The following is a 60,948-nucleotide window of genomic DNA, read 5'->3' on the forward strand; positions in this document are numbered from 1 at the left end:
ATGGGCCTTTGTACAGGCCCAAGTATAATCAAGGAGCCTAAATTGAGACTTCATGATCTTAGCATGAGGCTGACATGAAGTTTCTGGGGCCTAGGCTTTGGGGCAAGGCCCAAATCGTCAGAAGGTGCAAGATGAATTATGGCAGGCCCAAGTTCCGAAGATACAGGACTCAGCGTTTGAGCTTTCAACTTGAAACAAAAGACTGAGAATGCAACGAATTTAATTTACAGGCACAGGGTTGTCACATGTGTAAGCAGACTGGTGATTGTTTCCAACCTAATAGTGACTATCAGCAATTAATTGATTTTTTACAAAGTAAGCAGTTCAACTCCATATAACCATTGCAAATGGTATTACTTTCATGCAGTCCTTATGATTAATATATTGAAATGGCCTAGAATGTTCAAATCTTACATGTCTACCATTATATCAAAATTAACTACAAGCCATATCATTAACAATTTCAGAATCAGATTTTTACTACTAACTATCACAAATCTCTCATGCTAAACTATCATAGGCCAAATATCAGATTTAGCTACAACACGAATTAAGGAGTAACCAGGTTAAAACTGGTGTTTCAATTCTTCACACAAATCAAATGAGTTTAACAATCCTACACGACCTCAAACAGTCCAATTATACAAGTGATATGAAATTCGAATAAACATAATTGCTCTACACTTTTGAACTAAAACGAAACATGAGAAGTCAGAAATCATCTCAAGCAGCATTTCATTTCATGTCCACAAGCTTGAAGGTTACAGTATATGTACCTGGGACTCTAAAATATAATAATAATAATAATAATAATAATAATAATAATAATAATAATAATAATAATAATAATAATAATAATAATAATAATAATAATAATAATAATAATAAGAATAATAATAAGAAGAAGAAGAAGAAGAAGAAGAAGAAGAAGAAGAAGAAGAAGAAGAAGAAGAAGAAGAAGAAGAAGAAATCATCAGCAGCAGAAATGCGAGCAGCAATACAACAGCAGTTCACAACAGCAATGCACCAAAAGACAACCAGCAGCGACTCAGGAAAACAGGTTAAAATTCCCAGCAATACCAACAGCAACAAAAACAACTAGTAATTGACCCCAAACAGCTCGACAGCAACCAAATATTAGTCAAAACACAAGCAGAAACACCTCCTAGAATTCAGCAGCCAAGAAAAACTCGAAAATATAACTCCACAGTTAAAGCTGAAGCTCTTTTCAGTTTCAATGGGGTAGCACTAGTTGAACTAGACTAACTCTTGAAATTCTCCTCCAGTTTTTCAGAATCTTCCCTCCCAATTTTCCAGAAATGTTCCTAACTGATTAAAGACTCTCAAAAGTGATCTCTGAAACTTGAAGTTGAGAATTTTAAAACTGCTTATGATTCTCAGGCAGTTGGACTACTGGCTGAGATTTTGACAAGTTAATTAAGGTAAATGAAACAGTGAAAGCTCCCTCCACTCTCTTCCTTCCCGGTCTGTCCAAAAGAAGAACCAAGACCCCCATTTATACCCAAACTTCAGCCCCTTTTCAACTCTAAGGAGCACTTAGCTCATTAAGAAAATATTTTCTGCCCACTACTACATGTTTTGTTTTAATTCACTTGTTCCCCACTAGAGTATGTTTTTCCCATTATCCCTTGTCCTTCCCTTTATTTAATTGTTCAAATATGTATGGGCAACATTTTATAATCAATCCCCTTTTAAGCCTTTCATACCATTATGTTTTGTTCCTCATTAACACTAAACAATTGCATTAGTTTAATGGTACTTTAGTACCCTACTGTCAGCCCATTCATCTTAAGCCATTTTCAAACCTTTCAAATCCCAAAATACCCTCCTAAAGCCCCCTGAAATTACTGTCCTACCCAATCCCTTAATCTGTACCAAATCCATCAGCTATAACCAATTCAACTAAGTTAGAAATCCTAACAATTGACTAATTAAACACATGAAACTAACTCCCAATCAACAACAATAGGACAATTCAACAGAGCCAGATTCATATCAGAATACACTTAACAGAACAAATAAGTAGATCCGAGTCGTTAAACTTAATCATCAATTTAAGCTTGAAACTCAATTCAGACCAAATACCATAAAAATAAAGATTCAGTGATTAAACTAACACACTTCTAGATTAAACCTAAACAAGAACAAATGAACATTTTCAACATACTGAATGAACCAAAAATTAAACTATTATCATGCTAATCTAACACTTAAGCATACCAGACTAATCGACGACACTTATTCAATCGATTACACAAATTATAACATATAACAATCGACAACAAACAGAAGCAATGATAAAATTGGACCAAATAAAAGGTCTGATTGGAGAAAGAAAAGAGTAATCGATAAAAGATGAATTTGAACTCATCTTAACAAACAAACAATGAAATATGAAAACAAACAGGGAAATAGAAGAAATACCTCCGAACTCAGAAACTGGACGACCCTGACTTGGACTCTGACTCGGACCTTTTTTTTAAGGTCGAACGGACCTTAATCGAGTGTTCTCAACTGAGAACACTTTGACTAAGGTCCACTGGACACCCAAATTCCTTTTCTTCGGACAAACTCCAGCCTTTGGTTTTCTACGGTTCTTGGGGTTTGATTTGGGGTTCGAACGGTTTTAGCCTGATTCGAACCAAACCAAAAGTGGTTTGGTAACGAGGGAAGTATGGGGGCGTCATGGTGTGAGTTTGGGGCGGTTGGGGTAGTTTCAAGTTTTGCTCGAATCTTCGATTGAAGATTTGAGAAGCTATAGGCTGATTCGAGCAAAACGGGTGAGGGATTCGTGGAGAGGGTGGTTAGGTGCTCTAGGGGTATTAGTTTCATGGTCATCGGCATTGTTGCCGCCGGGTTTACGGCGAAGGGATTTGGTGGCGGCTAGGGTTTGGAGGGTCGTCTCTGAGAGAGACGATGAACAGGGGGTATGGCTTAGGGGGTGTGAGGTGAGAGGTCGGACTTATATACGGAGGGGGTGGTTTAATCCTGGTCGTTGAATCAAGCACGATCAACGGCCTAGATCAATTCACTTAAAGGAAACGGTGACATTTGGTCATGCCTCGAGACTGGGTCGACCCGAGCTGAAATGGACCAAGTTATAGGGGAAGCCTGGGGCCGTTAGATCAAAACAAATCAATGGCTTGGATTTATTGGCCAGATACGACGTCGTTTGGATATATCTGGAGACGGACTGGACCGTTTGATCGTATGAGATTGACGGTCCAGATTCACAATGCCCAAACGACGTCGTTCTGGACTGGCCGCAGGTGGACTGGATTTGGGGCGGGTGTGGGCTGGTCTTTTGGATTTGGGCTTGGCCAAATTGGCCCAACCGAATTTTCCTCTTCTTATTTTTTTTTCCCTTTTCAACAATAAACTAAAAATCCTAATTATAAAATCGACAATTAACTAAAAATATTAACTCTTAATAATAACTATCACACGAAATTAAACATCAAATAAAGATAAAATCACATAATTCGAACATTAAATGCAAAAAATGCAAAGTACATATTTTTGTGATTTTTGCATTTTGTAAAACAAACTTGATTGTTTAATTAATTCCTAAATTGTAAAATTAAATCCTAAATGCACATGCAACACATATTTTTGTATTTTTTCTTAATTAAAGCAGAAATAAACATGTACAGACAAAATATAAATAAATCACAAACAATACAACACCATTTTTTTTTTGAAATTTTTTGGGAGTAGTTCTCATAGGGCAAAAATCACGTGCACACAATTATGTAAGGCAATATACTGAAAGCTGAAACTGAACTGATAATATAATAACTGTAAGTAGCTGGAAGTCAAAGATAATCTGAAGATAAGCTTGTCTGCTGATACTGACTCAACTCTCTCAATATAGTAAGTAAAATAGTTGTCCGGCCCTATAAAGCTCGGTATACATATATATCTGCTCTGCCGTAGTAGGCTCGCTCATAAGCGCTCGGCCATACTAGGCTCTGTATCTCGACCAACTGGGCTCGCTCATAAGCGCTTGGCCACAATAGGCTCGGTATATAACTTACCATCTGATCAGAGGTTGCCCAATAGGGGCCTGCCCATCGATTATAGCTCGATGGTAATGAAAATACTTTTAATAATGTATATACGTAAATTCTCTGCTCTCTCTGCTCTCTTGACTGGAAGAAGGAAATACTCAACTAAATATGCAGTCTCGATAAGGAGAATATTATAACTTACAACACTAGAAAAATATACGCAATTTGCAAGACTAGCAAAATATACGTAAATTTCGGGATATGAATGTAATGACGAGATCATGCCAAATGAAAGAAGAGGTTAGCCTTAACATACCTGAAGTAAGGAAAACTTCGTATAATATTCTTTGTAGGAGAACTTGGATGCAAGAAATCTCGTTGTTTGAACTGTTACTGTTTGTAGCGTTTTGATTGATTTTGTTTTCAAAAATTGGAAAAGAAAGCTTTGTTATGGCTACGTTTTGGATTGCAGAATCGTTAAAGCTTTGAATGGCCACATATTCATGTCACTTTGAACAGAAGGGTCAGTAAATCTACGACCAATTAAACGTTTAGCATCAACAACTGTGTCGTATGGATTCATAACTACTTGATTCTTGGCTGTATCTCTAATTAAACGCTCAGTATTAGTAAAAGCAACATTAGATAGGTGTTGTTCTGTTGCCTTGGTCGTTTGGTATGATTTTTAAACTCTTATCATTTAACCACCCCAACAGAACTATATGTTGTGCCTAGGTCTATCCCTATTCATTTTCCTTCTTATACAAATCCTTAACCAAATGAATCTTTATATTAATCGAAGATAAGTGGAAGATAAGTGTAGGGATGACAAATATAACATCCCTTTCTACGTGTTGCAAGGAATGGCTTAGGACATTATTCATGTATCCTTTTAATTGTGTAAGTTAAGAGTCACTTATCATATCTTCCTCCACTTGCTGCCACGTGTGGGGCTTTGTCCCTACCTATAATTATCCATAAATACTTAATTACATGGTTAATCTCCCATTAGACTAATAATTAACCAATTACCCACATAATTAAGAATTATCTCAAATTACTTAAAATACTACTCATTTTTAATACACTTTATACACCTTACTATCATGGTCATGGGGTACCTTGTATGGTACTAGTCCATAAATACCAGATATTTTAGCTCAGGCTGTATTTTATCCCAAAATGTCAAACTTGGACAAAATTCACTTTCTTTGACTTGCTCCCCCTTTCACCTTCATGAATTTACTAATCGATTATGAAATAGCATAATCCTTATAATCTCTAAATAATCTTTTACTTGGACTGATGTCAATTACCTTACGACAAATTTAACGTACAATACTTCAGGGTGCAACATCGTCGTAACTTAATACTGCAAAACGTGACATCATCGTAATGTAATACTGCTGGGTGCAACACTATCGTAACTTAATACTGAGAAGCATAACATCATTGCAATGTATTACTGGAGAGGGTAACATCATCGTAATATATTACTGCAGAGCATACTGTCGACGTAATACTGCAGGGTGTAACACGAACGCGATGCACAAAATCCCAGCCCTTCGCGAACGGGGAGCCTCCCTCGCGAACGCGAAGGCTAAATCCTCAGCCTCACCTGCTAACCCTTCGCGAACGCGAGGGCCTACTCGTGAACGCGAAGGTCAATTTTTCTGCAACACTCCAGCAGATTTTCTGCAATTCTCCAAAATATGAAATGGTTTGATTGACCACCCGAAACTCACCCGTGGCTCCCGGGACCTCAACCAAACATGCCAACATATCTCATAACATCATTCAAACTTGTTCCAACCTTCAGAACGCTCAAAACAATATCAAAACACCAAATTCGCATCGGATTCTAAGCCTAAGAATTCCAAAATCTTCTAAATTACGCTTTTGATCAAAAGGTCTACCAAACCACGTCCGAATGACTTGAAATTGTGCACACACATCCCAAATGACACAACGAAAATACTGCAACTTCCGAAATTTCATTCTGACCCCTATATCAAAATCTCACATATCAACCGGAAAACGCCAAAATTTCAATTTCGCCAGTTCAAGTCTAAATCTACTCCGGTCCTCCAAAACACATTCTGATCACGCTCCTAAGCCCCAAATCATCTCCCGAAGCTATCCGAACCATCGGAACTCACATCCGATCCCTCTAACACATAAGTCAACATCCGGTTGACTTTTCCAACTTAAGCTTCCTCAAAAGAGACTAAGTGTCTCAAATCTTCTCAAAACTTTTCCGAACCCGAGCCAACCAACCCGATCACACATAGAACCGATAAACAAAGCAATAAGAAGCAGAAATGGAGAAAACGGAGCGGTAACTCATGAAATGACCAACCGAATCGTTACAACCTGGCACAGTTGTGTGTTGTATTCACATATAAGCGTGATGTTATTCTAAAATCGTTTCCAGTTGAAAAGGTTAGTGATATTCTATTTTTACCCTTATAATCTACCTCTATTCCATTACTAACGTCCCTCTTCCATACTTCTCTATTTTTTATTCTTTTCTCCCGACACCCTCCTAAACTCACGCATTACACCTGCCATAAAATTGTATTTACGGGTTCAACTTTATACAAGTTGAAGCGTCTATATATTCACTCCCAAAGTCGAATCACTTATTTTCCAGTTGCGGCCAATTTTGAGTGTTTGTTTATATATTATGCCTAAAACCTTTTATCTTCAAGCATAAAGTACTATTTGTAAAATGACATTACTTAAGATTGGTTAATTTTTGACAATTCTTCTCGTAATATATGGAGAACCAAATGATCTATATTACATAAGTTATAATGCAATAAAAAGTCAATGACAACTTGTATACTTAAATAAATCATGTGCTAAGTGGAATTTCCAATGGAGATATAATTTAAAAATTGTTTGCACTCTTTAGCAGATATTCATGTACTTGTGACATCGAATTTTGGGATATCTAATAGTTGTTTATGGTTCGATTTGATATTGTCATCTTTTATTTTATATCTTTACTAATATTTTAAGTATTCTTAATTTTTAAATGCATTGAACTTTGTACCTAATAAAACCTATGATTTCAAAAGTAATAAAATGAATAATTGAGTTGGAAAGTCACTGTTGGCTTGCCTAACAGCGACATTGGGCATCATCACGGTCTATAATAAATTTTGGTTCGTGACACACTTATAGTATTGAACTAGTAAAAATTGCACAGGGCGCCCTATTTGGTCTCCCCTATTTAACTTATACCCATTTTTTAAAAAATTTTTTAACTTGTACCCATTTTTTAAATAACTTCAGCCCCCTTTCTCCTCCTCCTTCTCCTCCTTCGTTTTCTTCTTCTTTCTTCTGCTGTTATTGGTGCAGATTATTTTTTAGGTAAAATTTTTTTTACACTATTGGTGCATAGAAGTTAAAACTTTCTTTTGTACCTTTATATGATTAAAAAAGAAATTATTTTTCATAGTTCCTTTTGTGAGTGGAAACTATCAAGATACCATTGTTAAGTGACGACGTCTTTGTATTTTAATCGTATTACGGAGCTCATTATTTGTTCTCGCAATCAGGGATGATTAATTTGCATTTGTTTACTTCTTTTTTTTTGGGTTGTTTTGATAAATATTATTAAGGTGAAAGTTGTTTCATGTAAAGCTAAATTGAGTATGTTAGCACATAAAAATTCTTGAGCCCACTGCTGATATTTTACCCCAAAGATTTTAACAAACTAGCAAGTTGTTTGATGGATGGATCCCCAGCTTATTTGAGCAGATCCTATTTTAAAGCTAGCTTCCAAATAACTTCAGCTCTAGAGCTGAAGTTCGACAGTTACAAAATAAAAACTTCAGCTCTAGTTACAAAAACAAAAACTCAGTTACAAACAAAAACTTCAGTTCTAGAGCTGAAGTTTCCCAGTTACAACACAAAAACTTCAGCTTTAGAGCTGAAGCTCACAAACAAAAACTTCAGCTCTAGAGTTGAAGCTTACAAACAAAAACTTCAGCTCTAGAGCTGAAGTTCGACAGTTACAAAACAAAAATTTCAGCTCTAGAGCTGAACTTCAGGCCCGACTACTAGAATGCTGAAGTTTTGCGTGATTGCTTATGCTATTTCAGCCTCGTATGCTAAAGTTATGCGAAAAAGCGGGTACGCTTGCACTTTTTTTTTCAAAGAGGGTACGAATTAAAACGTGACACAAAAAGCGGGTATAGATGCAAATGCCCACTGAACTACTCCCTGAATGTACCGACATCTACGCTGGCTAATACAATCATGACATTAGTTAAGTATATAAGTTGTCGTTGACTTTCTAGTAGTATTTCTACTTAATATTTAGTGCGTATTAATTTTATGAAATAAAGATCAATTGTCTCGTCCATATATAATGGTAGTGAGAAATTTATTTAAATTTTAAATGCATACATTTTATTTTCTTGAAATTCAATAGAATCAGTTTTTGAGCATAAAAATAAATGTAAATTGATCTATTAGCAAGAATGGATTGAAATGTTTCTTTCTTTTGATTTTTTTTATCGGTACAGGGTTACTAAAATACTATTTCTCTCTTAGCTAGGGAACTAATTTTTTAAACAAAATACTATTAATAATTAGCATTACTACTCTTGGAATATTCGCATTGGCAATTCCACTTTGCACGTGCATGATTTAATTAAATTACCTAATTGCTTGAAAAAATAGAAAAAATCGATATATATATATATATATATATATATATATATATATATTAATTAAACAAAGAATTCAACTATATGCCATGAATATGTCACTAACTAATTAGTCAACTGTCTTCTTCATATAATTATTAGTGGAGCATCTATTTAAATTTAAAAAAGAAAAACAGAATTGAAATTCACATTCTTAAAATCATTTTTGAGCATCTACAAATAAAATATATTATGATCTATTAACAAGCATGGAAGCACAAGTATTTTAAATGTTTTCTGTTTTGGGAAAACATTTAAAACAGAATTGAAATTTATAGGGAATTTGCTTGAAAAAATATTTCTCCTTTAGGAGTCGTTTGGTAGGGATATTAGTTATGCTAGTATTAGTTATGCTGACATATTTCTTATCCATTGTTTGGTTTGATGTATTAAAGCATTGCACAATTTCTAAAAGAATTGCTTGTTTACAAAAATACCCTCAAAACCAGTCCATCACTCTAAAACATATGTTGAGAAATATATTTATATGAAAATGTTTTAAAAAATTATTTGATTTGTCTACCTATATTGTAATATATAACTAAATATTTATTTATAAAAAAGAAAATATGCTAAGTATTTATTTATTTACTAGAGATATAATTTTATTTCTCACTATTTAAATTATTTTAAACTTGCATTAATATTAGCATATTTTAATCAAGCATAATTTTTAAAGGACTATTTTGTCTTTAACTAAGCTAATGCATGCATTAAAACTCATTGCATTGCTAATACCATGATTTTCTATGCATTAGTTATGCATAGGATAATATTAAATAGGATGTATAACTAATGCTTACATAACTAATGCATAGGTTTAAAATATCTACCAAATAAGGTATTATTAATACATAAAGCTAATGCAAGCATTATTTTATCTAATGCATCCTACCAAACGACTGATAAGGAAGAGTATTTCATATTTTAGATTGGACAAATATAGTAAAAGAGAATGGGGGTTAGAAAAGGAAAAAAGAAATGAAAAAGGTGATGGGCTAATAGCCTGTTTGGCCAAGCTTATTTTTGGCCAAAAGTGCTTTCTTTTGGCCAAAAGCACTTTTGGCCTCAATTTGAGGTGTTTGGCCAAGCTTTTGGAAGGAAAAAAAGTGCTTTTGAGGAGAAGCAGAAGCAGTTTTGGAGAAGCAGAAAAAAGTAGTTTCTCTCCAAAAGCACTTTTTTGAGAAACACTTTTGAGAAAAATACACTTAGAAGTAGTTTTTTAAAGTTTGGCCAAACACTAATTGTTGCTCAGAAGTGTTTTTCAAACTAATTAGCCAAACACAAACTGCTTCTCACCAAAAGTACTTTTGAGAAAAACACTTTTGAAAAAATACACTTCTCAAAATAAGCTGATTTTTGCAGCTTGGCCAAACGGGCTATAAGTCAGTCCAAATACCTGTAAAACATTGGAAAACGTGTGACACGCCATGGTCTCGTGGCGTACAAAGTGTAGAGCACACCTAGGAAGCCAAGTACATAAACCAGGTCCAACTCCATGCTGGAATTGGACCTGGTTTTCGTGTTGGCTTCTCGGGTGTGCTCTTAACTTTGTATGTAAAGAAGTCATAGCGTGTAGCGTATTTTTCGGTGCTTGGACGACATCTATGACTAAGTTATGAGCCCGTTTGGATTAGTTGATTTAGAATAGCTAATAAGCATTAGGTGTTGAAAAGTAATTTTAAGTGTTAAAATTGATTTAAAAAATATGCAGTTACGTGTTTGGATAGAAGTGCTGAAATTAATAATAAGTAGCTGAAGAACTGGGTATACAAAGATTTTTGTTTTAAAAAGAAGTATTTTAGGGATTGAATAGTAAATATTTTGGTCAAACTTAAAGTGCTTATAAGCTGAAATTTGATAAGTTGGGGGGATCAACTTATGGCTTTTGGCTTATTTTTGGCTTATGAGCACTTAATTTATACTTTTAATTTTACCAAACGCGTAGATAAGCCAAAAAGTATTTATAAACCAGTTTGACCAGCTTATAAGCTTAACCAAACACCCTCTATGTGCTATAAGGACTCTTCTGGTCGACACGTAAGTTATGCAGAAATCATAATACAAGAATTGTAATATAGAGATTGGTTCTTGTCAAATGTTTGGTTCATTGTATTAAAAGTTAGATATAGTGTATGCATATTTGAAAACTTGTGTTCCAAAGGATAGGAGGGCTTTTTTGTCCTTTTGGTTGTTTAATCCACATATTACTCATATACAAATTATTATTCCACATCCTTTCTCTCGCATTTATAGTACGATTGCACATAAATCAAAAAAAAAATGGAGTTTGGAGAAATTATTTTTTCTTTTCAACCCCGAAAGTAAAATGGATGGTATATATAAACTATAACTTGATAACTATGAATAAATTTGAATCTTTTGTTTCGTCTACGGGGCTCCACTATGACCAGGGGTGTACGCAGAATATTTTGTAAGCGGTATCGATATTTAAAGAAGTGATTAAATAAATGATCATTATATTATTGTTTTAAAATAAATTGCAGAGGAGGATGAATAGTTTTTAAAAATTAGGATTTCAAGTATGCTGAAATAATTCTTGAACAAACAACGCACTAATTTTCACAATAAAACTTAAAAGCGTGCACATTATATATAGAATTGAGTATCATCCCTTAACCTCTCCTATATGAAAGAAGCGCTTGACCAGTGAACTAAGCATGTGTGTTTGTTCAGCAATATTAATTTAGAATATATATATTCGAATAAGATGTTCTTGCATGTAATTTATCTGTATATTTTATGAAATTTTTCGATAATGCGGTGTCATCGATACCGCTTGACACTAGGTAGATCCGCCCCTGACTATGGCAAATGTCAGAGCCAATTTGGACAAACTGTCAGAGTGAGTGATAAATGTGGGATGAAATTAACGATATGGACCTTTTATGGTTTGATATATAAACAAAGAGCAAATATAAGACAAATTAAACACTTTGAAAAGTCATTCACTTGACTTTTTCTTTATTCATACAAAACATAAAATACAAGGAAGCAAGAAAAGATGAAGGAAACACCACAATATAATAAGGGATTTAATTTTATTTGTGGGGATTTTTCTTTATTTTGGGCATTAATATAATTGTACTACCAGAAGCTACAACTCTTGAAACCTTCAGGGCCATGGCATGAACAACAAAGAGCGCAATCACTGCATTCTTTGTCTTCTGTACAAGGCCTATAGCAAGTAAAAATATAATCATCGACTTGTGGAAGTAGTCTCTTCTTGAGTCCTGAAAGACCATGATCAATATCACGTGCAGCTACTCCTTGAATCTCTGAGAACCACGACAAGTTGACTGAAAAAAATTTACCGTTATAACAATCAAATAAAATTACGATTAATATGACATAAAATTCACATTTCAAATGTCATGAATAAAGCAAATTATCATGTATATGCAGTCAGACTTCTCTATAACATCATACTTATATAATAGTTATTCATTATAAAATCACTTGAATTTCTATCATGATATCTTGTAAATGTCCATGATTAATGTAACAATAGAAACATCACTTGATAGTACTTAGCAAAAACATTGGTACCTATAAATACATATAAGTTAGACCTTTTTATAACAACATACCTTTATAATAGTCATTCACTAAAGCCGAGTTTTTCTTGGAACCGAATATTATATTATGTCTCCTATAACAATACTTCACTATAGCAGCCAAAAAATTTCGGAACAAACGAGACTGTTATAGACAGGTTTGACTGTACCAATATAGAACCATTGTCCAACTAGATGCAACTGCTATTCAATTTCTTCCCTCCTCTAAAGAGAATTGCTTACTAGTTACAATAAAATGTTTAGATTTTTCAAAGTTTACCTCCATGCAATGCCATAATAGAGAGTAGATTTCGTGCTTTCGCTAAATTTTTTGTGTGTGGGCATCTTATTGATTTTCAAGGGTCGTAATTTATAAGCTTCTCTACGAAAGAACTGGATCTACAACATGTATTATATTAATTTATTTAACTTTAATATTACGTTTAGCCTATGCTGGCCAACCTTTTTAAATAATGCTATTTGCAATTTTAATTCTTTTCTTTCTGCATTTCCCCAAAACAGAATAGTTGAAGATGCCCGAAAACAACTCTTAGGTCAATTAAGGATAAAATATTGAAACTTTACGGCTAACTACAACAACAACAACGATTCAGTATAATCCCACAAATGGGGTCTGGGGAGGGTAATATGTACGTAGACCTTACCTCTACCCTGAAGGGTAGAGAGGCTGTTTCCAGGAGACCCTCGGCTCAAAAAAGCAATAGGAGATGATATATTAGTACCATAAAAATGCGTAATAAAAATAACAACAATATATAAGAGATATGAAATATGAAATACAGAATACGAAATACGAAATACGAAATAGATGACTGGTATAGGCTAACTACAAGTTACTGGAATTAATAGAAATTCATTGACCTAAATAGAATATTTTCAATTTGACTTTATTCAAGAAGTAAGATCGAGACATTTTGACCAAGAAGTTATGTGCAGTAAATTTCAACTAAAATCATATGTATTAGTTTTTTTTTGCACGTTTGGTATTCATTAAACTAATTGTCTGATCATATTGTTTTTTTATTTTTTGCGTTACTCTTTTCATTGGCCAACATTTGGCCTTAAATTTAAACTATTATTAAGTTACATTTTGAAATAACTTTTTCAAAAACTTTTTTTAAATTAACTTCAAAAACTTTTTCATTTCAAAATGGCAAGATAGTTCGTTAAAAACATTTAATCAAGACTATTATTTCTTGATTGTGGAGTGTGTATATGCACATTAGAAACACATATATTTTAGAATAAAATTGTAAATACCATCGACTATGCCATGAACGGTGGATCTTGCTAGTTTGTCACATGCACTAATAATCAACTATTCCATGAATAAAAATTCCAACGAGAATTGTGGTGGAATAGTAAATATTCCTTCATTCTTAATGTAAGTAACCAACACCGGGTGAAAAATCTGAAAAAAACAAAAAAAAAACTATTCCATAAATGTGCCGCCGACTATTTGCTGAGTAGTGGTGTCAAATTTAACTCATAAATGTATAAGCCACCAATCCATCCAAAATGTTAATCATGTCTACGGACATAACTCGATTTAACTCGTCCAAATATTACCTAGCTCACTCATTTGACACCCTTAGCTCTAAACATGTCATATGAGAGATCAATAGTATAATGTTTTATCGCATGCATTTGTAATCAACATTGTTTTAAAAGACTTCTTTTGGGCGAGTCCTGGGGCGAGGTGTACCAAAATTGCCCCGAGGCGATGGTGGGGGGACGAAAGTCTCAAGAGGCGTACGTCCAGCAATTCGGGGTGTACACCCGAGTGTTGAGACAAGTTTTTTCAGTAAGGTGTAAGCTCAAGAGGCTTTTTCAAATTAAAATAAAACTTGTTGAATAAGTCCTTAATATAATACCCAAATCTCAAAAGTTAACTTGTAATTATTCAAAAGTTTTAAAAGAGAATTAAAGCATTAAATTTAAAACTCAAGACCTTTTTTATTGCTAGAAGTCCAAATTTGTGGTTTTTCGGACTTTTTATCTTGTCCGCTAGTCTGTTACTATCTCCCAAAAGCAACAAAAAGTAAAAAAAAAATATAAAAAAAAAATCACAAACACAAAGAACGCTCCATTCTCTTCCAAAGCAGCAAGTTCAGAGTTCAAATTATAGGTTAGTCATCTTTTTGTTCTTCCATGTATAAAACTTTATTCTTTTTCACTCAAATTATTTGTAATTGTAAGTAGCATATAATAGATTATTTTGACTAAGTTTTTGTGGGGATGAAACACATCTCTATATATATTTCAATTATTTATATCTTTCTTTAATTTTTATCAATCTTACCTATTTAAAAGTATTTATTGTAATTATATTATTTTATAAAAATATTAAAAATTAAATACTTACGCCTCGCTGAACCATATGTAAAAGTAAAACGCCTCGCCTTACGTCCACGCAATTTTTAACACTGGTAATCAACTATGCCATGAATTTGAAATTTAGTTAGAAATAATACATTTCAATTAAAATCTCTTATTGTATTGAAAATTAGTAGTTTTGTTATATCGACTAAAATGTTCATGGGATTAAGAATTTGAGCTAGACATGGGATTAAGATCATAGTCATAATTTAAGTTAGTCATATCATTCTTCTTATACCAAACATGGAAAGCATTAGAATGATAGAACCTAGTCCAACTTGACAATGATCAATATTAACACTTGAGCAATCTCAAAAGTCGAATGTTAGTTTTTAATGTGAAAATGGCCAAATAACTAAAAAATATATTTGTATTGGGCATATGCATAATGAAGAAAGTATATTTTAATACAAGTAATAAATCTAAATAATTATTAAATATTACGTCTAGCCTAGGTTGGCCAACGTAATATTTAATAATACAATTTGTAATTTTGAATTCTTTTCTTACTACATATCCCAAAAAAGAATAATTGAAGATGCCCGAAAATAACTCTTAGGTCAATTTAGGATAAAATATTGAAACATCATGGATAACAACAAGTAATGGAATTAATAGAGAAATTCATTGACCTTAATAGAATATTGTCAATGTGACTTGATTCAAAAAGTAAGATTGAGACATTTTGACCAAGAAGTTATGCGCAGTAAATTTGTATTCAGTAATTAACTATCTGATCTTATTATTATTTTTCTTATTAGTTTTTTTTTTGGCCTTTTGGATGACTTCATTGGCCCAACTTTTGGCCTTAAATATAAGATATATTAAGTTACATTCTGAAATAAAATTAGATATTCAAAAGTCATATAGAAGTAATAACTTGAAAACTTTTCATTTCAAAATGGCAAGATAATTCGTTAAAAACATTTAATCGAAGATTTGTTTTTAATTAGATACCCATATATTTTAGAATAAAATAGTAAATACCATCGACTATGAGCCCATTTGACTTAGCTGAGTCAGAGTAGTTGATAAGCATTAGGTGTTGAAAAGCACTTTTAAGTGCTGAAACTAATTTAAAAAATAAACAGTTACGTGTTTGGATAAATGTGATGAAATTAATAATATGCAGCTGAAGAACTGGGTATATGAAGAGTTTTGTTTTAAAAAGAAGTATTTTAGGGATAGAATAGTAAATATTTTGGTCAAATTTAAAGTGCTTATAAGCTGAAATTTGATAAGTTGGGGGAGACCAACTTATGGCTTTTGGCTTATAAGTACTTAACTTATAAACACTTTTAATTTTATCAAACGTGTAGATAAGCCAAAAAGTACTTATAAGCCAGTTTGACCAGCTTATAAGCTTAGCCAAACACCCTCTATGCCACGAACGGTGGATCTTGCTAATTTGTCACATGTACTAAAAAAATTAGCCATCGGTGTTTAGCATTATCAGCATCTCAATGTCAACGCACCATCTTATTTCGCTTTACATAATTGTAACTTGTACGGATTAGAGTATTGTATGGGTCAAAATCTGACCGAAGAAATTCGGTACGAAGAGGTGATTGTCATGAGAATTGTAACTCATTATAGGCAGCTTGGCCGAGATCGATCAGTGATTAACAAGAACGAGCTGTTGAGTGGCTCATTAGGGCCGAGGTCGAGTAGCAGGAGCAGAAATAACGGCTAGTATAGCTTTGGAACTTTTAAAGGAAATATTTCATTGAATATTCCTTTTGTTGTACCTTTTAGAGTTCTTTGGGAGTATCCCATATATATAGTAGGAGATATAAGGCAAAAGACAGGTAATATTCCATTTGATAAGAACACTCTTGAAAAGTAAGCTCTCCAGATAAATACAAAGAACAACTTTCTGAGAGAGAGATTCGATCCTTACATTCAATCTATTATCATTTCCACCATATCCGAGAAAATGTATAATATTCTCTCATATTCTTGTCATTTATCATTGTCAGAGGAAGTAACCATTCACCTCTTTCATTATTGGGTGAATCTTCTTCCTTATTTACTTTTGGTGCCATTTATTGTTATTTATTACTTGCTCTTACCACATTAATAACAACAATATTTATTATGTATTGTATTAAATTCACCTCAATGAGGTCCCATGTTATCCATAAAAACTGATTTTAGATCTAGGGATATTATCTTTAACTAGGATTAATCCCTTATCCTTTTATTTAATTATTTTAACAAAGAGTTTCATACTTTTTGGTCAAATAGTTTGGCGTCGTCTGTGGGGATTTTCTACTTAAAATTTTAGTTTCTTCTAGATCTAAAAAAAATGCAATAACCCTACACTTGTGTACACAAATCTAATATGGCAGGCAACGGAGAGGAAAAGAGGAAAGCAATAGCCGACCTCACCACCAACCTCATTCACACCATCAACGAAGTCAATGAAACAGAGGGTGAAGATATAACATCAAATACCTCTCCCAGGCGAAACAGCTTGCCCCTTTCTCACGGCAGCATCACAGCCTCACACGGTAAAAGGGCCTCTACGTCCACAACGGAAGAGGCACCATCGGCAGCAAAGAAGCTGCTCGAGGCATGGTTGACAAACACGCTGACCAGAATTCTTGACAAGCCCGCTCAAAGGCCGAACAAAGAAGATGCAAGAGTTGCGTCAGCGATATACGAGCAACACACCCCCTTGTAACAGGTATTACTCACAATGTTAGCGATGCAGGTAACGACACCCTCACATCCATTCTGAGTAAAATGGAGGAGATGGAGAACGAGAACAAAATACTCCGCGACCAAATGAAAGAGCATCAAGAAAGGGTAGACAAATTACCGGGCACCCCAAAACTCCTACCAAAAAGAGACGTCGATCGATTTGTTGAGCAGCAGTACAGCGACGAAGTTGCACCACACGCAATACCCAAAAACTTCAAAATGCCGCCATACCTGAAAATATACGACGGCACAACGAACCCTGAAGATCATGTGACTCACTATGTCACCGCAGTAAAACGACCTTGCCAAATAGCAAGTACTGAAGAAGTTTGGCGAAACCCTCACCGGGGGCGTGTTGACTTGGTATTCACAGCCTAAGTTGCACGGACTCGGCTATTTGGTTGTCGTACCCGTCTCGATACACTACCGGAGTCCATCGACTGATTTGGGAGAAAAATTGAGGATTTAATTTCTCAAATTCAAAAATAAAACAGATTTAAGTTATGGAAAATAGCATACCTTCAATTTTGTAGTATTTTTGTCTCATATTTGCTGCTTTATGTGTCAGAAAAACCAAGAATTCAAGGGTTATGTTCTGATTTTGTAAAAGCTTGAAAGAAATTGGGGAATTTTGAGTATTTGTACAAGCTTGAAAGAAGTTGAGGAAGCTTGAAAGAAGTTGGGGAAGACGATTAGGCATAAAGAAAATGTAATAAAATAATATATATAATAATAAATGCTTTTGCACATTCCAAGGTCACTCATGTTTGCCACCAAACCTTGTTTAGTGTATTTGGTAAATCTCGTTTAAAAATCTGTGGATATTGCAAGACAATTAATGTTGATGAGGGTATTATTAAGTTGAAAGAGGAGAACAGTTGTCATAAACTAGATACTGTCATGCCTAAAGAACTCTTAAATATAAAAAATAATATAATAATAAATGCTTTTGCACATTTCAAGGCCACTCATGTTTGCCACCAAATCTTGTTTAGTAGTATTCAAATATTATTGATTTAACAGTAGCCGTTTAAGAGTAGTCGCTCCCTTCTTTTGAAGTAGTTTCTATATTGCAATTGGAAAATGATGGTACTTTATCATGATGAACAAAATAGTTGTTAACATCAATGAGTAATTTTTTAGAAGAATTTTTTTTACTTCACATAGTATTTGCAATAAATTATATTAATTTTATACTGTAGTAATTATGTGGTAAATAAAAATTTAAAACTACTAAACATATAGCTATTTTTTTAATTTGAATTTTCTTAGTCGAATCCCCGCACCCGTATTAATATCTGGATCCGCAACCCCGAGTCTTAAAATTTAAATTTTGCTGAATCAGATACTTGAATCTGTCCCCGTATCGGATACCCACACCCGAGTCCGAGCAACTTAGTTCACAGCTGACCACACACTCGATTGAAACATTCGAGGACATGGCCGCCAAGTTTGTAGCAGCCCATGCCGGAGCAAAAAAGGCAGAGGAAAGAGTAAATGATATATTTGCCATCAAACAATCACGTGGAGATGGACTAAAGGACTTCCTTGCTCGATTTAACCGAGTAAGGATGACCTTACCAAACATATCAGAAGGAATGGTCATGGCAACCTTTCAAAACGGGTTGAATAGAGGTGGTTCGAGGGCGACCTGAAAGCTGCTAAGTTGCCTTATGAAATATCCCCCAACCACTTGGGATGAAATACACAATGCCTATTGCGCCGAAGTTCGAGCCGATGAAGATGATCTGAATGGGCCAACCCAACGGCTAACTTCGGTACAAGCCGAGTCCAGAAAGGACGGAAAAAATGACAACAGGAGAGATCTAGCAGGACCCCAACCTAATCGGAAAAAGACATCAACCTTATGTCAGAGGCACTCTCATGCCGCCACCTCGCCATAACGAAGGCCCATCCAGGCCACGAACAGGAACTCACCGAAATAAGAGATGTATGCCCCCTTATTATCTGCTCACGATTTCTGTATTTCCCCCTCATAAATAGTCTATGCGCTGGAGAAACTCGGCCCAAAAGTGAAGTTGTCGCAGAAGATGAGGTTCGACCCAAGCACCAGAAAGTCAAATGCCCTCTGCGAATTCCACCAGTAGTGGGGTCACAAAATCGAGGACTACATCGCCTGAAATAAGAGGTCGTGAACATGTTTCACCAAGGGCATTTGAAAGAATTGGTAAGCGACCGAGGGAGAGCCAACTTCGCCCGAGGACGTGAACAGCATCAGGGACTACCTAAACCACCTTCCCCAACTCGAACCATTCAAATGATCATCAGAGGGGGCGATGGTGCATCAATCAACAGTGTGAAGTTCACTACCACCCACAAACTCAAACGGTTGATCACTCATGAATGGTACGATGAACTCGAAGAAAGTAGTCAGATACCCACGGTTTGGTTTTTCCTCACTATGATGCCCTTGTCATTGCTTTACGCATCTTAGATACTAATGAAAAACGTATTATGATTGATGATGGGAGCGGCGCATGCATCATGCACCCTCGAGTTCTCGCACAAATGAAGCTCAAGGATAGGATAGTGCCATGCTGTATAACACTGACAGGTTTTAACAATGCAGTTGAGCGGACATCTGGAAAAATCACGCTACCCGTCCTGGCCAGCAGCGTCACTTTGGAGACCACGCTCCATATCATGGACCAGGATATGGCGTATAATGCCATCATAGGTCGACCTTGGATACACGCCATGAAAGCCATCCCCTCCGACTTATATCAAGTCATCACATTTCCCACCCCCTGGGGGGTATTCAGCATCCGAGGAGAACAACCCACTGCCCGGGAATGCTACTGCAACGCCCAAGACTGCACACACACCCAACAATTGACGGGTAAAGCTAAAAAAGCATACCAATCAACAGGGTTGAGGCCGAGCGAGGACGAGAAGGATGTGATCAAATATCTCAAAGTCATAGAAGCTACAAGATCTATCATAGAAGACCTCAAACGCATCCAACTCAATGATAACGACCACAACAAGAAAGCTTTCATCGGCCACAAGCTCTAAGAACTAGGTAAATTGCGTCGATTCTTAAAAAGTAACGTAGACCTATTTGTTTTTTCCCATGCAGACATGCCAGGTATCCCAAAGGAGATAGCAACACACAAGCTGGACATCGACCCATTCCACCCTCTACCCGGTGAGACAAACAAGTGAAAATTTAATGCCACCACAAATGACGCAATCCACGAAGAGGTAGAGAAGTTGTTGGAAAACGGCTCCATCAGGGAGTCGAGATATCCTCAATGGGTTGTCAATGTGGTCATGGTGAAAAAGAAGAACGAAAAGTGGCGGATGTATGGGGACTTCACATACCTAAACAAAGCCTGCCTGAAAGATTCGTTTCCACTTCCTCAAATCGACCAACTCATTGACGCAACGGCCGGGTGTCACACCTCCTTTTTGCCGCCCCGTGAGGGCGCGTAGGGAGTTTTCTCCAATTGAAGGACAGTCGAAACGAGATTTGTTTATTTGTTTCAGAGTCGCCACCTGGGAATTTTAAGGCGTCCCAAGTCACCAGTTTTAATCCCTGAATCGAGGAGAATATGACTCTGTTTGTTATTCTGCGAACCAGAAATCCTGAGTAAGGAATTCTGTTAATCCGGAAGAAGGTGTTAGGCATTTCCGAATTCCGTGGTTCTAGCACGGTCGCTTAACTGTTCTTATTCTTGGCTTAATTATCTTGATTTACTAAATACCCTTTTTCTTGTTTCCTGATTTTATTACCGCTTTCGTTTAGATTGTTTACAAATTAAAGATTTTCTTGAAATGAATCACGCGTACGTATATTCGCCTTGTCTATTTTTATAAACGTAAAGAATCGTGTCACGCATACGTGTACACAATAAGATTGACAATATTTTATTTTATTTTAAAATATCATACGTTCGAAATTTAAAATAAAATTAAGAACATCGTCACCCTTATATTTAAACAGTGAACTGCACATCTCGGGTTATATGAAATTATTTTAACATCCTTGGAGAAATCCCTTTTATTAAATATTCGCTCGAAGTTGCGCGAACGCATAATCCGAATTGCTTTTAGAAATATAATCAGGTTACGCGAACGTATCCCTAATCACAAATATATTCTTGATGGTAATATAAATTTGTTTACAAATTATTTATTACATCCATATTATTTTTATGTGAAAAATCATGAGAAATCCCTATTTGAGATGCCCTTAAATTCTTTGAAAAGAATTCACAATTATTGAGTGTTGACCGCAAATTATATTTTTTCGCGTATAAATTATATTCCTCCAAGCCATTCGAATCTAAGGAGTAAAAATGCACGTGATTAATACTACCATTTATAGTGAATACAATATTTGCCTACTCAAATAAACAACATGTGAATTACGTATAAACATTGGGAAAGAATTGATGAAGAAAGGAAATGATATTTTCCAAGAATTTTCATTATTCTATTTGAGGTGAATACTATTTTTTATATATTTTTTTAAAAAAATTGTTATAATCTACAAACCTAATTACCTTCTATATTACTTGTTTTTAATCCAAAGTTGTAATCATTTGGTTAATTTGTTTACGATGGTAGATAGGCATCAAGTTGGTAAAAAAAATTATTATTCGAATCGATTCAATAAAATTGCATTACATGCAACATAGATGTACGCCTGAACCGTTCATAATATTCTAACATCGTAACGAGCTATATCAACTCACCTTACTCATATGATTATATATATACCCGTCATCATGCCATATATGAACATATAACTTATATCAATCTAAACAAAATCATATTTTTTACAAGATATACTAATAATGTAATTTCTTGATACTTCCATTATACTTTACATTTAGCTAAAAATATTTCGGGATGTAATTAATGGCCCATTTTTATGTCATATTCCCTATTTTGACAATTCAAATATAACTATACTAATGAGATTTCGAAATGGATAACATTATTACAAAACTTTTATACGAATTTCAAAATAAGACAATTAACTTATAGCCATCGTGTCGAACTCACTACTAGTTAACCAACATGAAACAAAGCTGAAATTTAAACTAACGAACTTAAATGAATAAAAGACAGAATTACAATTCGAGCTTCATTTATTTGTCATGTTGAAAGCTTTGCATGACATGAGTTTACAGATATGTACCTGGAAATGAAGGTAGAAGAAGTAGATTTCAGCAGTAGCAGCAGTAACAAAATCAGCAGAATACCAGTATTTCCACAGATTTGAGCAATAATACAGAACCCGAGAACCCAGACACAACGTAGAATGACTCTTTAAGAAATTTCAGACTTTAAACTCAACAATGGGATTTGAACAAATCCAGACAGATAAAACACAATATTTTTGATTTTTCAAGACTTAAGAGAAGGCAAACTGACAATTTCAATCTCAGAAATTCAACCTTAACACTAGCCTCTATTGTAGAAATCTGTTTTTTCCTGCTTCTGATTTTTTTTTTTGTTTTCTTTTTTTTCTTGAATCAGATTTCTGTTTTCTGCTTCTGTGTGTGTTTTCCTCTCTTAAAAATCAGATCTGGTTTTTTTTTCTTCTTTAATAATCTGATCCTCAGTTCTTTTCTATCTTAAAATCAGATCTCCTTTAAAATCTCAATGTAAAAAAAATCTGGTTCCACCCTCTTAAAAGCAGATATCAGTTTTCTTTCTTTTGAAATCTCTCTCTAAAATCTGATCTCTCTCTTAAAATCCCAGTCCCTGTATTTATACAGGTCTGCCCCTTTCCTTTTAGTGCTGCTTGGACCCCCTTCTTCTTTTAAAAATCAGAAATTCCCATTAAAAACTGCTTTTACTACTTTAAATCCCATTAAGTGATCTTTTCCTGATTTTCAGCATTCCCATTACCCTTTGTTTCCCATTATCTCATTAAGTAATAGCCATTATCACTCCACTATCATCACACTACTATTATCACATTACCCTACTGTTTCTTTCCCAAAACAACCCTGAAATCCTACTGTTATTACTGCCCTTAATACAAAAATCAGAATATGATACAAAACAGATTTTATAATCTGTCCAGGCTTAATTATCTTTCTGATTTAAACAGCTAGAACCAATCCTAATCAACTTCTTAACATAGTTGTATCTAACCAACCCCTGTAAACTTGAATTCAAACCCAACATCACAACAACATTATACTGAATTCAACATAACAAGTTAAACTGAATTTCAGCATTGAACTAAGATCCAAACAAATACAGGAGCATTGTCAATATACTGATAATGCCCTGAAACTTATGCTCAGAAATCAACACATACACAGCATCCTTTTGATGAACTTATTGAATTATAAACAAGGATGATTTAATTGACGAGTATTAATTAAACTGATTATCTATAACAATTGTCCACAAACAATAGGTAAACAGATTGTTTCAATCAATATTATCATAAACGGGAATTCATAATGTAACTAATCAACGAACTTAATCGAGTCGATTACACACATTGTAAACAAACATAACCAACAGAAACAATTCACACTTTGATCAAGTAAGCGGGTATGAGACAGAATAACAGAATTAAACAAACAAAAATATGAAAAATTAACAGACAACTAAAATAGGCAACAACATATGTAGGAAACAAAAGAAATAGGAAAATACCTCTGAATCTTCAATTTCATACGGACTCAAACTCAACTTGGATTCGGACCCTTTTGAGGCTGAACAAACTTTATTCGAAGTATTCTCAATTGAGAATACCTCGATTAAAGTCTCTTAGACCTCAATCCTTCACTCGAATTGGAAAAATTCCAAGATTGGAAATTTTTTAGGGTTTCAGATTCTTTGATTTTAAATTCGAACACTTCTGGGCAGATTCGAAAGAAACCAAAGATGACACAAGGGTGAGGGATGCCTAGGGGTCATTTGGTGTTAGTTTGGAACGAATCTGAGTGAGTTCATGTTTGGCTCGAACCTTCAAAAGAAGATTCGAAGAACTCTGAGGTGATTCGAGCCAAACCAACACCAGATCCATAGCTAGGGTAGTTAGGGGAAGCTACGGTGTTAATTTGGAAGTCATCGGAAAGGGTCGAGTTTGGCTCGAATCTTCAAATAAAGATTCGAGAACCTTCAGGAGGATTCGAGTCCAGTGGCTAACAGATTCGGATAGAGGATGGTCAGGGGGTTCAGGGGTGTTAAGGTGGTGACCGGCGGCATTGTTGCCACCGGGTTTCAGGCGATGGGGAATGAGGGCGGCTAGGGTTAGGGGTGTGCTTTCGGAGAGGATGATGAATAGTGAAGAGGGGGGTGTTTAGTTATGGGGTAGGGGTAGGGATTTGGATTTATATAGGGATGGGGTGGATTGATACTGGCCGTTAGATCAGGCAGAATGGATGGCCAGGATTTATATGCTTACATGAACGGCGTCGTTTTGGTTTAGTTGGGGAATGGGTCGGCCCGGGTACTGGATCGGGTAGGGATCACGGGTTAGGTCAAAATCCTGGGAGCCCTTGGATCAGAAGTAATGAACGGCCCCGATCTATTGCAACCATACGACGCCGTATGGTTTGCATTTGTAATTAAATGAACGGGCATCATCAAACGGCGTAGTATTTGCCCTATACTACGTCGTTTGATGGTTTTTGGGTTGACTGACTTGGGCTGGGTAAAATGTATTGTTTTGGGCCTGAATTTTTTTGTCAAATAAATGGCCCAGTCCGTTTTTCTTTACATTTTAATCAACTCTTTTCAATTTCCAATTTTATTCTTTAATTATTAAAATCCTAATTAAAATTATAAAAACAAAATTACTCTTACAAAATATTAATTACTTTTAACAACTATTAACACATAGACAAAACATTAATCACACAGTGAAACATTTAAAATAGAATAAATGCGTATTTTTTTGTGATTTTATTTTAATTAACTCTTAAATGCATAATTAAATCCTAATTATGCATGCAACATGTTTTTTTATTTTATTTTTCATTTTAACAAACAAAGTAGACATTTACGGACATAACACAAATATTTAATAAACGCCACTCAAATTCTAAAAATTGCACACTAAGCAAAAAATTGTTTTATCATTACCTTTTTTTTATTTTGTTTTGGAGTAATTTCGTGAGGCAAAAATCACGTGCTCACACCGGGCACGAGTTGCTTAGCTTCCTAGACACATACTTGGGCTATAACCAGATCCTCATGGAAGGGGAAGACCAGGAGAAGACCACCTTCATCACTTATCAAGGAACGTATTGCTACAAGGTGATGCCTTTCGGACTGAAAAATGTGGGGGCGACGTACCAGAGGTTGGTGACAAGAATGCTCAAAGACCAGCTCAGCAAAACAGTGGAAGTCTCCATCGACGACATGTTGGTCAAGTCGAAAAGGAAAGAGAATCACATCAACCACTTGAAAGAGGCATTTTACATACTCAGACAATACAATATGAAATTGAACCCCGAAAAGTGCGCCTTCGGAGTAACCTCGGGAAAGTTTCTCGATTTCTTGGTATCATAGCGAGGCATCAAGGTCAACGTCGACCAAATCAAAGCTATAAAAGTAATACCGAAGAACCTGACTAGTAAGAAACAAGTATAAAAGTTTGACCGGCTGCATAGCCGCCCTATCGAGGTTCATCTCACGATCCTCCGATAGATGCCATAAATTTTTTGGTGCACTCAAGAAAGACAATGGACTCCAATGGAACTCCGAGTAGCATCGAAGCCTTGAAAGAATTAAAGGCATACCTATCCTCTCCCCCACTACTCGCCAAGGCGGAACTTGGTGAGCGTCTGCTCGTCTATTTGGTCGTGTCTGATGTGGCCGTGAGTGCGCTCCTGGTCCGAAAAAACAAATGTACGCAATCTCCCATTTACTATATTAGTAAAACTCTGTTTGATGCCGAAACGAGGTATCCACACCTCGAGAATCTGGCCCTGGCTTTGGTCGTAGCTTCACGAAAGATTAGATCCTATTTCCAGTGCCACCCATCTAGGTAGTAATGACTATGATGTGTTGATACCCAATTTTTCCCTATATATTTCTTAAATATGCAAAATACCTGCAAAATAGCATATATATGCATACATAAGCATATCCAAGGTTTTTATTATTTTTCTATAATTTTAAAAGGTTTAAATTGATTTATTTCCCCCCTTTTTATCCATAAAATCCCGAATAATTATTTTCAAAATTATTATTTTGATAATTCATCTATTGTATTTCTATATTTATGCCAAAATATGGCTAAAGTAATTTTTACATATTTTTATAATTATATTTAGTATTTTTAAAGCTAAATTGCACATAATCGCAATATTAGCCCTTTTAAGGTTTAATTGTGTTTTATATGCATAAAAATTGGATCCTGTATTTCTGAATTGCCAACTATGTATTGTAAATCATTTTAGCATTTTAAAATATTTTTCAGAAATTATTTACTATTTTTATAAATTAAATAGGGAAAACTGGCTATTTAAATCATAGCCAAATTGGCTTTCAATTATAGCCAAATCAGGACCCCAATCCCCAACCCAATTTTACAATTAAAACCTGACCCACACCTTTTTAACCTATACCCAAATCCGGAACCCCACCTACCCTTTCTAATCTTGACCGTTGATCTCCCAGATCAACGGTCCACGTTACTTCTTACCATTTTTAACCTGAACGGCCCCCTAACCTAATTCATTCTTACCAAATAGCCACCCTAGAATCCCCAAATCCTCTCTTTCTCTCTGAGACCTAGTCCTAACTCTAGCCGCCGTCACCCAAAACTAGCCCTAATCCCTTCGATCCTCACTCGATCCATGGATTCCTATGGCTGTTCGAGACATATACTTGTCTCCTACGTCTCCTGGATGCTTGTTTTTGTGATTTCATGGAGGGATCTCGAAGAGATCTAGTCCAGATCTTGTTCAAAACCCTCCAAGAGTCTATCCAGGGTCTTTCATGCCATTTTCCAGCCATCCATGGCTGTTCAAGTCAGATCTATGACTTTTCCGGCTAAAACCGCTAACGTTCTAAGGTTTTCTCATCTTCTCTGGGTTCTCTGAAACCCTAACTCTTGAGATTTTCACCTTTTCTTTAGATCTGTCTTAGATCTAGGTATATCCATGAGTTTTTAACCGATTCTCTTTATCTCTACTATTTTTTTTTGAAACCCTAGTTTTCTACTACTCGATTCTTCTCAGATCTTTATAGATCTTTATAGATCTGAGATGATTCAAGCATTATTAAGTATTTTCCTCTAAAAATCTCCGGTTTTAACTAAACTATTTCGATTTTAATCATTCTTTTTCTAAAACTAGGGTTTCTCGAAATTCTTTTACGCATGTTCTGACTGATTTCGTATGATTAAACCCTTTCCCTTATTTGTTTTGACCGATTTTGTGCTTTTACTGCTTTTAACTTGACTCTGTTAAAAAGCCTTTTTTTAAAGATTTTCTTTACTTTGTTTCTATAATTTTCCTTACTTTGCTTCTTTGAGTGTTAGCATGCTTTCTCTACTTCATGTCTGTGTGTTAGCCTGCTTACTTGAATCCTGTGATTACTCTGCTTTGAATATGTGTTCCGGAATCCCTAGCCTACTTATATCGATTTTGTATGACTATGCTCACTTTGTTTGTTCATCTTTCGTTTCTTTCTGTGACTATGCTTCAAATATGTTTTTCTTGCTATATTTGTGGACCTCCTCTATTTATATGTTGAAAGTATAGAGTCATGACTCCCTTTTGATCAAGTCTGGTTTCCTTAATCGATGGTGATTGAAAATTTTCTTTCAAAAACCCTAAAAGCTTTGCCCCGTCTGTTAAGCTGACTGATTTTCATACCCTATTTTGCTATGATACTTATTTTTTCTACTAAGTTGTGGCGTTAATCAGGGCTTTATGAATTTGGCCCTACTCTATGCTACTGAATCTCGGCCCCTAACTTTCCACTTAATTTGATTAGTTGCTTATCTTAATTAATTCTCCTTGCCTTGTCTGCATTGCTATTGATTGTCTCCTTAGTTGGAAAACTTTCTGAACCTAGCCTTAATTACTTGTTCTATACTGGTACTATTTTTGAAATCTTTCCTTATCTGTTATACTCCAGCCATGTATGATTTCTTTCCTTATTTGTCACCTACTCTTTACCATTCCCACTGACTCCCTTAATCAAAAGGAGATTCGAACCAATTCTTTATATTGAGTTCTATAATTACTGAAGAATTGATTCTTGCCTTATTTTAACCAGTTTTCAAACTACTATATAAACGACTCTCTTCTACAATCTTAACACACGAACAATTAGTTCAAAAAAAAACACACACACACATAAAAACTCTCTCCTCTCTCTCTGCTACTTGTGCTAACTGCTTGACTAGCCGGCTGAAAGCCAAGGCTAGACTGTGTAACTCTACTTGCTTTACTTTCTGCACTTTGCTTCCTTAACTGGTATGTTCTAGTTTAAGTTAAAGCCTCAACAACAACATGTTTCTATTCCTGTTTCGGTTTCTTTTATTAATGGCCTGCTTTTACTTGTGGTTTTTGTTGTGAAGTTTGTATCCAAGCATGCTGATATGATCCCCCCTCCCCTTTAAAATCATGTGACTTAAGCATGCCTGGACGATTGTATTTTGTGCTCTTACCATCTTGTGAATCCCAAATCCCCTATCTCTCCTCTATGTGTTCATGACTAGTTTGTGATTATGCCAGTGTCCAACCATCTCTGAGCATGTCCCTACCAATCCTAATACTTCTATTAGGGTCAGGTGTCTGTAGTTATGTTTTGCTTCCTGGGTCTAATCATGTTTCCAATGAAGAAAGGGAGAATCCATACTAGGCTGGCTATGGTAACCAAGACCCTAATGGAGGGGATTGGTGGGTAGACATTTAGAATTATACCCATGATCATCGCAGACATATACCGAGCCTTAGAGAAGTGTCAACAAGGAGCGAAACACTTCGAAGGCTGCAATCTACTACTTCAGCTTTGGCTCATGGAAAATCTACAAAAGGGCGAATACTGACAAGAAATTCACAGAATAGCCTGGGATGACCACATCGCTTTCCACCATCTAAAGCGAATGAATTACATCCCCGACATGTTCGCTCAGCCTGAGAATGCCAAAGGATGGGTTGAGCTCTTTGATAACCTGATTGAAGAACAGGTTCAGTGGATGTTCGAGTGGTTTCCGACAGAAGAGTTCATCGCCCGATCCAGAGATGCACCTTTCCTGATACTAATTGGTCTAAGAGGAACATACCCTTACTTCCCTCTTAGAGTTGTGAGGTAAGCAGGTAGGAAGCAAGTCATACCCAGGGTCGACAAGATGAGCCATTTTCGAGCTGACTTCCAAAATGATGATAGTCCCCACAAGTGCCAAGCCCAGCACATGTGTCACTGCAAGATCGTAATGGGTAAAGACGCCATTGAGCCAGACAGATATCATGTCGGTTGTACCCATTTCTATTCGGGTTGGTTGGAAGACAATTGGGATGGTCTGGGCCAGCCAGGGTTCGTTCGAGGTCACAGAATTATAGATGAAAAGGCCGAGGCGCAAGTCAAGTACAACCAGCTATGCAAAAGGATCCGTGAATGCGAGAGCGAACACCGCGAGATACAAGAGTCCAATTAGAATCTAATTGAGGAATGGAAAGACATGGCTATCAGTGCCAACAAAAAGCTAGGATACTTGGAGCGAGGAATAGTAGAACCGGAAGGGAAATTTCTCAAGAGGATTAAAGACTGTCAAAAGGCTGAAGGGACCGAAGGCGGATATCTAGACAGAGCATACCTGTTGCTGGGAATTCATGAATTGGGGAAGCTGTTCGAAGGAGCCAGAGATGCCGAGTCTGGGGAAGGTCCTTCTGGGACCAAGTAGATAGGAGTTTACCTTTTTCGCTTTAAGGCCAATGGCCATTAGTGACTTTTATTTCTTGTCTATTTAGTATCGTTTTGGGATTCGCCTATTTTTATCAATAAAATGAAGCATTTAACATTAAAAGTTCTCCAAATCTATTTGTCTCTAGGCCTACCTCGGGCACAAAAGAGGTTCCCAAATTAGGACACACTTTACATTCCCACACTATGTGTTTAAATATTGCAATACTTTTTATAATCCTCGCTGACTTGGTTACCTTTTGTTTTTATTTTTGTTTTTATTATCCCCCCCCCCAAAGGTTAGTTCGTGCACTCTGGCATCATCATCTTACTTCATAAGATCCAAGGGCCCTCCACCCAGTCCTCCTCTTAGTCTCAGTAAAGGCAAGAACAAAGACAAAATGGAAGATTTAAAAAAAATAGAAAGGAGAACACAACTGAACAGGTATAGGCCACTGATGGTCAGGGTATTCGGGTTCCTAACGAGAATGTGTCACAACTTGAACAGAAACTGTTGAAATTCCAGGAAGAGCTTGATCAGGTCCGGAATCTGGCAAACCTGTCATTTTCCCTCAGCACCCCAGATATCAACTTCCCAACGCTCAAAACCCTACACCTCCTCAAAATATCCCAAAACAGCAGAATCATCTCGCGCCTCACCATCACTCTGCTCCACCAAAAACCAATGTAACACCTGCCATACCCCAAACAACACTCCACTACTCATCCCAGAACCTCAGAACTCCACAAACGACCATTTCCACACCCATACACCAGGCCACCATAACACTCCTATCTACGTGGAGACCATGCCACACTCCACCCAACCTATCTCATGAACACCTGAGTCTAATGAAAAGGATGTGCTTATCAGGAACTTGGCCGAGGAACTTAAGAAACTGACCAGCCGGATTCAGGGCGTTGAAGGAAGCAAAGGAATCGAGGGGCTGAACTATGACGATCTTTGCACATAGCCTGATGTTGAACTGCCTGAGGGGTACAAACCTCCTAAGTTCGAAATGTTTGATGGTACGGGTGATCCAAGGGTCCATCTGAAAACATATTGCGACAAGCTGGTTGGAGTAGGGAAGGATGAAAGGATCCGCATGAAGCTGTTCATTAGGAGTTTAAAAGGAGATGCATTGTCTTGGTACATCAGCCAGGATCCCAAGAAGTGGTCAAGCTAGGTAGGCATGGCGTCTGACTTTATGGACAGATTTAGGTTTAATATAGAGAACACACCAGACGTTTTCTATATCCAGAATTTGAAAAAGAAGCCCACAGAGATGTTTCGCGAGTATGCTACTCGCTGGAGGTCTGAAGCTGCTAAGGTCAGACCTTCCTTAGAAAAGGAGCAAATGAACAAGTTCTTTGTCCGGGCTCAAGACCCGCTGTATTATGAAAGACTAATGATGATTGAGAACCACAAGTTCTCCGACATTATCAAGTTGGGTGAAAGAATTGAAGAAGGTATTAAAAGTGGTATGGTTACAAATTTCGAGGCCTTGCAAGCTACAAATAAGGCTTTACAGTCCGGTGATGTGTCCAAGAAAAGGGACGTAGGGGCCGTGATGGTTGCACAAAGGACCAAGTCTCCCCTCAAATACCAAGCTTAACCAATACCTTCACTCACATACTAACCAAACCCAAATTACCAAGCACCCTCACCCTCGTACCAAGCTCCTCCACCAACTTATCAGTCACCTCCACCTCCTTCATACCAACCTACCTCACCCATATACTCCCAACCCGCTCATGTCTACCAAATGTATAATGCTCAACCATCCCATGATCAATCACCCCCTGCACGCCAAAATTTCCCTAGACCCCGACCTAATTTTGATCGCAGACTTCCAAAACAATATACCGCCATTGCTAAACCCATCGACCAGCTGTATGAGAAGCTCAAAGCTGCTGGTTATGTCACCCTTATCCCTGCGGCAACCCCGGAGAATCCTTCTCAGCGGGTTAACCCAAACAAGTCCTGTACATACCACTCCGACATGAAAGGGCACATCATCGATTAATGCCGATCCTTGAAAGATAAGATATAATCTTTGATTGATAACAAGATCATTGTGGCAAAGAAACCCGCTCCGAATGTTCGCAACAACCCTCTGCCAAACCATAAGGGTGGAGGTATCCACATGATTGAAATAGAAGATGACTGGGATCCCGATGGATCAATCGGTTTGATCGCAGAAGGTGATGACCCAAACAAACCAACTATTACTCTCAATACAATCATAGTCCAGATCCAACCGTCCGAGGACGCTGAGGTGAATACGTCTATACCTCTTGAGTTTGAAGCAGCGCCACCCGCAAAGACACGGGCACCAATTGAGGTTGAATTCGTGTCTCCAGCAAATGCACTCGCACCATTTGAGGTTGCAGTCTTGCCACCCAAGGTACATGTTCCATTTGAAGTGAGGATAGTCGCACCGATCCGAGTGGCAATGTCAACCATGACACCATTCTATACAAATGCTATACCCTGGGACTATACAGTCGAGGCGAAAAGGAAGGGTAAGGTCAGGGTTGAAGAAACTATCGAAGCATAGGGTATGACAAGAACTAGTAGAGTCTATACTCCTGAACATTTGGTTGAGTCAAGTAAGCAGGCCTCCAATCGGTCGCCCCTCATTGAGACAGGTCCGGATGACCTTTGGAGGAAAATACAGGCCAAGGAATATTCAGTCATCGACCAATTGAACAAGATGCCAGCACAAATATCCATTCTCTCCTTGCTGCAAAATTTTGAGACGCACAAAGAATGCTTTGTTAAAGGTGCTAAATGAAGCATACGTACCAAGTAACATCACTAGCAGGGAAATGGTTAATATGGTAGGACAAGTGTTGGAAAGCAATAAGATCACCTTTCATGAGGACGAGCCTACCACCTGAAGGGCTAAGGCACAACAAAGCACTGCACATCACTGTGCAATGCGAAGATTATTTCATTACTAGAATCCTAATCGATGGAGGTTCCAGTCTTAACATTTGTCCGCTGGTAACACTCAAAAAGTTGGGTAAAGGGTTGCATGAGATAAAGGATGGAGCGATCAATGTGAAAGCCTTCGATGGTTCTCAGAGGTCCACCATTGGAGAGATTAGTCTATGCCTGCAGATAAGACCAACCTAGTTCAAGGTTGATTTCCAGGTGATAGATGTACCAGCGTCTTACAACTTGCTGTTAGGACGACCGTGGATTCATGCTGTTGGGGTCGTAGCATCAACACTACATCAGGCAGTAAAGTTCGAATGGAATCACCAGGAAGTGATCATTCACGGCGACTGTAGCAACCCTATATACAGTCGCCATTCTATTCCGGCAATCGAGGGAAGAAGAAAGCTGGGTGGAGAAACTTACCACCACATTGAGCGGGCCAATGCTATCGATAAAGACAAATAGTAGGATAACAAAATCGAGAGTATACTGAGTTGGAGTGGGTATGAACCTGGCAAAGGGCTCGGCAAGGACCTCCAAGGAATATCTAAACTCATAAAACTCAAGAAACATGGCACTACCTTCGATTTGGGATATGAATACACCTGGGAAGAATTCAATAACTGGTCGCCACCATGGCGCGGTCCTTACTACCCACTAGAGCAACCAATACCACATCTGGAGCAGACTTTCCAACAGGCTGACATTATTTATGGGTTAGATGAAGAAGAGGCACTTGTAGTAGTGAAAAACTTGTTTCTAGAGGACAATGATATGGACTGTTGCGTTATTCTCGAGGAGGAGGGAGATGAAGGCCCTTCCATACAGGCTGTGAGCAGAGGGGCACATCTCAAGAATTGGACCATCAGGACAACCAAAGCCCGACGAGCCTCGGGGTAGCAAGGCTAAAACAAGTATTATTCACTGTTTCCTTTTCGTATTTTTCAATTCTCGCCATAAGATCCCCAATGTTCAAAATAGTTATTCAACTTATCAAAAGCATTTTATTATGAATTAATACTTATTGCTATCGTTTTCTCTTATTACTTTACCTATACAACATTACTATTACTTGTCTTGATGAACCAATGATTGTGACATGCAATGAGACAACACAACAAACGAACATTGATTCAGAGGAAGATGACATACCTGACGATATTGTCAAAGAAGTTGAGAACTTTGAGAACAGACCTAAGTCCAACCTGGATGAGACCGAAATTGTCAATCTGGGGGATGCCAAAAAAGTCAAAGAAACTCGAATCAGCATTCACCTATCGCCATAAGAAAAGAAAGAATACACAGAATTTCTAAAGGAGTATGAGGACATAATTGCTTGGTTGTATGATGACATGACTGGTCTGAGTACGTCCATTGTGGCTCACAAACTGCCAACCAATCCAATGTGTCCACCAGTAAAGCAAAAGCTCAGAAAGTTCAATCCTGATATAAGTTTGAAAATCAAGGAAGAAGTCAACAAGAAGATCAAAGCTAAGGTTCTCAGGGTAGTAGAATACCCGACATGGTTAGCCAACATTGTGCTAGTGCCAAAGAAGGATGGGAAGGTCAGAGTTTGTGTCGACTACCGGGATCTCAACCGGACCAGTCCAAAAAATGACTTCCCTTTGCCAAATATACATATTCTGATTGACAATTGCACCAAGCATGAGCTACAGTCATTCGTCGATTGCTTCGCAGGTTATCATCAGATCTGGATGGACGAGGAAGATGCTGAAAAAACGACTTTCATTACGCCGTGGGGAGTGTACTGTTACAAGATAATGTCATTCGGCCTGAAGAATGCAGGGGCCATCTACATGAGGGCCATGACTACCATCTTTATATGATACACAAGGAGATAGAGGTATATGTGGATGATGTTATTATCAAATCCAAGAAGGCCACTGACCACATAGAAGATTTGAGGAAGTTCTTCAATAGACTGCGAAGATACAACCTGAAGTTAAACCCAGCAAAGTGCGCATTTGGGGTTCCTGCTGGGAAGTTGCTTGGGTTTATTGTGAGCCGTCGAGGAATAGAACTGGATCCATCGAAAATCAAAGACATTCAAGAACTACCACCGCCAAAGAACAAGAAGGATGTGATGAGTTTCTTGGGAAGGCTTAACTATATCAGCCGATTCATAACACAGTCTACAGTCATCTGTGAGCCAATCTTTAAGATGTTAAAGAAGGACGCCACCACCAAATGGACTGATGACTGCCAAAAGGCCTTCGATAAAATCAAGGAGTACTTGTCAACACCACCAGTCCTAGTCCCGCCCGAGCCAGGTAGACCCTTATTACTCTACCTTGCAGTGTTAGATGGAGCTTTCGGCTGCGTTCTGGGGCAGCATGATGAAACAGGGAGAAAGGAACAAGCCATTTATTATCTCAGTAAGAAGTTCACCCCGTACGAGGCCCGATATTCTCTATTGGAGCACACCTGTTATGCTTTGACTTGGGTAGCTCAGAAGCTGAGATATTACTTCTGCGCCTATACTACATATCTCATATCGAGAATGGATCCCTTGAAGTACATCTTTCAGAAGCCCATGCCCACCAGCAAGCTAGCCAAGTGGCAAATCCTATCGAGTGAGTTCGACATTGTTTACGTAACTCATAAAGCGGTCAAGGGACATGCACTGGCAGACCACCTTGCTGAAAACCCCGTAGATGGAGGATACGAACCCCTAAAAATGTATTTTCCCGATGAAGAGGTATCATTCATAGGAGAAGACATTGCAGAATCCTATGACGGTTGGAGAATGTTCTTCGATGGAGCATCAAACTTCAAAGGAGTTGGCATAGGAGCAGTCCTAATATCATAAACTGGTCAGCATTATCCGGTGTCTGCCAAACTCAGGTTCCCCTGCACCAACAATATGGCAGAGTATGAAGCCTGCATTTTAGGACTCAAAATGCCCATTAACATGAACGTTCAAGAGCTGCTAGTGATTGGAGATTCAGACTTACTTATACATCAGGTACGAGGAGAATGGACAACTAAGAACTCCAAGATACTCTCGTATCTGCATCACGTACAGGAATTGAGAAAGAGGTTCACGAAGACGGAATTCCAGCATGTTCCTAGAGTCCAGAATGAGTTCGCCGATGCATTTGCTACCCTATCATCCATGATACAGCATCCCGATAAGAATTTCATTGATCCTATTCCGGTGAAAATCCATCAGCCAGCTTACTGTGCCCATGTTGAAGAGGAAGCAGATGGAAAGCCTTGGTTTCATGATATCAAAGAATATTTGGCAAAAGGAGAGTACCTATAGCTTGCAAATCCTACTCAGAAATGCACACTTCGGAGATTGTCCAACAACTTCTTTCACATGAGAGGAATCCTATATATGAGGACTCCCGATTTAGGATTATTAAGATATGTTAACGCAAAGGAAGCATCCAGGCTACTAGATGAAATCCATGCAGCGACCTGCAGCCCACATATGAACAGTTTTGTCTTAGCAAAGAAGATACTCCAGGCTGGTTACTTTTGGATGACTATGGAAACAGACTGCATCCAGTATGTCTGGAAATACCACCATTGTCAGACACATGCAGACATGATAAAGGTACCTCCAAGCGAGCTCAACACAACAAGCTCATCATGGGCGTTCGCCGCCTGTTGGATGGATGTTATTGGACCAATCGATCCTGCTGCTTCCAATGGACACAAGTTTATCCTAGTATCCATAGACTATTTCACCAAATGGGTCTAAGCAACATCTTAAAAGCAGTGACTAAGAAAGTCGTGGCAGATTTTGTTTGCGACCGCATCGTTTGTCGATACAGAATCCCAGAGTCAATCATTACTGATAATGGATCCAACCTCAATAGCGACTTGATGAAAGCTATGTGCGAAACTTTCAAGATTAAACGCAAGAATTCCACAACCAACAGACCTCAGATGAATGGAGTTGTAGAAGCCGCCAACAAGAATATCAAGAAGATATTGAGGAAAATGATAAAGAATCACAGACAGTGGCATAAGAAGTTATCATTTGCTCTACTGGGGTATCGTACCACAGTCCACACATCAACCGGGGCAACCCCCTATATGCTGGTTTACGGTACAAAGGTTGTCATCCCCGCTGAGGTAGAAATTCCTTCCCTAAGAATCATACAAGAAGCTGAGCTCGACGACGCGGAGTGGGTAAAAAGTCGTTATGAGAAACTAGCCCTTATAGACGGAAAGAGAATGAATGTAATCTGCCATGGTCAACTCTATCAGAATAGAATGTCCAGAGCTTTCAACAAAAGAGTCAAGCCAAGACAGTTCGCACCGGGATAGTTGGTGTTAAAGAAAATTTTTCTGCATCAAGATGAAGCCAAAGGGAAGTTCTCTCCCAATTGGCAGGGTCCATACATGGTTCGCCGGGTTTTGATAGGAGGAGCCCTCATACTTGTAGAAATGGACGGAGAATTCTGGCCAAAGCCGATCAATTCAGATGCAGTCAAGCGTTACTATGTGCAATCTTTATGCTTTCCTTATATGATGTAAATTGAACTATGCCTGACCTGATTCTCGTTTAAGAGGAGATACATAGGCAGCCCTATGGGTTTGGTCACAATTCAATAAAATTTTATTTTTCCCTGCAATTGGAAACTGGGGCAGAATTTTGAGGACCCTCAAAATTCCACAGCAGGAGAGGTTGCGATGTCCCGAGCTATGTCACAGTCGGCGGTTCATCTAAAAGCTATTTTTAATTATGCATTTATGTCATACTTTTACAAAATCATGCATGAGTATTATTGCAACTTCTTTGTTTAGAAACGCTACCCCAATGATACAGATGGTATCACCAGATCAGAGCCTAACGAGTCAAGCAAAGCCAGCGGGGATACGAACTAACCTTCCCCCTTGCAAAACTCATGATTTTTCTTTGAATGCAGGCATTAGGATTGCGAAAACATTAAACATACTGTACACCCATGTGACAAACATTGGTCAAGAATACAATTCTAAGAACCATTGCACCTGCCAACATTTGCTATCAGCACACACCAGTGATGTTTCGTATGTCACAATGCTCCAAGTAATCACAACGCCGCAATATGCTATCAGCTAAGAAAACTCTACTGTCATTTGTTACCTTATTTCTTGCATAAGGTTATCATTCTGACCTTCTGAGACTAAACGTTGTCTCCATCTGTATTCTTGCACAATGCTACCATTCTGCCTTCCGAGGTTAAGCTCTACCTCCACATGCATCTGCATTGCATAAGGCTACTATTTTGCCTTCCGAGACTAAATGTCGTCTCCATCTGCATTCTTGCATAAGGCTACCATTCTGCCTTCTGAGGTTAAGCTCTACCTCCACCTGTATATGCATTGCATAAGGCTACTATTTTGCCTTCCAATCTGCATAAGGCTACCATTCTGCCTTTCGAGGTTAAGCTCTACCTCCATCTACATCCGCATTGCATAAGGCTACTATTCTGCCTTCCAATCTGCATAAGTCTACCATTCTGCCTTCTAAGACTAAACGTTGTCTCCATCTACATCTGCATTGCATAAGGCTACTATTCTGCCTTCCAACTTGCATAAGGCTACCATTCTGCCTTCCGAGGTTAAACTCTACCTCCATCTGTATCTGCATTTCATAAGGCTACTATTCTGCCTTCCAATCTATATAAAGCTACCATTCTGCCTTCTGAGACTAAACGATATCTCCATCTGCATTCGCATTGCATAAGGCTACCATTTTGCCTTCCAACTTACATAAGGCTACCATTCTGCCTTCCGAGGTTAAGCTCTACCTCCATCTACATCTGCATTGCATAAGGCTACCATTCTGCCTTCTGAGGTTAAGCTCTACCTCCATCTGCATTCGCATCTTTGCATAAGGCTATAATTCTGCCTTCCAAGGCTAGGCGCTGCCTCCCATTTTCTTCGAAACTAAGCGTTATCCGAAGCACTATTTATCCTGCTTTTCTTATGGGCTAAGCTCTGCCCTTCAATTCGCAATACTAAGCTCTGTCTTGTTCGCATCATACTACTGCATCCTTCGTGGGCTGAAATATCACCAACTCATCCAAAGGCGTCATCGTTCGGAGGCACTATCTTCATAGCCCGAGAACACCATGTCATAGCTTGAGGATCTCTTTCAATTTTTTACATATCATTATTCAATGGTGTCATGGTTCGGAGGCACCATCCTCATAGCCCGAGAACATCATTTCATGGCCGGCGAATCCCTTATCATATGCTTTATGGCCCAGAACATCATGGTCTAAGGACATCATTCCCACCGTCCGAATACTACATTCATTATCCAACGGGAATTTGCATCATGTTTAAATTTATGCATAGTATGCGCTTGTATTGTTTCTAATTGCAGGTAAACTGGCGAGCAACGTCCATCCCGGCAGGAGCGATCCCGCTTTAGTTCCCGCAACCATATCAACCTAACCATTCTCGTAAACCTTTCACTCACCCGGCCCTGGATATTGCGTCCGTTCTTGAAATGTCTTCATCGGAATACTCTGCGGGTGAATCATGAACTACATACGGCCTGATTCCTGTGTAACCAGGGATATGTAGGTAGCTCAGAGGCCATGGTGCGGCCTAACCTCTTCAAACCTTTTCGTTCGATCAAAATTGGTCATCATTTCTTTACCCGAAAAATCTTTCATCCTTCCCAGGTAAAGAGGGGCAGCTGTTGATACCCAATTTTCCCCTATATATTTTCAATATTCAAAATACCTTAAAAATAGCATATATATGCATATATAAGCATGTCCAAGGTTTTTATTATTTTTTCCATAATTTTAAGGTTATAAATTAATTTATTTCCCCCCTTTTTATCTATAAAATTCCCAATAATTATTTCCAAAATTAGTATTTTTATTATTCATATATTGTATTTCTATATTTATGCCAAAATATGGCTAATGTAATTTTTATATATTTTTATAACTACATTTAGTATTTTTAAAGCTAAATTGCACATAATCGCAATATTAGCCCTTTTAAGGTTTAATTATGTTTTATATGCATAAAAATTGGATCTTGTATTTCTAAATTGCCAAATATGTATTTTAAATCATTTTATCATTTTAAAATATTTTTCAGAAATTATTTACTATTTTTATAAATTAAATAGGGAAAACTGACTATTTAAATTATAGCCAAATTGGCTTTCAATTATAGCCAAATCAGGACCTCAATCTCCAGCCCAATTTTACAATTAAAACCCGACCAACACCCTTTTAACCCATACCCAAACCCGGAACCCCACCTACCCTTTCTAATCTTGACTGTTGATCTCCCATATCAACGGTCCACGTTACTTCTTACCATTTTTAACCTGAACGACCCCCTAACCTAATTCATTTTTACTAAACAGTCGCCCTAGAATCCCCAAATCTCTCCGTCTCTCAGAGACCTAGTCCTAACCCTAGCCGTCGCCACCCAAAACTAGCCCTAATCCCTTCGATCCTCATCGATCCATGGATTCCCATGGCTGTTCGAGATATATACTTGTCTCCTACGTCTTCTGGTTGCTTGTTTTTGTGATTTCATGGAGGTATCTCGAAGATATCTAGTCCAGATCTTGTTCAAAACCTTCCAAGAGTCTATCCATGGTCATTCATGCCATTTTCCGGCCATTCATGGCTGTTCGAGTGAGATCCATGACTTTTCTGGCTAAAACCGGTAACGTTCTAAGGTTTTCTCATCTTCTCTGGGTTCTCTGAAACCCTAACTCTTGAGATTTTTCACTTTTCTTTAGATCTGTCTTAGATCTAGGTAGATCCATGAGTTTTTAACCGATTCTCTTTATCTCTACTATTTTTTTTTTGAAACCCTAGTTTGCTATTGCTCGATTCTTCTCAGACCCTAACTATTTCGATTTTAATCATTCTTTTTCTAAAACTAGGGTTTCTCGGAGTTCTTTTACGCATGTTCTGACTGATTTCGTATGATTAAACCCTTTCCCTTGTTTTTTTTTACCGATTTTGTGCTCTTACTGCTTTTAACTTGACTCTGTTAAAAAGCCTTTTTTTAAAGATTTTCTTTACTTTGTTTCTATAATTTTCCTTACTTTGCTTCTTTGAGTGTTAGCATGCTTTCTCTACTTCATGTCTGTGTGTTAGCCTGCTTACTTGAATCCTGTGATTACTCTGCTTTGAATATGTGTTCCGGAATCCCTAGCCTACTTATATCGATTTTGTATGACTATGCTCACTTTGTTTGTTCATCTTTCGTTTCTTTCTGTGACTATGCTTCAAATATGTTTTTCTTGCTATATTTGTGGACCTCCTCTATTTATATGTTGAAAGTATAGAGTCATGACTCCCTTTTGATCAAGTCTGGTTTCCTTAATCGATGGTGATTGAAAATTTTCTTTCAAAAACCCTAAAAGCTTTGCCCCGTCTGTTAAGCTGACTGATTTTCCATACCCTATTTTGCTATGATACTTATTTTTTCTACTAAGTTGTGGCGTTAATCAGGGCTTTATGAATTTGGCCCTACTCTATGCTACTGAATCTCGGCCCCTAACTTTCCACTTAATTTGATTAGTTGCTTATCTTAATTAATTCTCCTTGCCTTGTCTGCATTGCTATTGATTGTCTCCTTAGTTGGAAAACTTTCTGAACCTAGCCTTAATTACTTGTTCTATACTGGTACTATTTTTGAAATCTTTCCTTATCTGTTATACTCCAGCCATGTATGATTTCTTTCCTTATTTGTCACCTACTCTTTACCATTCCCACTGACTCCCTTAATCAAAAGGAGATTCGAACCAATTCTTTATATTGAGTTCTATAATTACTGAAGAATTGATTCTTGCCTTATTTTAACCAGTTTTCAAACTACTATATAAACGACTCTCTTCTACAATCTTAACACACGAATAATTAGTTCAAAAAAAAACACATAAAAACTCTCTCCTCTCTCTCTGCTACTTGTGCTAACTGCTTGACTAGCCGGCTGAAAGCCAAGGCTAGACTGTGTAACTCTACTTGCTTTACTTTCTGCACTTTGCTTCCTTAACTGGTATGTTCTAGTTTAAGTTAAAGCCTCAACAACAACATGTTTCTATTCCTGTTTCGGTTTCTTTTATTAATGGCCTGCTTTTACTTGTGGTTTTTGTTGTGAAGTTTGTATCCAAGCATGCTGATATGATCCCCCTCCCCTTTAAAGTCATGTGACTTAAGCATGCCTGGACGATTGTATTCTGTGCTCTTACCATCTTGTGAATCCCAAATCCCCTATCCCTCCTCTATGTGTTCATGACTAGTTTGTGATTATGCCAGTGTCCAACCATCTCTGAGCAATGTCCCAACTAGTCCTAATACTTCTATTGGGGTCACGTGTCTGTAGTCAATATATATGTATCCCCAAACCTCTTTTTACCCCATATGTGATTACTAAATTCATTCACTTGCTGTGTGTGGTCTTACCCTGAAGTGTTTGAACCCTGTCTTACTGATACAACTTCTTTCAACTATCTCTGTTACTAATTGCTTTCAAAATGGACTTTTCAATCCAGCTTTTAAACAAAACTCCTTTCAAACATGTGTCCTGCACTTTCACTATACTCTTAGACCACTAGGTTCTGCCCTTTTTGTGTGAGCCTTGTCTTGGGACCCTTGAGTTCCTTCTGAACTTGGACACATAAAAGTTGGCCTTTCCACACTGCACTTACTCTGTCTTGGCTATGAAATCTGGGTGTGAGCACTGCTCGGGATCCCTTGAGGTCCTTAGGGAACTCTGACACACCCAGATATGAGAAGGCTATGGAACAATCTTGGCACTTGAGGTGATTTATTACATAACTCAGGGAGGAAGCCCTAATCAGGCTCTCTATGGTGTAACTTCCTATTTTTCATTTCTACTTATGTATTTCATGTCAATGTTAGTCTATAATAATCTATTGTAAACAAGTACTGGGGTGGCTAGTGAAAAGGGATGGGGTAAATATACATGCTATAGTTATTAAGGGTAGAAAACATGTTATTAGGTTTATATTTTAATTGCGCAATAGAAACCATGCTTAGGATTCATACATGCATTTAGAAATCCCGCTCTTAGGAAATTCTGCAATCATGTTGTGCATTTAGTAATCCTGCTCTCAGGAAATTCTGCAACCATGCTGTGCATTTAGAAATCCTGCTCTTAGGAAATTCTGCAATCATGTTGTGCATTTAGAAATCCTGCTTTAGGAATCCTGCATATAAATTGTTAGATACCATGATTAGGTTTTAGTTCATACTCACTCGGCTATGCTTAGTTAAACTACTGATGAATGAAAAGGAGTATCAACGGTCTCATCCTGCTTTAAGCAAAATGGTAATAATCCCTGCATATCTTTGCAATATTTAGAACAACACGTTTTAGGTAAAAAAAATAATCTTCAAAATATTTTAATAATTATGAGTAACTGCTGCATATTACTTAGGCAATCACTTAAATAAAACCAGAACGGTCTCTGTGATTAGTGTTTAACTATCAACTATTAAAATCAGTAGGCAAGTCGGATTCAGACTTCTTATCTGAGTCATGTGATAAATCTAATTCTGTTGTTGTCACTTAGATACCATGCTTTAGGATTCTGAGTTAAAATGTGGACCTTATATGTGTATGAGCCGTGCTGTCTATGTGCATTACTTGTGGAGGTATACCTGAGCCTTCTATCCGCTTCTCTGTGTTTCCCCCTCTAAATGCAGTCCTATGTGTTTTTATTTGTCGCCTAGCATTTTGCCTTTAAACCTAAGGGTCTGCCTAGAACCTCTCTCATATGATAGAAGTCCTAAATTCCCTCGGGACTGATAGGAAGGGACGGGTAACAGCATGCAATAGGGGGTCGAGACCAACCCTCTCTTTAATTACCTTCACGAGGCGAGAAAGAGTAGATATAGATATGATGTCCGGTGCATTAATGCCACGTATAGCCCGTTTTTGAGGAGTGTCATACCGGGTATTGCATTGATGTGATCCATATTATAAACAAACCTAGGACCCCCCCCCCCCCCCCCTTTATGCTTAGATTGTAATTCTTTTCAAAAAGTCTTGTTTTTCATTAATTGTTTCTCAAACACCTGTTTATCAAAACTTAAATCCCCTATTATGTGAGCCCTACTTGTCTATTTGCTAATTGTACAAATTCACAAAAAACTGTTTGGTCGGGAACCATACTAGTGGATCCTGAGGGGTGCCTAACATCTTCCCCTTAGGATAATTTCAAGCCCTTACCTCGTCTCTGGTTATCAAACGTAGTTATAAATGAACCCCCATAGGTGTCCTAATGCACCTTAAATCCTTAGGTGGTGACTCTTCAAAAATGCAAACTCCTTTCCCTAAAGGAAAGAGTTGTCCTATACCAAAATGTCATAAACCTGATTTCCGCGGAAGGAAAAGGGGGCGCGACACCCCTGAGGAGTAATCTGCACAGACCCGAGCTGTTGGGCAGATTAGCCAAATGGGCCATAGAATTGAGCAAGCACGATATAACCTATCAGCTGCGAACGATGATAAAGTCGCAAGTGCTCGCCGACTTCAGAACAAGAATAATGCCTGAAGTCAAAAAAGAAGCTATACTTCCCCCAAAATACACGACCTATGGGTGTTGTCTACAGATGGCGCCTCTAACGCGTCGGGATCAGGACTGAGACTCGTGCTCGATGTCCCAATAGGCAAAGTAATTTGTCAGTCCATAAGATGCCTAGATATGACTAACAACGAAGCTGATTACGAGGCCGTGATTGCAGGGCTAAAGTTAGCACTCAAGTATAGAGCAAAGCAAGTCGTCCTACGGTGCGACTCTCAACTCATCGTCAATCAAGTCACAAGGACTTTCCAGATCAAGGAACAATGACTACAAAAATACCAAGATGAGATTTGCAAGTTGTTACCCGAGTTGGATGAATGCTAGCTCGACCAAATTCCTCAAGCACAAAATATCGAAGCAGACGACCTTGCCAAACTAGCAACGACTACTAAAAGCATAACCGGAGAAGGGAATGTGGTCAGTCTCCTCCATTCGTCGATAGAAGCAGGTGCATTCGCCCAAATATGTGAGCAAGAAGTGATTACCTTCATATAGAGGAATATCGTGTGCCATTTTGGCCTCCCCAAAGAAATCAGTTGTGACAATGGGCCCCAATTCACTGAAAAAAGATTGTCGAGTTTTTCGAGAAATAGCATATCAAAAGAATACTTTCCATACCATATCATCCTGCGGGCAATGGGCAAGCAGAGTCCTCCAACAAATCAATATTGAAAATCATGAAAAAAAAGCTCGAGAACGCCAAGGGACTGTGGCCGGAGTTGTTGCCGGAAGTGCTATGGGCATACCACACAACGCCGAAAACAAGCACAGGAGAAACACCATACTCACTGGTCTATGGGACTGATGTCGTAATATCGGTCGAGGTCGGAGAACCAAGTCTAAGGTACTCACACGAGAGCGGGCCAAGAAACGATGAAAGTAAGAGGCAAGACCTCAACTAGGCTGAAGAACGAAGAGATATAGCTTACATAAGAATGGTTGCTCAGAAACAACAGGCAGAGCGATATTACAACAAAAAGGCCAAGATTAGACCGCTCAAAGTAGGAAACTACGTACTCAAAGCCAAAACACTAGCAAGCAAAGACCCACAAGAAGGAAAGCTAGGAACTAATTGGGACGGCTCGTACAAAATCACGACGGCAGCAAGCAAAGTGTCGTTCTAACTAGAAACAATGGAGGGGAAACTATTACCAAACAACTAGAACATCTCCCACCTCAAGTACTTTAATTTCTAAGGAAAGATGTTCTCTGAGCCGTACACTTTTTCCCTCACTTGAGTTTTGTCCCAATTGGATTTTCTCGGGGAGTTTTTTAACGAGGCAACAAGGAGGAAATTTCGAAGTTAAAGGCACGAGAAAGTGAGATTACAAGTTGGCAAGTTTATTGCTCGACTCCTCGAATACTTCTCCAGGCTGAACAATAAAAGGACTAGATAGATTGGGACTGGGACTGGAATACCAGCCCGAAAAACGTGTAAACTTCTCCAATGTATATATGTAAGCAAAGCATACAAACACATGATGTTCGCCTATGTCTCCACCAAGTTTTAACTCCGCACCAATCAATGCACTCACATTCAACCCCATTCAAATCAACTACGAGTCAACATTCGACCTTGCTCGAATCAACTCACATTCGACCTCGCTCGAATCAACTACGAGTCAACATTTGACCTCGCTCGAATTGACTCACATTTGACCTCATTCGAATCAGCTACAAGTCAACATTTGACCTCGCTCGAATCGACTCACATTCTAGCTCGTTTGAATCAATTACGAGTCAACATTCGACCTCACTCAAACCGACTCATATTCGACCTCGTTCGAATTAACTATGAGTCAACATTCGACCTCGCTCGAATCGACTCATATTCGACCTCACTCAAATCAATCAAGTGTAACATTCGACCTCGCTCGAATCAACTCACATTCGACCTCATTTGAATTAATTAAGAGTAATATTCGACCTCTCTCGGATCAACTCACATTAGACCTCTCTCGAATTAATCAAGAGTAACATTCGACCTCGCTCGAATCAACTCACATTCGACCTCGTTTGAATTAATTAAGACACTCACATTCGGCCTAGTTCGAATTAGTTGAGTGACATTCGACCTCGCTCGAATTCAACTTACATTCGACCTAACTCAAACTTGACTCATAGAATAACCTTGTTTGAGTTAATTATGGCAACGTTCGACTTCGCTCGAAGTAATCAAAGACACTCGATCACATTCGAGCTAACGCCTACCAACACTATTCTTTTAATCAAGGCAATCAATTGAGGATAATATTCAAGAAACAAAAATAGGAGACTCAGAAATAAATAGCAAAAGTAGCATTCCAAATCAAAGGGTATCTTACAAGGGCCGAAAAGATGCCCACAAAAATAAAAGCAAAAGATAACAAAGCATTATCAGCAGCATCGCCCCAACCATCACCTCTACCATCGTCCTTACCATCAGAATATTCGTCATCATACCAGGCATCTGGCTCAAGCCCGTCCAAGTCATCTTCACCATCACCGGCCCCAGCGTAGCAGGATCATAATCACAGGTGACCCGAGCTGTGCGCGCCTTAGCACGAACATCTTCAAACTCAGCCTCAGAAACCCTCCCCGTCGTCGTCAAGCCCCTGAATATGTCTAGTTGAGCCTCAACATGAATCCACTTCTCATACAAATATCGTGGAGCATCAGGATAAGTGGAAGCATGAGATGAAGACGGTTGAGACAGTATCTGTGCCTTTTCGGCCTCAAGAGCGGCGATATGCTCATTTAGGTCCGAAATATCTTTCTCAATACCACCAATCCCTTTGTCAAACCTCACCTCCTTGAGTGCGGTCGTCTCCGCATCATTTGCCCCCTTAGATCTAAGGACACAGATGGTATCCTCTAATGCGCCACCTTCGCGAAAGCTGCCGCTCTGGCCTCCTCGGCCCTCTCCTACTCTGCCGCTTTTTCGATCAACTCATCACTTAAGCCGTTAGCTCTGATCGAGCTCTGCTCAAGATAGGCCCCGTAGGGACGCCACTTGAGCTGGAAGGTTGACACACTCATCCATGACCCCCTTGCTCACTTCGAGCTCGTCCTTCTTGGCTCTAAGCGCTCCTCCAAGCTCACTGTATCTACTGATGACCCTCACGATCTCATCGTCCTTCTGCTCCAACTCATCTCTAAGGGACTGGAAATTACCGTCCGCGCTAAACCGGGCATGCATATCACGATACTTGTCATGATACTTGCGATACTTCAAAACAATTTTCTTGAAAATAATTTTCCGCTTCTCCTCTCAATGGGCACTCTCGATATCCAAAATGAGAGTCTAAGGGAAAAAGGAAGAGCCGAAAAGAGTTAGTAAAAATAAAAAGGAGAAAAGATGCAAGGTATAAGAACAATAAAAACAAAAATACAAACTCACCCTCAAAGCTATTCCGGATATGCACAACGACAGATCGACATCCTTAAATGACTATAGAGTTTTGTTCTCGGTGCCAGAGCAAAGAGGGACCAAAGAAGGGACACATTCTCTATGTTCATCAATAGGTCGCAGTCCAAGGGAATGACTATAGAACGAGTAGATCCATCCGTTCTCACCTCGACCCGGGTAAACCCCTTATTGAACATCCTTTCCTTTTCGGGTTCGATGTCGGAATCAGACTCATAGTCATCTACAGCCACACCTTTCTCCCTCTCATCGGCAGAGTAAGGAACGTCAGCCCGCTCTGATGTCGACGGATCACTCCTCAGAATGACCTCTGTTGCCTCTGATCGCCCTCCTCCTTCGACGGCGACCTCTAACAAGAGAGCAATCTCCACATTTGAAAGGGAAGCAGTCTCTGCGTCCAAAAACATGCCACCCTTGGGCGTGATCGCGACCGGCTTGGGATTGCCCCTAGTTGGCTCTTCGTGCCCTACTGCCTCGCCGTCGACCTCTACTCTCCGCCTTTTTAGCAAAACTGCTTCCCATTCGCTCAGCGATGACTCATCCACCAAATACAGTATAAGAGAAGTCATAGTCTCCGCTGATGGGGCAGCCCCTCGACGACCAGGCCTATGCAGGGCCGGGGCCTGAGAAGAAGCAACAGTCTGTGCAGACTCGCCTACGGTCACAGCAAGAAGAGACCCGGTCGAGGTACTCGATTGACGAAAAGCGGGGATGGGAGCCTTCTCTTTCCTCAGAACCCTCCGACCTAACAACAAAGAAAAACTATGTAAGTGAAAAAGAAGAAGGTATTAGGGTCGAAGTGACTGAAGATCGAAACTTGACTTACCGGTCGAAGAAGGTTTACGTCCAAACTTCTTGTTGGACAACGACCATTCACGGATTCTCACCGTGTGGGGCAAAATTTGAGCCACCCAGTCGCGAATATTGGTGACCAACATAGGAGGATCCTTCTCGGCTACACAAAAAGAAAGAAGAACGATCAAGTCACCGAAGAGAGAACAAACCATCAGTTAGCAAAAACACTTATGGGCGAAGTTCCACTCCTTAGGGAATCCACTATGGTTCACCACCACGTGCTCGATTTTGATGTGGAAAAAGTTGACCCAAAATCGACGATTCATCTTATCATCCATTTTTACCACCAGTACCTTAGTCCCATGGTGGCGGAGATATATCATCGTACCCCTGTGGAAGCTTGGCACAAAAAAGATGCAGCAGATGGAGGATGGAAATCCCACGGTCGGCCAGCTCTGCGTACTTTATCAACATAAGAAAGAGTTTGTAAATATAGAGGGAGAGCTGAATCGGGCAGATGCCATAATAGCGACAGAATTTCTCCGCCAACGGGGGAAGAGGGAGAGAATAGCTCACTTGGAATGGGTACGCGTAAAACGCGCAATACCCAGGATGATGAATATGGATCACGTCGATCCCAGTTGGGACCAGATCGAGTGAGCGCGAATGTTGTACTTGGTCCTAAGCACGGCAAGATGGGCTGCTTCCATCTCGGATTTCGCAGGCTCAGGCTCATCCGCATGCGACTTCAAGAAGTTCGACCTGGCCCTATCATTACGAAGAATGAGTTCCTCTACGGCGGGGAAGCTTTCATCCTCTACAACAATGGCTTCCCCTTCATCATAAGAGGGCATGACCACTGACAACAGAATCGTATAAGAGGTCCCCTTAGGGTTGGAAGATGCACTAGCCATATTTTGTTGTGTGTATTTGTGAAGGAATTGAAAGTGCAGAAGTGATGTTGGCAAAGGTTGCTAAAAATAGGAATACAGAAAGAAGAAGAAGAAGATATGCAAGTTCAAAAGATTGGAAAGTGTAAAGTTTCATTCAAAGGGTTTCCTCCCTTTATTTATAGAGAACACTAGCGCACGAATCGAGAAAAATAACCATCAAGTGCATTAGGATCAAAACGAAAAGGACACAGGGAACGATGTAACGCATCAGGAAGATGCGTAATGATGGCGTGTGAGGCTGTGATGTCATTCTGAACCAGCGTCATTAAGTGTGGCTCTCAAAGCGCCACATCACCATCTCGGCCAGGATTATCACTACTCGACCTCCCCATCTGAATTTCTCAAAACTGCGACTAATGAAGTCCGCTCATTGAAGTCGACCAAAAGACGACCTCAATAAATGGATGGACTAACTGTATGGGTCAAAATCCGACTGAGGAAATTCGGTGCAAAAAGGTGATTGTTGTGAGAATTGTAACTCATTATAGGCAGCTTGACCGAGGTCAATCAGTGGTTAACAAGAACAAGCCGTTGAATGGCTCATCAAGGCCGAGGTCAAGTAGCAGGAACAGAAATAGCGACCAGTATAGCTTTGGAACTTTCAAAGGGAATATTCCATTGAATATTCCTTCTGTTGTACCTTTTAGAGTTCTTTGAGAATATTCCATATATATAGTAGGAGAGATAAGGCAAAAGACAGGTAATATTCCATTTGATAAGAATACTCTTGAAAAGTAAGCTTTCTAGATAAATACAAAGAACTACTTTCTGAGAGAGATTCGATCCTTACATTCAATCTATTGTCATTTCCAGCAGACCCGAGAAAGTGTATAATATTCTCTCATATTCTTGTCATTTATCATTGTCAGAAGAAAGAATCATTCACCTTTTTCATTATTGGGTGAATCTTCTTCCTTATTTACATTTAGTGTCAATTATTGTTATTTATTACTTGCTCTCACCATATTAATAACAACAATATTTATTATGTATTGCATTAAATTCACTTCTACGAGGTCCCATGTCATCCATACAAACTGATTTTAGATCTAGGGATATTATCTTTAACTATGATTAATCTCTTATCTTTTTATTTAATTAGTTTAACAAAGAGTTTCATGTTTTTTGGTCAAACATGTATGACCCGTAATTTAGTTCATCTTGACACAAACAAATTTGGAGTGGGGTGGAGTATTAATCATGTACTATTGGCATAATTCTAATTTGACTCGTCCAAATATTACCTAACCCACTCATTTGATACCCTTAGTTGTGAAGATCCCAAGCGAAACATCAGTAGTATAATGTTTTATTGCATGCACTTATAATCAACTATGCCATGAATTTGAAATTTTGTTAGAAATAATATATTTCAAAAATCTTTATTGTATTGAAAATTACATCGACTAAAGTGTGCATGTGATTAAGAATTTGAGCTAGACATGGGATTAAGAGCATAGTCATAATTTAAGCTAGTCATATCATTCTTCTTATACCAAACATGGAAAGCATTAGAATGAAAGAACCTAGCTAGTCCAACTTGACAATGATCAATATGAACACTTGATCAATCTCAAATGTTAGTTTTTATTGTGAAAAAGGTCAAATAACTAAGAAAACACTTGTATTGGCCATATGCATAATGAAGAAACTATATTTTAATACAGGTACTAATAATTATTATCAGGAAGTACGGTAAGATTGATTGACATTCATTAACCCTTAATAAGACTAGATTCAAGTCCTATGAATAAACAACTTTTGATAGGAAATGTGTTACTCTCTTGGTGAGTCTATTCAAAGTGATTCGAAATACCAAATACCTAAAGCAATAAAAGGTCAGTCCGGTGCACAAAACATTATGTAAGAACTATACCCAGAGACGGAGCTAACCTATAAGGTGTGGGTTTAGCCAAACCAAGTCACTTTTGTTTAAACATTGTATTTGTACTAGAAAATTCATTAAATATATATAAAAATTTAATTGCGAGCCCAATAACTAAGACGAGTTATGGGTTATGTGTGGCAAATTCAGAACCTATAAATTTCAAATTCTGGTTCGCACTCTGACCGTACCCTAAGAGGTATAATGTAGACAGTTAACCTTGACGCAAATATCAATGACTGATTTCATCACTTAAATTCGTAACCTATGGATCACACGGAATGCCTAAAGCAATAAAGAAAAAGAAATTGGAGCAATTTGGTTAGGGAAAAAAAATGCAAAATTGTACTATAAAGTACTTAACAAAAAGCCAAGAAATTACTCAATGTCCATTTGGCCACCAAGTCATTGTAGTATTTTTCGCGGGCTATTATCAAATAGTACAAAATGAAATTACAAAAGCTCCCGCCAATTTTGAATTGCTCTTTATTTATACAACTTTCTAATAAAATTTTCGCGAGCTCGTATTTTCATTTGCAGCAGCGATTAGGGTTTCGTTCGAAGCATTGAGTAAAGCATTTTCAGCAATCTAGGGTTTCGGATTTGGGAAATTTTCTAGAAGAATGAGCGCTGTCAACATTACAAACGTTGCTGTATTGGATAATCCGGCACCGTTTCTCAGTCCTTTCCAGTTCGAGATCTCTTATGAGTGCCTCGATGCCCTTAAAGATGGTAAAATTATTCATTTTCATTGCTTAAATTTCCATTCTGATGTCAAAATTGTTGTGTTTTCGGGTAAATTTAAGCAAAAGTTTATGCATGTAGTGTAACAATGGTAATATAGTCAATATTTGCCTCTATATGTTTATATTATGTTGTTTTTTATTTAATTTAACAAGGGTGATTTAGACACACACACACATACATATATAGCTTGAAGAATTAAAATTCGAAATAATTGCTGGGTGAGCTATTGAAATTAGAGCCTATGTGCCATAGGTAGTGGTAGAGCTAGGAATTTATACCAGAGATTAAAAAATTTGAGCCTCTGACCTATAGTACCATTTGAGTTATTCATTTGGGTGCATCTCTTTCTCATCAGAGAAAATTAGAGTGAGAAAAGACCAAATGTGACATATGCCGTGGAACGTGGTTCCTGGGACACAACTGCAGTTGACGCAATACCCATTTTAAGAGTTCTTTAAAATAGTGAACTGAACAGTGGAATCACATGAGTTCCATTTTTTTGCTTTGCTAGTTGTAGAATGTACTCTGAAACCTTTGAATTTGGTCTTTCAGAGAGTAAGGATTTTCCCCTGATTACTAGCTAAGTTAGTTTTCTATACAAATATTAGGTGCCTTCTGCATGTATACGCACTAAAGGCAAAGGAATGTACTGAAAAATGAGACTGCTTGCATGAGAACAGTAAATATGGGGTAAAGCATTTTGACTAAGCATGACATACTATAAACAGGGATTCGTTTTTCTTTTATACTATAAGCAGGGATACTATAAGAAGACAATTTCAGATCATGAATCAGATAATGATCTAAGAAATGCTTGTGGTGATTGATGAAGCTCTAAAAGAAGTTGTGACCTTGGGACTTTAAATAGTTTAACTAAGGTACTACTGTCTTCATCCTGTGAAATTCATTTTGTTGTTGAACTTTGTTCATTAGTATATCGGGGAAGGAAAATGGATATTACTTGTTTGCAGCTGGAGATTTCAGTTTAACTTTAATGATTTTCTCTTTCTGGATCTTCAGATTACAATGTTGTTCGTTGCTGACAGATTTCGCTAGTCTTCTAATTGTTATAAGTAGGGATCACCTTATTTCACCAATGTTGACCATTTCAATTTTTTTTAGATTTAGAATGGAAGATAACTTATGTGGGATCTGCTGAGGATGAGACTTATGACCAACTCCTAGAAAGTGTATTTGTTGGACCTGTAAATGTTGGGAAATATCGTTTTGTGCTTCAGGTAACTATTACTCGCTTTAACCTTGCAATCTCACTTGACTATTATGCTGGAGGAATTGAGACTTATGCTGAAACCACTTTGCAGGCTGATCCTCCTGAACCATCCAAAATTCGTGAAGAAGATATTATTGGTGTCACAGTATTGCTATTAACATGCCTTATGCGGGGCAAGAATTTATTCGAGTAGGATATTATGTGAACAATGATTACGATGATGAACAATTAAAAGAGGAACCACCTCAGAAAGTTTTGCTTGATAGGGTCCAGAGGAATATTTTGGCTGATAAACCCCGAGTCACGAAATTCCCCATTAATTTCCATCCAGAAAACAATGACAATGGACAACCTACCTCTCCTGACCATGACAATGGAGAACAGGCTCCTGCCTCTCCTGACCATGCCGCAGAAGTCAATTTGCAAGGAGAAGAACCAAATGCTTCACCCAATAAATGTAATGGGCAGTGTCCTCAAGCCTGGGAAACAAGAAGCAAGACCGTTGCTTTGGTGTCAAAAGTTTTCCTTCAGAGTTTGATATTTTAATGATGTCTTGTACCAATTTGTTATGGTCTCAAATCCACACTGCCTGAATGGTATTTTTTAACTTATGCCTTGAAATGTACACATGAAATGTTGTATCTGCTGGAGTTGTAGCTGAGACAAATCATTCTTAAATTAAATGCTTGGTTACAGTCCAGAATTGAATTACATATGGTATTTGCAAATGTTTTTATCTCTGATTATTATACCAGCCACCTTTTCAGTCTCTTATCTAGTTCTCGAATTCCAGTGTTGTGCTTTTTGCCTTGCCTTAGTGGTGAGATTTGGCTGTAAATTGGCAAATATGAATATATCCATGGTTCAACTTATAATATTTTGTCAGCATTTTGCTGAGAAAATGTATGCTTTGGAGGGGTGAAACAAGGGTCATCAATTTTGACCCATAATTATTCTGTTCAACTCGTCCAAATTTAAATAGGTTGAATGAGTTTTGTAATCATTTACATTTTACAAGGTGTAATCCATAATGACCTATCCAAAAGGCTAGGTATATGAAAGATAAAGAAGACAAACTGAAGAAAGACAAGGAAAAGAAAAGAAAAAAGGACACTGTATTTCTGGTAGCTAAAGCGTTTGTCTGAAGATTTCTTCCAAAATAGGAACTTCAACGCCTTAAATTTCTCACATAAAGAAAGCAATGAAGGAAAGAAATTTTGTGTAGAATACGATTTAACCATGACAATGGCAATAAAGCAGAAGAAACTTTTAGTTTATATCTATACATCCTCAATTACTCCATTTCTCATCTTGTGTTATTTTCCAGAACACATGATTGATAAGATTCAGACACAAAACACAATCAAAACTCACCTTCTACAAACATCAGACAAAGAAGTTGCTTAAAGTCACGACGAAACTCAAGTCGTTTAGGTTCCATGACCACACCTCCAATGCATAAACATCTGAGAATTATAAATGTCAATTGTAAGGGAAACAAAAGCTTCCAACCTTCAAATGCCAAGGAAATTATTCCTTTACTCCTGGATCTAGAGATAGTGATAAGTAGGAAAGAGAGGTTTCGGTAGAACTAAAACACCAAAAGAACTAATTAGGGAGGTGGATGGTTTAATTATTTATAAAGCATTAAAAAATATAAAAGCTGTGCAGAAACAAAGATAAGTACCAAAGTGGAAAGGCTTTAGAAAGTTATTTAGATTTTAAAGAATACAATGTTGAAACCATCCTTAATCTTTACAATATAACACTTCTAAACCGCACCCCCCCTCCCCCCCCCCCCAAATACAACATAAATGGTGATATTTGTTTTCGGGAGTTTAAATCTCCATCATCTCCTGTTGTGTTGTCAAGAACTTGTGTTCTTATTCACAAGTAATATCACCAGAGTGCAATTTCAGGTGCCTCATTTCATCTTGGAAAAAGCTTTTAAATGCCCTTTCTTATTGCCAGCTCCTAGCATTGCAGGTGATTTATTCATACCTCTGTGATGCCGTAGTAGTTGCCACCAATGGAATTTGTTATTCACCTTCGTATCGGTATGTTGTCCTTTATCTACTTGTCTACTGCTGCTGTGCTTTGTCTTCTTTGAATGCTGGATATGTCGCATCAGTCCCTGAGCAAGGGTCTGAAACTGTCCTCCCTGCTGCTTTTTACCAGCTTGTTTAGCGATTGCTGACTTCCCAAACTTTTCCAAAGCCTTTTCTCCAAATGTTTCATCCTTGCTTGTAGAATAGTGGCTATTGAACCTTTTTCCTCTCTGCCTCAACAAAGATGTTTTTCTCTCCTCCCCTTTACTATCCTTACCGTGATGGTGATGGTGGTGGTGATGATGATGGTGAAAAACTATCGCTAACTTGTCTTTCAACTTCTTCCACCTTCCACTAGTCTTCATTGATTTTCTTGAGTTAGTAGACCTGTAGACGCGCACAGGACTTGACTTCCTTGACGAAGAATCTGCTGAGTAGTAAGAGGGTTCTTCGAGATGGTCAGACCCTGAACCATCAAGTGATGATGAGGATATCTCTCTCTCACTTTTACTTGCAGAAATCATTTCACGAGCCCTTTCACTACCAATTGGAGACGAGTAACCCTCGGTCGAACTGCAGCTTGAGCTGACCGTGTACTCAGTTTGACTACTGTCTCTCCGACTATATAATTCATTTCCTTCATAGCTACTTGTTTCGTCTGAATAATGCATCTTGGTTCGAATCTGCCTTGGCAAGGGATGATCTCTCTCGCTACTGTAAGTGCTTGTCTGATGCAAATCTGTCCCGCTGGAAGAATATGGCGAGCTTGAGCGTGAAACCTCTGATTCATGTCCATGTAAATGCCTCCTCCTCAGTCGTTTCATGTGATTATTATTTTTCAGATGTTTACTAGGATTTTTGTCCAAGTCTACATAAGAGCTTTGGGATGGTGCGAATTGACCTTGCTTGTGATTCAATACTGATCGCCTCATTATTGCCTGCTGTAAATAAGGTGAATCCATTCTGCTCTCATATGTCCCCGGCCAAGTTAACTTGCTCCCGTAATCAATCAATCCTGGAGTATCTATGTTGTTTCTGAAAATATCTGCTGCATTTGATTTTCCTAGCCGACCTGTTTTCTCATTTGAAGGCATTTGTTTCTGGCTCGGGATGACCAACATTGCCGGCAAAGCAGTGACCCCAATTTCCATATTCTGTTGGCCTTGTTGGGAACGATAATGGTCAGCATAAGGATATTGTACTGAAGTACCATTTTGATTCTTTGACTGAACATTAATTGAGTGTTCTTTCTGTATCTGCCACTGATTCTCTTCAACTAAGTCTAGCATTTTAGAAGTATCATGTTCCTCAGAAGGGAAGGTGTTTGCTACTATCTTTTGTTGTCTCAACTGATTTGGCTGGTAACTACTTGACTCGAGAAGCTTGGGCAATTGATCTGCTGGAAATTTTGACATTCTGGTAGGCGGAACAACATACCCTGAACACAATGAACTAGTGTCTCCTTCTATCTTCTTGATAGGAGTAGCTAACTCTGCTTGTGGCATGAAAACAGTTATCGGTTTGAATTTATGTTCAGTTGCATGTTTATCAGATAAGACCAGGTTCTCGTCATCCATTTGCAAAGCTGAAATGTGCGATTCGAGTTGTTTGATGACATCATTAGTTTCAGTCGAGAAGAGATCATGGTCCCCATCGGGTACACTTCTTACCACACCAGGTAACTCATGCATGGATTGTGAAACATCCACTGTTTTCGCCTTCGCACTTTCAGCGTTTCCTGATTGCAATGCTTCTTGTTGAGTATCCCAAGAAAAATTAGCGAAAAGACTATTCTGCTGTTCTTGCAACGCCACAACCTTTGTAGAATGTGGAGCTTCTTTTTCAGAAGATTCGATCTTTATACAAGGAATAAACGGCTTTTCAAATTTGGGGCGCTTGCAAATTCTGCAAAATTTCCTTTTATTTCCAGATTCACTTGCACTGAAGCTAAATTGCGGAGGCTGTGCGTAAGCTGTCTGAGTAATCGGCATGATACATTCCTGCTTCTCTTTTGGAAAAGTAGAATCCATGACAACCGGCTCTTCTCCACGACTTTGAATAACAGCTGAAGTTTTTGATAGGTCTGATAAAGCAAGGGACCGTTGCTTCGCTGTGTCAACCAAGTGCAGAGGCTGAGGTAAGCTGTGCACACGCGCCTGACGTGCTATGATCTGTACGCAGAGAAATTTTCCACCACTGATATTACTCAAAAAGGCCAATTCTTTTGCACAAAAAGATGAATGGATATTGTAAGTGTAAGGAGAACAAGTCAGGTACCTCGGAATGAGCCTTAAGAACATCATTGGTTGTAGTATCGAGTAAATTCTTTAACATGACTCGTGCTTCATAATCCAACTGTTTGATGAAAGAAAAATAAATACTGTCAGAAATAGGCCTTAAGAGTCTAGACTGTCATATATAAGATGAAAAATCTATTAATATGAGAAGCAATAGGGGACTAAAGGTATGCAGCAGACTTCAACTTATAAGTTTTCCTTAGTAATCAAAATGCTTATAGCTTTTAAGCTATCAGTTGAACAAACGATATTAATCAATGTCTTTTTTACGGACATAGGCATGCCATGACCGACCTCGTGCCATTGACATAGTCATGCAGCGGCCGACCTCGTGCCATTGACATAGGCATGCCGCGGCCAACCTCGTGCCATAGTGGCCTGCCACGGCCGACCTTGTGCCATTGACATAGGCATGCCCCAGCCGACCTCGTGCCATTGACATAGGCATGCCACGGCCGACCTCGGGCAATAGTGGCAATTCCATGAAGATAATTTTGCAGACAATTACCATCATGCTGTGTGAAAGTCACTTTCATGTGCAACTTATAATATTTAAAAACTAATAACAAATAATTAAATCCAAATCCAGATCTTACAAAGTAGGATCTCAAAGTTCTTTGATCAACTCAAAATGGGGCTGAGTTCCACCACATTTGAACCTTTCAACTACTCAACTTAGCAGAGTTCAAAGATGCATAACATTATAAGCCATTTTTCCTTTACATGCAATACAATATGTCCACTAAACAACAACTACTACGCCTCAGTCCCAAACAAAGTTGGGTTTGACAATATGAATCCTCACCATAAAAGTCAACAAAGAGGAACTTACACCATCAGAGGTCAACTTTGAAAGACCATCTCTGTCATTTCTCAAAAGACCATACAATTGCCTCAAAGCAAGAAGGTTCGATTTTATATTATCGAGGTCCATCTCCTGGTTTAAACAAGAAAAGTCAGTAGAAATCAGGCTGAGGGAACAAAAAACTACACATGTATATTGTAAGGGCGGCCCGGTGCACTAAGCTCTCGCTATGCGCGGAGTCCGGGGAAGGGTCGGACCACAAGGGTCTATTGTTCACAGCCTGACCTGCATTTCTGCAAGAGGCTATTTTCACGGCTTAACCTCCTGATCACATGGCATTAATTTTACCAGTATCAGTTCATTTTAACATGTTAATCTCACTTTTTTATCGATGCTTATGAGTACATTAAGGCACACATAACTTTGTGACATTCGTGGTTAAACACATTGTTAGAGATCCAAAACAACCTTGTGTTCATCTTTTTAAGTGCCTAATTACAAAATTCTTCACAACTATACTGAATTCCTATCCCACTAATTATCTTTTACCCATCGAACCCTTTCTTTAAACCGTCAACAACATCTCAGGCCAACAGTATACAACATAAAAATAGACAATTAAAAGGAATTATTGGGAAAAAAACAGGAACAAGAGAAACAAAAATACAAGAGATTTTTTGAAAACTTAACAAAAATCATATCAGTTTAATTTCGAATATAAATACAACCAAAAAAAAAAAAATTAACAGGAAAAACGAAAGCATGTAACCCGATCATGTTAGAACAAAACCAAGCTTGCTTTTCACTTCATTTTTTACTTAATCTAGAAAAAAAAAATTGAATTTTGACATAAAATTTAGAATGATAAAAAAAATAAATACCTTATTCTCCATGATTTAATTTAATTTAATATAGACTGTAATTTCTTCTGTAAATTCCTGAGGTATTCCGCGCCTAGTTACAGGAAAATGTCACAAACGGTTTCCTCTTCGTTTGTTTTTTAACCGCTTCCCGGTATTTGTTTGTTTGTAAGATTTGTATTTTTTTTTTCTTTTTACCTTTCCTTTTTTTGGGTTTTATTTTCTTTTTCCTTAGGACGAGGGACGGAGCCACATCCAACCAAGGGGTGAAATTAAAAAATAGCCAAATTTACAAATGATAATTGAAAAATAGTCACAATTTCAAAAGTAATCGAAATTTAGCCGCTTTTCATGTAAAAATAAATCTGAACTAAAACACTATTTAAAATCCGAAAAATATTCCAGCATAATATATTGGAGTTTGAATTTTTTACATGTGAACTTACAACATAATATATTGGAGTTTCAGCATAATATACTGGAGTTCCAGTATAATATGCTAGAAGTTCATACACAGATGCTCCAATCTCCAGTATATTATGCTGGAACTTTTCGTGTGCTGGAGTTCCAACATAATATGCTGGAAGTTCATACATAGGTGCACTAATCTCTAGTATATTATGCTGGAACTTTCCGTGTTGCAGCAAAATAGTGGCTATTTTTCAATGACTTTGCAAACGCTGGCTATTTTTCAATTACTAGTCCGAAAATTGGCTAGCCCATGCTATTTTCACCCAACCAAGGGGTGTCAATTTAAAAAATTATATTATTTTGTTGGATAATTTTTTATATTTTAGGTATATTTACTATAGATTGACTTTTCGATATATTTAATTTTTTATATTTGATACCCCTTAGTGAAAATCCTAATTTTATCACTACTTTGAACCATTTTATACTTGTTAAGTTTTTCAATCGCGTTTGTTTATTGTCATGGATTTTGTTTTTGAGGTATTGTGTTTTTCATTTTCATGGATGTGAAATTTGCCTTTTGAACTAAGAGTAAGCCCCCTCCCCTTTTATGGTTTTCAATCGCGTTTGTTTATTGTTAATTTGTTCGACATATATGCCTTAACTCGGGCCCAAAAAAAATGAGAAATATTAAAGT

At 38.0% G+C, this 60,948-nt stretch overlaps 2 protein-coding genes across 2 annotated transcripts; one reads left to right on the top strand and one right to left on the bottom strand.

Annotated features, from left to right (window-relative positions):
- The first annotated feature begins 52,251 nt into the window (after nucleotides 1-52,251).
- Nucleotides 52,252-54,566, top strand: LOC107798502 (putative histone chaperone ASF1A). The gene is given in 4 exon segments (XM_016621511.2): nucleotides 52,252-52,584; nucleotides 53,722-53,837; nucleotides 53,922-53,991; nucleotides 53,994-54,566. Coding segments are annotated over 4 exon segments (678 nt in total). The 5' UTR covers nucleotides 52,252-52,475; the 3' UTR covers nucleotides 54,377-54,566.
- Nucleotides 54,567-55,634: 1,068 nt separating this feature from the next.
- On the bottom strand, nucleotides 55,635-59,965 carry LOC107816780 (uncharacterized). Its single transcript, XM_016642525.2, has 4 exons — nucleotides 59,862-59,965; nucleotides 59,008-59,112; nucleotides 58,156-58,233; nucleotides 55,635-58,049 (listed from the first exon to the last, which is right to left on the bottom strand). Exons 1-4 carry the CDS (start codon nucleotides 59,871-59,873, stop codon nucleotides 55,755-55,757), a joined length of 2,490 nt encoding a protein of 829 aa, XP_016498011.2. The 5' UTR covers nucleotides 59,874-59,965; the 3' UTR covers nucleotides 55,635-55,754.
- Nucleotides 59,966-60,948: the final 983 nt, after the last annotated feature.

The sequence above is a fragment of the Nicotiana tabacum genome, chromosome 20 (assembly GCF_000715075.1).
Source record: "Nicotiana tabacum cultivar K326 chromosome 20, ASM71507v2, whole genome shotgun sequence".
Lineage (NCBI taxonomy): Eukaryota > Viridiplantae > Streptophyta > Magnoliopsida > Solanales > Solanaceae > Nicotiana > Nicotiana tabacum.

Bases quoted from the DNA above. Each gene is read 5' to 3' on its own strand.
- LOC107816780 (XM_016642525.2), bottom strand. The intron at 58,234-59,007 runs GTAAGTTCCTCT...TTCATCAAACAG, and splicing joins CAAAGTTGACCTCTGATGGT to TTGGATTATGAAGCACGAGT. The intron at 58,050-58,155 runs GTACCTGACTTG...CTCTGCGTACAG, and splicing joins TTCTTAAGGCTCATTCCGAG to ATCATAGCACGTCAGGCGCG.